Below are 72,089 nucleotides of genomic sequence, written 5' to 3' on the forward strand. Positions count from 1 at the left end.
AAAAAAATGGAGAGTGAGATATGGAGAGGGGTGCCCGCGTAAGTCACGGATTCATTAGAGTATACCCAACCATATATATATACGCCACATCGCGGCAGGAGCGCGCATGCGCAGTTTTTCACGCGCGTCCACCGTGCACGCACCTCCCACCGTGGCGTCGTTGTCCTGCCGCCGCCTGCGAGGAGGAAGAGGAGTCCACGTGACCCCCGCAGCCTGACCTGGACACCCTTAATGTATACATAAACGCCAGGGGGATTCCTTCCTCGCGTGTGCGTTACCGTCGCCGGCCCGCCGTGGAATGTCGGCCCGGCGCCGTGCGATACGGGGGACGGACTCTTTTAATCCGGGAACTCACGAAGCGCTAGGTGATGAAGATGATGATGATATTGGGCGGTCACGATTCCCGAATTTTCGGGCTGCCCTCGCGCGACCAGATGAACTGCAACCGCGCGGGGGTTGAAGGAACAAAGAAAAAAGAAACTCCGAATACTCGCTAAATAATAAAAGCGGTTGAAAAAAAAAAGAAGAAAACAAAACAACGCGAGACAAGTACGAGCAAGTAAAACTGATTCTTTCGTTGTTGTTCTCGTAGTATTTCTCGCGTGGTTCTTGGTGTTGTTGCCTTCGGGGCTCTAATATGCGCGGTGGCGGTATGTGGAAACGTCCGAATGATGAAGGGGAGGCGCTGCGTAATAGGTCTCCGGCGAAAACGGTTAGTCGTGAAGATTGCCGTATTAGTCGCGCTCCGCGGCGCGTCGGCGCGTCGTGTGCGCGCGCGGACGATCCGCCCATGTTCGCACTCATGCGCATGTATCCGTGATTTACTTGCTGTGCGTGTTTTCGCGTGCCCGGACGTATACGAGAAGAAAACGCGCGTGATGATTCGAGATGCGCGTGCGCGAGAGCCCGTGCGACTAAGCGAAGCTCGCGTGTTCGGCAGCAGCCCATAACCACCACGTAACTGACTAAGGAGTACCTAGTGTAATACTCCGAGAGATGGCCCACCTAAAATCCATAATAAATCCGATGAAAATGAGGAGTAAACTAATTTTCTGTGTGCTATTAAAAAAGGGTTAAAAAATGCTAGTTTTAGATTTATTTATTTATTTATTTATTGATACTGTCGGCCCTTTACAGGGCCTTTACATGAGTGGTAGTACATAAAAGATGCAAGAGAACAATCATGCATGACACTTAAAAAAAGTAATTCATCCGAAGGAATAACAAAAGCAAAAGAAATCCATTCAAAAGACAAAGTCACGGCACCTTATCAAGCACTATTCTTTATATTTTTAACAAAATCACAGACATTTGTCATAGTGACGACGGAATTAGCGAGTTGGTTCAATTCCTTTATGGCTCTAGGAAAGAAACTAAATGTAAAACAATCATTTTTGACACATGGGTCCCTGATGTGCATGCTATGACGAAGTCTCGTACATTCACTGACGCGTACATCATGTATTTATTTTTGTCTATCTTAACTAGACAATGAATGATTCAAAAATTAATTTAAGACGATCACACTTTGTTCTCAATACAAGAGAAGGAAGTTCAGCAAGCCTACAGAGTTCGTGGGGGAAGGGTAACGATCATATTTATTAAAGATGAACCTAAAAGCAAGCCGCTGGACTTTATCAAGTTTGTACGAGTTACCTACTGTATATGGATCCCGCACTAGTCTTGCATATTCAAGGACAGGTCTCACAAGTATTTTGTAAGCTAACGTTTTCATTTCTGGCGAAGCATTTGCAAAATTTTTTTTTTACGTACCATAGCGCCTGGTTAGCTTTTCCGGACACTTTTTTCGCGCGGGTATTCCATCGTAAATCGCTTGGAAGGGTCAGTTTTAAGTACTTATTTTTGTCTGCACGAGGTAGGTTGGTGTCATATATAAAATAATCATAATTTACGAAATGTTTTTTTTTTCTTCTTGTTATAGACATAACGACTGATTTTCAAGCGTTTAACTCCATTTGCCACACGTAATGTTTGATTTTGAGGAGTTCATTTTGCAGCTTTATTTGATCTTGTTCAGTGTCTGTTTTATTGTACACAATGCAATCATCTGCAAACAGCTTAATTGAAACTGATATTCCACAGCGTACGTCATCTATAAATATTACAAATGAAGGTGGTTCTAGTACACTACCTTGTGGAACTACCAGAAGCTACTGGAGCGAGTCTAGACACACAGCCTCCCAGAATTTATGACCCTCGAAACTTCTAATCGCAGGAAGGGGCGATGAGCAAAAGACGACTGTCGTACCCAGTCCGCAATGTTCGCTTATCTCACGCTGCGGTTAAGTAACACCGTTTTGCCGAGGTCACCTATGAAATATTGAGGACATTTCTCGCTAAATGTGGATAGGCGCCCGGCTACACACCTCACAAGAAAAGAGACCAAGGAGCATGTGCTAAGAAAGAAAGATGAAGAAAAGAGGCTACCGACGCGAGCAGAGCCTAGTTGGAACCGTTGGTCGGTACGGCATCAACCTTCAAGAGCCCTCCCTATGTCTAAACTGTAAATGCGTCGTATAAATCTCTTTTGTAAACCGGAGTAATTTGAATTATCGAACAGTCACAATTGGCCACGTCCCTGTAGTTCCTATAAAAGTGGGCTACGTTTCGGTGTTTCCGACAAAGAAAAATAGCAAACCATGCAAAAAATAGGGTTTGGGCTATCTTTCAAGGGGTGGAGCATCTTTCGGGATATTACGATAAATTACCGCGTTTAAGTTCCGTAACTGAATCCCCGTGAAATATTAACCCAAAGGTTTCCCCAAGATTCCCCCCCCCCCCCCCTTTTAAAAAATGTTTGGCTGTACGACGAGAGCGCACGACACGAGAGCGCTGACGGAGTTCGCGCGACAGGAGAGCGGATCGAACGCTTTACGTCATTTTATTGGTTTGAGTATGCAGACCTGTGGATAGAATTTTCGGAGACTCGAAATGAAGAAGCAACACTGTAAGAAATGGGGGTGTACACGGGTACCCCTCTTGTTCCATATACAACTTCCCAAAACTACATTTCGTCGTTCTGTCCGTGCACTGACGTCGAGCTGTCGATACCAAATTTAACAAGCGGCTTGATAGCTCTTGGATATAACCTACTAAAACGCTAATGAGCGTGTCAAGGACTACAAAAAAAAAATTGCTGACGTTTTGCAGCAGGGCCAAAAAAACTTTGATTGCCTTAATGTAGCCTTTAATGAGTACATTAGCTATTTTACTAAGTGGTATCGCTCGACTGTCAAGTCGCTCGTAAAAGTTAGTATAGCCAGCTCGACGTCAGTAGACCCGTTTACACCCCCTTTTTCTTAGAGTGAAGATACGGAGATTCTGAAATATAGTTGTTTATCAATTGCCGTTTCGTAATATTTAAAATAAAATCAGACTGAACGATTGCACGAAACCGCGGATGTAGTCTAGCAGGCACCTTGGGTCGTACTCTTCAACTAGCTTGCTAAGATTCTTCGCTACGCGAACGTAGGTGCCCTTGCTGCTTGCTCCCTTGAGGCTCTCCACGAAGTACATCCGCCAGCTTCTGCTCTGTCAAGCGCTGCTCTCTTTGAAATGCGGCTACTATATACTCCGTTTCATACTTAGCGTGCAACGCTGTCAAAGCTACTGGCGCGAGCGTGTGGCTTCATCTATGGTTTTGTTTGCGCGAGAACGCGTGCAAATGATCAACGAGATCAAGCCCCATGCTCGCGCCAAAAGCTTTGACAGCGTTGCGCACTAAGTATGAAACAGAGCATAGCTTGTACGTGTCCACACGATGCAGCCCAAAAAGACTTCTGGAATGCATTGTGCCAGGACTAGGCGGGATTGTTGGCCCTCGCTGGACACGTAGTACATATTTTACCAATATACGGTAAAATAGATTGGGCAATAAACTTTTAGTTCATTGCCCAACATATTTTACCGTATATTGGTACCTCCAATGTTTATTAACCTTTACCAGCACACATCGAAGACAATATCCACAAAGCACAAAGCCCTACTTTATTCAAATATCGTTTTGATAAAAGAAAAGAACGTCCTGCTGTATGTTGCATATAATTTACAATTTATTGGGCAACTAACGTAAGTGCAAAAAACTGCGCTATTCGAGAAAACATCTGTTTGAGAACTCAAATATCGACCATTCCCAAGGCGCGCACATGCGCTCTCGTGACGCGCGCTCTTATGGCACGCGCTCTCGTGTCGCGGGCGGCGCTCTCTTGTCGTGCGCTCTCGTGTCGTGCACTCTTGTGGCGCCCTTCTAAAAAGTTTTAGGGGGGGGGGGGGGTTGAGAATACAGGAGTAGTTGCGAATTAAGGGGCTGCCTTCAGGAAAACAAGAGGGGCTGTACACCCCCCCCCCCCCCCCCCCAAAAGGGTGTGTAGGGAAATCACTGTATCAACCTAATTTTATTACACATCATCGTAACTTGGCTGCATATTGGACTTAGGGCCCGTGACTTCCTACAAATAGCTAGTTAAAAAAAATGTTCCAAATTAATGTATGGCACACGACCGCACGCCGGTACGATGCTCATTCATATCGAAACGGGCTAGGGTGGGAATAGAGCAGTGGCGGACGGCCAGCGGCCGTCCGCCACTGCTCGATCTCATATACACCGAGCAGGTATTGGGCACGAAGGCTTCGTCAGCGTTCGGCGTGAACTCGTATCCAATCGATGGATGGATGGATGGTTGGATGCTAACGGCTGTACCCTTCATATCGGGTGGCAGCTTGCGCCACCTAGTCTAGTTATACGTCATTCCATTCTTCCTCGAGCAGTGGCGACCACCAATGTTGCCTGACGGACCCTAAAGTGTCTACTGAGCCAAGAATCCACAAGTCTTTTTTTTTTTTTTTGTAGCCTGCATCACTTAACATGGGCAAGAGGATCTCGTTGGTGTAGTATAACAAGTGCGGGAATTCTTTTCTTGTTTTTGTATTGAGCACGTTTGGGGGCTTGCGGTTCTGTAGCCTGCATCCCTCAGCAGAGGTAAGAAAGGTACCTTTTGGTGCAACGTGGAAAAAAGAGAAAATGGAACTTGGAGCTCTCAACACGTCTATCTTGCTTTATGCACATAGGCAAGTGCACGCACTTAGCCCAAGTATATATGCCTTTCACTCGGCGCATATAGGCGATCTCTCGCGCCCTTCATTGCGCACGTAGATGCGTCTGCATCCGCGCAATGCACCCGCGGCCGGAACCGGCGCGAGTCTTAAGTTACAGGATTTCACGGTACCGATCCGGCTCCGCGAACTTCATCGTCTGCGAATTATATACGGAAGGGGGGAGCCGTACCGTCACGTCGGGGTGTGCTGAAAAAGAAAAAAAAAGAAGTTCAAGGCTTCCTAATGGTCGCTTTTCGCTCATCTTTCTCGGAAAAAAACAAAAACAAAAAAATCTGAGGAAAAGAGCCATACAATAACAACGGAAAAACAACAGAGAAGGACACACAAAAAGCCGTCTGCAAGAACCGGACGAAAACGTGAGCAAAAAGTCGGTGGTTCATCATCTTGGCGGCGAAGAGAGACTTTGCACCCGCGTTCTTCAGCAGACGTGCTGGAATTCGACGGACTCTACCCAGAGTAAGGCTCGAGAAAACTAAAACGCGAGGAAAGAGAAAAATGAAAAGAAGGCGGAGTAGTGTTCCCGCCTCTTCCGCTGATCGCCTTAAAAACGAAAAACAAAGAAGAGGAAAGAAGAAAGGTCGTGGGAATGGGTCTGGCGACGTCTGTCGATTAAATTAGACAAGGTTTGTTGTTTTTCTTTTTTTGCTCCCGTACACTGACTAGTACATGCCTTCTTCCTTCGAACTCAGTTTCTGACTCAAAAGTGCGCGTCTACCCTGTCCCGAATGTAAACAAAGTGTGATGAAGCACGCCACGCTACGTTACAATACATTGCGTCGACAGGCTCACCAACCGATTCTCTAAGTCGGCTCAAGAACGAGTCAGGTATAGCCTAGCTTATTCGAGAGGAAATATCGGAGAGGCTATAACCGTTTTAGGTGTAACCTCCGTTTCCTCCTTTACTGCCTTAGTTTGGAGTGGCACGCGTGAGTTGAAGCGTGGTTGGCGCCAGTGTGCAGATAGCCCCTAACCACATCCGGTTCTGTACTAGACGGCGGATTTCGCAGTATTCGTGAAAAAACAAATATGCAGGCTATTTCCTGGAACTGGCCGCTTACAGCACTGTCAGACTTAATCCACTCTTACGATAAAAGAATGACGAGTATAAAATGAGGAAGTATACATGAACCGGAGGTGTGCCGGTGCTGCCCAATAGATGGCGCCCCCGAGTTTGTGGCAAAACACAAAATGGCTTCCGGCGTGCCTCGGCTGCGCATGCGCGCTAACGGCTCATGAGACACCGAAGCATTTACCTAAGGTAGCAAGTTCGCTCTTGAGACGGGACAACGGAAAGGCCCCCACGCTGTTCTCACCCTGTCGGCGGCTCATTCGCAGCTCAAGCCCGCCTCTCGCCCTCTCGCGGACGAACCAAGAACCAGATGAATGGGGACGACGGCGGAGACGGTGGCAGGGCCAATCGGCCTTGGTGCTGCGGTTACCGCGTTGTTCTGGTCGGCGTGCTAGTGCATCGTGCAGTTTTGAAGGAAAAGGCGAGCGCGTTAAAGTAAGAATTTGCGCGTTCCGCTTCGCAAGTTGTAAAAATCAACGTGCTAATTTTCTTAAACGCGCGTCAGCATCTCCGCCACCTGTGATAAACTCCTGCCCTGACCGCCTGGTATTTGTGGCCAGATAAATTGATTTATCGCACTGTTTGGGAATTAAAACGGCGCGAGGGACGAGGTACCAGATGACGAAAGACAGAGACACAGCGCTGACTCACAACGAAATTTTATTGATCCAAACAGTGCTATATGTGTCAGCGCAATCAAGAACAAAAAAAAAAAAAAAGATAAAAAGAAAAGAAGGAGGAGGAGATTAGCCTAAAAAAACACATACTTAAAAAGAAAGAAACGCCAAAAAAGTTTGAAAAGCGATAAAGCTCACAATACACGTAGGTCATGGTACAAAGAAAGCAATATCTTTTCCTGAAAGGGCAATTCAAGGACGGCTGACACAGGCATCACCTGATCTTCCTATTTCTAAGCCTTCAAAAATTTCACGTGTCAGCGAGAAGGCGCGCGGGAAATCCTGGAGAGTTTATTCCCATCTCTTCCGCCATCTTGGAACTACCGCCCTGCCATCTATAGTGCGTTGGGGTTGAATCATCAAGCCGTCGAATCGGGTCCATTTTTTATATATTTGCAACTAAGAGCAGAAAAAGCTCCTCCACTCCCCAAGCCTTCCTCCACTCTTTCCACTTTAACGAAGCGAACATTTGAGAGGAAGCGACTGGACAGTCTCCTCTTCAGCGTTTACTCTGGCAAAGTGCAAAAAGAGGAGGGCGTTTTGGTAGCAGCTAGTCCTAGTATTCGTAACCAGGCTGCAACAGACTACAGTCAGGTTTGAACACGTGGCTCACACGCACTCTTATACACGCTAACCTAAAAAGAAAAGTAATCGATCACAATTACAATTTCTCTTGCTCGAGACGAAAAGTAATCAACCGATCTCACCAGGTATTAAGCGACGCCACCGCTGCCGCGGTGCATTCTGATGCCTGGAGTCCTCCCCAGTTGTCCGGCCGAGTCAGCGCACGTTGTATACGCCTAGAATTCGGGGAAATTTCCGGGTTAGCACGATACTTCTAGTCTGGTGTTTACTAAATTTGAAGTCTGGGCGAGTTGGTCTGACATACTTAAAAGGTTAAAACAGCGCAAAAAAACGACGGACAGGGTAAAGAAGGACACGGACAGAGCGCTGACTCGCAACTAAACAGGCTAAGGGAACATGCTTACAACGTCTCTTCGACGGTTTCCGGTCACCCTGGCATACATTGCCGTGACTGCAGATGCGAGCCTCAGTTCCAACAGTGCGAGGTCGTGAAACGTCACCGGGACCAGCTGACACCTGAAATTCTAGAGGCTCTAGAAATAGAAAGATTGGGTGACATGTGTGTCAGCAGCCCTTCGGTTGCCTAATCAAGGAAGGAGATTCATTTTCTGGCCACTTGATTAGCTTGGTTGTAGCCCGTGCCCTCTGTTTGTCTTTTTAGAGGTGATATACTTCGTTTCTTGTGCGTTTGTTTTGGGTGTTTTTCAGGCTGATTTTCTTCTTTTTGTTCTCAATTGTGCGTATATATTGCAACGTTGAGTCCAGTAAAAAATTTAGTTGCGAGTCTGCACTCTGTCCGTGTCCTCCTTTACCATGTCCGTCGTTTTTGGCGCGGCTTTAACCTTTTAAGTGGGTGTTTACTCTCGGTTTTCAACGGGTGGCTTCACCTGCTGTATGCCAGGATGCTACAATAACGGCAACGGGCCAAAAACATCGAATAGTATGGTAACCCTGCAGCGAGGGGACAAAAAAGGACGGGCAGACAGGAAACTCCGAGTATGGAGTTTCGTGGCTGTCCGTTTTCTTTTTTGTTCGCTCGCTCCAGGGTTATTCATGTATATCCTTTACCAGTTCGCCTGACTAGTTGCTTTAACTCGACTCGTATGTCTTGCCGAAAGAAAGCAGCCCCGAAAAGAGTGGCTAAGAAATGCTAACAGAGCCGGCCAGAGCTGCAGGGAAAAGAACATTGTTGAATTCGTTCCACGATTTACTTCATAATTTACATACACTCCATTGCACGTTATCTAAAGTGTGTTAAGATTTCAAGGTACGAGACATAGTGGGGCGTGCTGAAGTGTTCCGTTTGCTGGAACCTCCCTGAGCACTCGCTCTGTAGTGGTCTATCTCGATTGGGACGCTACTTCGCGCCGGGTGATTTTATTACACGTTTTGCTCAAAATATTTGGTAGTTGTAACTGTTATTGCAACGACTTGTTTCAAGCACAACTGTGCTCCACGAAATCAGGAGAATCACTAAAAAAGGAGCAGTGATTCTCGATATGCATCGCTTGAATTCAAACCGAATTTTTCGAAAGCAGTCATAAGTTTTTCCAAAGAAAATGTGAAAACCCCGCATCATGCGCTTTAGAAGAGAAACACTTACCGCAAAAAAGACAGCGAAAAACCTTCTGATCCGTTCTGCCTTAACTCCAATCTAGATCGCAGAAAAAGGTTTCCACCGTCGAGTGAGTGCTTAGCGTCTATAGAGCTTGCACAAACAAAATAACATTGACAAGAAACTGGGCACGAAAACTCATTTCCATCCAATGCCTTTAGGTATCTGGCATGGTTGCTTCTTTTTGACAGACGCGAGTTGTTAGGGCGTGTCAGGCATGGTCTTTCAGTAGATCGTTTCTTTTTTTGTGTGTGCAGGCCACAGTCCATCTTACCCTGTCACACAGGCTATCAGCCAGACAGAACCGACTTTTAGAAAACTTTCGCTCCCCGAGAAAGCCTATTTAGCTGCGCTTACTTCATTGTCTATTAAACGTTATGCACAAGCCTAAGCACCTACCGAGGTCCAATTCCCACCGACACATTCCATGCTGCTCCGCGGTGCTACACCGAGCCGACGGTCTCTCTGGGGTCATTCCATGTCAAACGTCCCAGACGTTGCGCTCAACCACCCTCAATATCAAAAAAAAAAAAAAAAAATGCACGGCTTTATGCTGCATTGTTTGTAGCAAAGCCCTAAAATATTTTTGACGAAAAAAGTTTTTTTATGGCGTCAGCGCGGTTTTAACTTTTAAAGATAGCGTGAAACCAGGTATCACTCCATAATTTAGAAAAGATCAGCTTTTTTTATTATACACCCATCAATATATTTTTTTTAAATCTGCACGGCTTTCAATTTTCAACGTGGTTGGACTTGTGCAGTTTTGTTTAATTTAAATATTTTTTTAAACACATTTTTTAATTTTAATATTTTTATTTTATTTAAAAAAATATCCGATCCCTCCAGGGACTTAGTCAAACTTTTTACCGGCTGCTACGCAGGTATATAATATATAAAAACAATTTTAAACCGCTCAATTAAATATCTTGCAGTAAAAAAAAATCCTGAATTTGCCAAAAAGTGCGTTTTGATGCAAAAACAGCCGTTTATTTCACCCTGAGGTGTTCCAAGCAAAAATACAAAATATGGTGGGCTAGGAAGAACAATCGATTGTTTTTTTATTCTGAAAGTTTAGTCAAAGGGATTTTTGTTTAAACCGAGAAAACAATTTTTGAATTTTAACTCTCGCACCACGTCCCGGCGTCGCTTCTTAACGCCTCTTCGCCGCACAGCACGCCACCGGCAACGATAGCTGACACACGATTAAGTCCATAGAAAGAACGGAGTATACTGCCGCCGCTTCCCCTTGTCCGTCTTTTCAGCTGCAGGGGAAGAAACGGCGGGCATCGTGTTGATAATCGGAGGTGCCGCCAGTGCGTAGCCATAGCAGGCCCGTTGTGCCCTTTGTATCCGAGGGCGGCTCCTCACACTCCGAAACGCGACGCCTAATTGACGGGCGGCATCAGCTGACGTGGACTTCTCCGTCACGCATACTGCGGTCACGCATACTGCGGTTAAAAGCGGAACTATTCAGCGACGCAAGATTTTGCCGTTTCAAAGCCGATTTAAACACAAACGAGGCGTGAGCCTCCAACGGCGCGCATTCGTTATAACACCACATCGCCTCGTCGTTTAAGATTGCCCGTTCGCTGGGCTTTTGTGTTGCTGTTTAAATAGTGTCCTGGCGTTGACAATAGAGAGTGATTGCGATGTGTACGTAAGAAACAGCAAGCTTACTTGTGGATGCTCTGACCGGGCAGCGCTAAGCATCTGCTGATATCAAGACAGTGGACGACCACAGGAGTACACCGCCACGCAAAACGGACGAAATAGGAAAATCCACAAAGCAACAAGAGTGGGAAAAAGCTTCTTCCCACCAAGATGTACCCGACAACTCGAAGTCCTGCTGTGTACCTGCGTGCGCAAACCGTGCACCGTCGCAGGCTTTGCCAGGCTCGATGGTGGGGTGCTGTGCAGACAAGAGGCGCAAGAAACGACGCCAGGTTGCGACGCGAGAGCTCAACTTCAAAATGTTTTTTTTTCCTTTGGAACAAAACAGTTTTTTTAGCTTTCAAGAACAAAAGGAAATAAACTGTTCTGTAAATGTCACCGTGTTTTGTATTTTTCTTTGGGCCACCTCTAGGCAGAATCGACGGCTCTTGAAATGACAAAACGCAATTTCCCACAAATATAGTTGTTTTTCTACATTATATTTAGTTGTACGGCCTGAAACCTTTTTTTTTCTTTCGTGCAGTATACCTACAGGGCTGTCAACAAGAATTTTTACAGTCACCTTGCAGCAACGAGATAGTTTGTAACACAAGTATAAAAAATGCTACAATTCTTACATATTTTTCTTTTTAAATTGCTTCAAGCCAATATTTATCATGGTTATTACATATCAATCCAAATACCGTGTGGTTTCCACGCAAAAATATTTCACCTTTCCATAAATATATTTTACTTCTCATGGAGAAGTAAGATATATTTATGGAGAAGTCCACGTCACCTCAGATAAGGCCACGTCGTCAGCTGATGCCGCCCGTCTATTAGGCATCGCGTTTCGGAGTGTGAGGAGCCGCCCTCGGACACAAAGGGCACAACGGGCCAGCTATGGCTACGCACTGGCGGCACCTCCGATGATCAACACGATGCCCGCCGTTTCTTCCCTTGCAGCTAAAAGGATGGACAAGGGGAAGCGACAGTAAACTCCGTTCTTTCTTTGGATCTAATCGTGTCAGCTATCGTCGAAGTTGGCGTGCTGTGCGGCGAAGAGGCGTTAATAAGCGACGCCAGGTTGTGGTGCGAGAGTTCAACTTCAAAAATTGTTTTCTCGCTAAACAAAAACTACTTCGATTAAACTTTCAGAGTCAAAAGACAATCGATTGTTCCCTAAAGCCCATCATATTTTGTATTTTTACTTGGACCACTTCAGAGTGAAATAAACGGCTGTTTATGCGTCAAAACGCACTTTTTGGCGACTTCAGGATTTTTTTACAGAGATGTTTAAATGAGGGGTTCAAACATTTTTTTTAATAGATGACATACCTGCAGGGCAGCAGGTAAAAAGTTCTATTAAGTCCCAGGAACCATGATATATTTTCAATAAAATAACAAAAATGTTCAAATTTTCAGAAAAGACTGTTTAAAAAAAAATATTTAAATTAAACAAAACGGCACAAGCCCAACCACATTGCAAGTCGAAAGCCGTACAGATTTAAGAAAAAAATACTGTTGGGTGTTTCATAAAAAAGCTGATTTTTTCCTAAATTATGGAGTGATACCTGGTTTCACGCTATTTTTAAAAGTCAAAACCGCGCTCACGCCATCAACAAATTTTTTTCGTCAAAAATATTTTAGGGCATGGCTACGGACAATGCAGCAAAAGGCCATAAATATTTTTTTTTTTTTTTAGAAATTGAAGGTGGTCGAGCGCAATGTCTGCGACGTTTGACATGGAATGATGACCCTCTAATTTTCGTGTTCTTTGCCATTGAACTAGATTTTCACTTGTTTCCAAGTTAACTAAGACGTCCGAGCGGCCGGAGTGCTTGAGTAATAGCGTCGTTGTTTTCCCTACGACTGGAGTAGGACCACTGCGTGAACGACTCGAACGTGGACGACGATGCGATTGCAAAGCGATAAGACAATTGCAAGTGCTTTTCTTGAATGGCTGACAAACCAAGGCATCGCAAACAACGCAATCTTACGAAGTACACACATGGAGAATCCGAGCACCACTTCCGGAATGCGCCCGCTTGCGCAGTTCGCTCTGTGAGATCGGTCTATTGGCCGTTACGTGAAAAAGCAACCCTTACCATTCCAATCACTTCAGGTATATAAAACGACAAATATTTCTGCCAGTTTGAAAACGGGTCTTTTCCTTCGTACAGTCCATTATTGCATTAAAATCAGCAAATTATGGACTACTTATCTTCTTCATTCACCGGCTTGGGCGAGCCAACATCTTGTCGGAGACTTCTTCGAGGATAGTTTGGTAGGAAACTTGCACACACAAAGGGGGCCATTAGAAAGGGGAGGCAAATGAAGTAATGGCTACATGTAATTTTAGTACTTCCAAAAGTGATCAGAGTACTCTTGGAATTACTTCTTAATAAATGTAATAAAAAATTAGCCGGAAAATGTAATAGAATAAAAGTCGTTTGATTGCTTACAACGGTACAAGACTGTGCAGAAGGTACGCACCCAGCAGCAAGGTCACCACAATGGCCGCCGCTGGGACGTCAGTGCGGGTCATGTATATGCGGTATTCACTAGGCGCCATATTTGAGCGGATTGTTCACAGCACGTGCTCGGAACAACTTTCCGCCTATCGTCTGCCAAGAACGAAAATGCTGATTGTGAGGAAGGAGCTTTCGGGTTGCATTGTTGTGGCAGCTTACCGTAAGTACGTGCTCAGTAGTAACGGACTCAGCTGCGGCGTCCAGTGAAAGTCGGCGGAACGAGAGTGTAATAGAATCTCAGCTGACACTGGGAAGGGGGCAACGCTGCACACAACGTCAGGGTTGCTTCTCGTCCAAAGGAACTACAAACTTAAGGGGGAAGAAACCTGATAGAGGTTGGTGTACATTAATTTAATTAAATTAATTGAAATTCGTTGTTTCCCACTTTGGTTTAAGTGCATCCTCCTTTGTTTAAAAGATTACGTTTAAGTATCTTGGACTAGCCAACACCGCTTTAACTCCCCTCTCCCAATAAATTCTTTTCCGAAAATTTTAGCTCGTAAACTGGGGAGAAAAAGGACGAGATAAAATGTTATTTTGTCTTTGTCAACGTTTTGCAGGGCTTGCTTCTATAACTTCGCAAGAAAGTGTAAATTCGGAAGAGGTTATTAGATTCCGAGTGTTTGTACGCAAGGTACTTGGCTAATAACAATCGCAAAATGAAAAAAAAAAAAAAAATCTGCAGGAAAAAAAAAAAAGGGGGGGGGGGGGGGGGGGTTAAGCTCTGAGGGATGCGTTCGTCTAGGATGGATTTAATGAAGTCGTCTTCCTGATTTAAATTTGTACCAGAGCCCTTATATGTTTCTCTTAACGCTTAGATCAGAAAAAAAAAAAAAAAAAAAACTTAACGAAAAGATAATATTTCTATGTAAAATAATAAAAAAAAGTGAATGAAACGAGCCGTTTTCTAATGCAGGAGGAGACAAATTGCAAATTGCAACGGTCGTTATTCCAGTTTGCTTTTGATGTCTACTTTTAATGAGATGATGATATCTCGTGTAATGGCGCTCCTCTCGGGGTCGGCCGACGCGGATTTGGTTTGTGCTTCTTTTCGCGACTCGAGACCCGAAAAACTCGTTACCGAAACCCACTTAAGAGAATTCCGTCTTTGGGCGGATGAAGAAGCAGTCCCGGTTTCAATAATCCCAGATGCTACCTACCGGGTAATGAGAAAGCCGCTGGCAGATGCTATCCAAATACGGAGCACGTGGCGCCATCTATCCACCCTATGAAGAAACTAGAGTAAACACCTGATAGAGAGCCTAGATTGAAGAGAGGATCCATCTCAAACTATGCGGAGCGCTTGTTGCGAGTAGGTACCAAAACCGCCTGCAAACGTCTCTACCTTTGCGGCTGCTTTCATCCTCACGACGCGACCACGCAACGCATGCGCGCTTGCAATCAAACTCCGCAAGAGGCGTCCGCCACTAAATCTAAAAACGCTCCACATGGTTTTGAGCTGGACTCTCTCTCCAATCTAGGCTCTCTTGCCCCTGGAAAGTTAATACGTGGCACCATCTATCGACGGCAGAAAGAAACTTGAGTTTAGTCCGACAAGGTTTGTGGTGTTAGCACGGCATGGCGCTGCATCACAACTTTTTCGTTCAGGGCGGCTTTGCTGGTGGTTGTTGTGCGTTTTTGGCTTCACAACGGAAAAATGGCTCGGGTCAAACGAAGTTTCCATTAAAACTTCGCAAACCACCGCCTAAAAAAAAAAAAAAAAAAAAACTACTTTTTTTGTTGTTTTTAGTTATCGAAGCTCGGTCACAGCTTTCTCAGCGCAGTGTATGAACACCATAAATTGCTTCTGTATATGCAAATAAACTTAAAAAAAAAAAAAAGAAAAAAAGAAAAGAAGAGGCAAAGCATTTGAGGGCAAAGCGTTCTATCACTCGGGCTTATGCAATAAATTTTGCATCTCGGGTTCGACTGATCGGGATAACTCCGGCATATCCAGTGATCGACACGGCAGGCTTTTGGAGGGCTGCCTTAATTTTGTACTTGAAGTATTTATATAAAAGAAGAAGGGGAGGGGGACTCTTCTGGCCAATCTCCCGGCGCAAAGGCGTTTCCGTTTTGTGGGGTACGGTGAGTAGCATTCCCGCCGGACATGAGGACCTATTCCTCGAAAGTTCTGAACAAGCACGCTGTGAAACAGCTATAGTCGGTTACAAGTCAAGAAAGTAGGAGAAGCTCCTCCCACAAGCGTGATGCGCCCGTTTCAAATCTCTCCGCAGTCGGAAGAAGAGTTGACTGGAAACGCCTCCTCGTTCCGCTTCAATAGATTCCAACTTATCTGCGATTCCACTTTTTAAGAAAGTGACCTTTGTATTCATTGGAGGGGGAACCGAGCCCCTGAAAGCAGCCTTTGTATCCATCGGAGGGGGAAGCTAATTCCTGAAAGTCGTATTTGTTTCCACCGGAGGGGGAAAACTCTAATCTCCCTCTCGTGGCTTCCACAATGCTCAGTCAAAGTCGAAAGATAAAGCAAATATGTACAGAAAGGCCAGACCCTCATCGAGCGTTGGCCGCGACGTCACGGAAACGGTGGGACGCTATTGGATGCGGAGGTGGCGAAGGGATATAGGATTCCCTTTGAGGAGCATTTGCCGCTACCTTCTTAACCTGTAATAGACAAGTCCAACTATAGTCTAATTTGTAAGATAGAAATTGGCGAGTATCTGAAGTTCGGATCAGCTCAAGTGAAAACTTGCGCTGGTCCCGTTGACACAACGAAACCGCATTTTCTTCATGTTCATTTGCGTGATTGAAGGAAAACCCCCGATGTTATTTTTTTAGGTAAGTAATAAAGGCCCGGAAGAGAGAGGGAGATAAAATAAATGATGGTTCAGGAGCTATGTGAAATAATTAAGTGAAATAAATGAAATGAATATCGTTCCAAATGACTTTAGTTCAAAGGCCCCTTTAACATACTTGCAACCGAGTAGGCCGACTGAGACAAGACCGGTTTTTAAGCCTCTTGCCAAGGCGTAGGACCGGGTGCGTTCCCGCGTAGCAGGTCCTAAGCCGTCGCAGGAGGCTTAAAAACCAGTCTAGTTTCAGTCGGTCCTACCATAGAGTTATTATAATGTACGCTAGAGGTTCAAGTGGCGCTAGTGTGCTGACGCAAATTGAAGCAGACAGCAACCAGTCGAAAATTGACTTCCGGTAATGCATTTCTATGCGAAAAAGTGAGTGCATTTTCTCTCTGCGCTCGATCATAAGCGCAAATATCCCGAATAATTCGTACGTACTAGGTAGCTTGGAACATTTCTCAGTCAGGCCGACGAAATAATTGGTCAGTTACGGTGTTTTTCTTTCAAATTCATCGCATTAAAAACGGTGCTAAAACAGCTTCGTACGTGTATTTATGTGCACTGTCGGACACTGTTAGCGCGAACACGACGTCGGCGCTTTTCAGCGTGGGGGATATACGTGCCAAACAAACGAAGAACATCTGGAAATTACGAAAGACGGCAAGAACTACGCAGTAACACCGGATCAGTAACTACACGTGCATATACGATCAAAATTTATTGGAGGCCACATAATCTATTCCTGTTTTAAATAAGTACCGTTTTATTCTTTCTGCTCTGAGCGAAGCAGCTTGTTCTACGTTCAAAATATCACTCGCACGCTCGAAATCTTTGAGAACAAGTGCCCGATAAAAGCTGCCCGGCAGAGAAAACAATACGAAGAGAAAACTTTATAGCCCACGTACTTTATTCTCTACGTTTTGAATGTTTTTATCCGTTCATGCACGACGGGGTCATTTTTATATAGTGACAGGACTGGCATATTATCAATATATAAGCGTCACCGGATTGCTGGCGAGCCTTAAACACGCTTTACATTCCTTTCTATTGTAATTTTGCTTCGAATCGTCGCTTGTTTTTACACACCCGCTGCGGAACACCCGTTTGGGACTGAAATGTTGCGAAGTTAAGCATCGGTCACTGATGAAGAAAAATGCGCTAACTAAAGCAATTACACTTTTACAGTGTTAATCAAGCTACATACTATTCGGTACGACCCAAATAACCAAAGTGTTCCGTGTTATTTTCCGGCGAAGAGACAAAATGCACGCGCGCTTTCCCATAGGAATACACAGGAAGACTGGAAAAGTAGACTGGTTGCTGTCTGCTTCAATTTGCGTCACGGAAGTCGCATAGACACCAGCGCCAGTTGAACCTCTAGCGTACATTATAATAACTCTATGGGTCCTACTCGGCAGCATTTGTGTGAACGCTCTTAGGAATATTGGAATTTTCCCTTTTTAAAGACAGTGACCTAAAATTTCAATAGTCCTGTGGGCCGCTAAAACAACGACAAGAAAAAACGTTAGCGGGTCGTATGTTGTGCAGCTCTGAAGGTGAGTGTCTCCGTCGGAATGGAAGTTTGTTCAGCAGAGTTCGCCATCGCACGCCAAAGCAAGCGCGCACACACGCACATAGACACGCATGCACGCACACACAAACACATAAGCGTTGGGTGGCAAAATGACCATGAAGCATCAGATAAAGAGGAGCGCTTGCTCCGTGTGCGGCCAGTGCGTGCAGGTTTGCACAAATATGGAAAGCGACAGGGGGTGAAATCTTCGAGATGCCATCTCCTAATACCCATGCCACACGGGCAACTCGAATGCCATTTACAACGAATGACATTTGTGTGATCGGCCAATCAGCTCGCAATCTGTCGCGCGTGGAATGCGCTACGCCCGGAGTGTCGCGCGCTGATTGGCCGTCCGCTCAAACGTCATTCGTTGTAAATGGCATTAGAGTCGCCGTGTGGCACGGGTATTACTCTATCGCGTGAGTATGAATTCACCCTAGCTTTCACGAACATAAAAGTAAAGGTCGTCCCTATACGATGGGTAGACAAAAAAACATCACCATCGTCATCATCATCATCAGTTGTGGGTGGAGGACAGGGAGTATCTATTGCTTATCGTATTAGGGATTGATGCACTTTCCTTCCATATATGCGCTGAAATGTCGAGCAGACAGCAATCAAAGTAAGCATTTAAAACTTGTTGTTGGCCTAGTTGGTTCATAATGCAGTCTAGGGGTTTTTTGCGCGACACAAGGGACGATCACAAGCGAGTGGACACGGACAAGCGCAAAGTAAGCATTAAGGGGTTATTATTGGGTAAAGGTTAGGGTTGTAAAGTACCTAGGTACAAGTAACTGGAAATCGCTATCTAGGTGCTTTTGCTTACCTGAGGTACAAACCTAGGTACTTTCACTTCTCGGTATCTGTATCTGTATCTTAGGTACATTTTCCAGTAAGTAGTAACAATGTGAAGTTGCAGGTACTTTTCTATTCACTTTGTCAAAATGGCAGAAACTATAAATCTTGAAGTATTAACACACTACCATGTGCCGTGATTACCGTTGAGCGCGGTACGCCCTGGGAGGCGCTGACTTGATCGAACGACGTTTTAGCGAACGAAGCCCCGCCCATGATGTTTCATCGAACGACATTTTAGCGAATGGCCGTGTTCATTTGAGCGAAGGGTCGATTAGCGATGCCGTTCTAGCGACACCAATTTATCGAACCGCTTCGGAACTCCGTTTAGAAAAAATAGCGACCTGCTTCCTTCATCTCAAACCGAAATCGACTTCATTGCGTCGTTGAAGCTCCTCTGATAGCTACACAAGGGAGGAGATAACTTGAAAGATGTGCGCACTTTCTGTTGCCTGTATCTTATCCTGGTGGTGGCTCTCTTCTGCCATAAATACAATATAAAATATAATTTGAAATAAATTATAATTACTATTGTAAAGCAATCTAACTCCGCGTATATAATACAGTTTCCACTCAATAAATCTGACTCAAATTTTGCAGTTATCAAAACTAAAAAAGTTCCGAAAGAAAAAAAAATGAAAGACGTTTACAATTCCCTGTAATGCCGAATTAGAACGCAGCTCTTGGGGAGGAGGGGAGGGTGCGGAGAGCAGGATACGCCCCTTCACCTCCTCCGCACCCTCTCCTCCTTCCCAACCTTCCTTCCCCCTCCCTCGTGACGTCACTCATGACATTCGTCGGGGCCTTGACTAGTGACCTTTGTGACGTCACTCGTAACGTCACGAAGGTCACTGTGAAGGTCGTGACCCTCATGACGTCATTATGGCAAAATTCCCATAATGCAACGCGCGGTAACGCGACAGCGGTAGCGACGCCGACGGCGTCGCCATCGGTAAAAGAAAAACAAGCTTTTTTTAGAGCGCAGCTCTTAGGCGCCCGTTTCCGGCTTGAGCGGCGACGCCAACGGCGATGGCGACGCCGCTCAATCCGGAAGCGGGCGCCGAAGAGCTGCGCCCTAAAAAAAAGCTTAAACGAGGAAGCTTGAAGTCTTTCGCTCGTCGTCGCGAAGGTTTAGGCAGCAACGGTGAAATTATTATTATATAATTCATTATTTTACTCTCACCTAAATTATTGTAATTTAGTCTAAGGTACAACAGCGTCGACGAATTTAAAAGCACTTGTTACAAAAAAAAAAAGGGTTAAGGGCTATAGAAGACGTTCTATTTGACTTTCACAGAGCTAGTTTATTTAAGAAGTTTCGCGTTATCGATATACACGCTCTATTCAGCTATAGACTTGCCACTACTCTAAACCTAGAACAAATTGGGCGTACAAACGTTTTGATAAACCTTGGACAGTACTCTGAAAATACTCACGCGTCGTGCCGAATGTTGGAGGTGGTCACTGCAAGAACGAACTATGGCACACAAATGCTCAACCCCCCCCCCCCCCCCCATACTATCCAAAAAAATACATAACCTACTTGAAGATGAAGGATTAGAATTCAGTGCATTGTCCCTTAGAGAAATTAAACTAATATTCTCCACAAATAAATCTGAGTATGAACCAAACTTTTGGGGCCTCATAACATCTGTCTGCAAATAGGTTACTTCTCTACTATAGCCGATGATAAAATGTATTGTCTGAAACACGCTTTGTTAAATTGCAGTAATCAAAATTTGTGAATGTTCTTTGCTTGTTTTTTGAGTTGGTGCTACTGTGCCGTGTAGGCGGTCAAGGAGTTGTCAAGCTGTGGCACACAGCTTTTTTCCTTGATCGCCGCCATCAACGTTCGGTGGAAATGAACTCATTATTATTAGTATTATTATATGCACTCGACTCATGCGTTTCTTCATGCGGCCGACGTCTTCTGGGCCCGTCGGCGTCAGCACCGGCTCTGAGAGCAAGAACGTCAACAAGCACGTTTTGGCGGTTTCGGCGTGACATGGTAAACAGTGGAAGCTGTGGCCTCGGTGAACCAATTGGAGCATGGGGATAAGGCACGTGAAGACTCAACACCTATGGAGACATCACATTAACACTACTGAAGCACATTTATTGAACTCGTTTTTGTGTGTATCCTTAGTATACAAAGCTTTAGTTCCAATATATTCTGAAAAATTTGGGGAAAATAAATAAATAAAGTAATTGTACCTGTACCTAGGTAATTTTTTTAAGCGAGTACGAAAAGGTACTTAGATAGGTACCTAGGTACCTTTTCGTACGAGTAACTGTAACTGCGTCTTAGGTACATTCTTGAAGTGACTTTTACAAGCCTGGTGATGGCCTCCTTTGAACGTGCGTCCTTTGAAACGCCGTTTTTTTACCAAATACAATTGAATACAATACAATACAACAATTCAATATAACTCGTACCAAATACAATTTCCGAGATGCTCTTTGTCTGTTTCGTCAACCCACGAAACCACACTCCTAACGCTTGGACCAACTGCGAAGGCAATTAACGGTAATAGAAACGTACCATTCAGATTAACTTGAATATTAATCAGTTCAATCGGTTCAGGCATTTTTTATTGTTCCCTTAAACAGGAATGCCGGCACGCACGCGCGAAAATCTCGGAACTGCAAACTTGCTCCAATCAATTTCGGAATAAAAACGAACCACGCATGAAATTTACGACAAGGAAATCACGCAAGCACACATTAGAAAAGACAATATTTGCGATCTCTTCGACCTCGTTTAAAGAAAAACAACGACGGCAACAATAATAGAAACTCACGAGTCAATGGTATCGCTTGGCCATGTAGGAAAGCAAGGCATAGTCGTCTTGGGCTTGCTATGAAAATAGAAGCCCGCTAAGCAATCGATGACCGCAAGTGGAACGCATTTCCACGCGGCAGGGAGTGCATCGCAATCGAACATCGTCGGACCGTTGTTGCCGCCCGGTCGCGCATCGAACGCGCATGAAAAGAAAACACAGACAACATGGCAATGTATACATAAAAAAAAGACGAAAGAAAGGATTACAACATGGAGTTGCGGGGAGTATTTCCTGCTCCACGAAGGGCGAATGGAACCCGGAAGCAGCGGGGCATGCGTGGCGGCGCAACATGTTTCGCGCATACGCGCTATATCAGTCTATATGCTTTATGGTTTGTATGTTCGTCTGTTCCGCCACGCTCCACTTAGTTTCAATCATCTTTGGTGGCATACGAGAAGCAAGGGGCGCAAAAGTTCCTTTTTGGAGCACCGGAACGCTAGGAGGGGCACGATAATCAAAAGGCCGCATAGAGAAGGCGCGGGGAACGTGCGATGACGAGGGAGCCATGCGGGTTGCATTGAACGCGATTTATTTTTTGTTGTGAGCGTTGAGCGCCAACAAACAGTACAACGACAAGCGGTAAAAGACATCTCGCGAGACGAGCGAACGAACCTTGACCGACGCCATCTTTGGGTAAGTGTCAAAAGACGCTCGGAAACGACAAACGAAGCAGACAAGCGGGCTAGGTTCACGGCAATTGAGTGAACATGATTTTACGTGTCCTTTACGCGCCTATTGCAATACGGCGGGCCCAACATAAAAAAGATGGCGCCCTTCCTGTCTACCTCGTCCTTCCTTCCTTGCTATTTTGCGCTATTTTATGAATGATGCACAACCAACTAGCCCGCCAGCTCATCTTATTGCCGTGGACCCAAACTGGGTCGCTACATTGCCATTCTGCAAAGACGATTAGCTCCATACAAAAGCTCCGAATCATTCGCATATATTTTGCTCAGTGCCAGAATCATTTTTTGCTTACTCGCAACAGTAGGCGTCCAAACATCACAATCACGTGCGGTCATTTTACGTAGGTTCAAGAATATCGAGGAGACAATCTCTGAATTTACAACACTTTATTTGACGTAAACAACCGTAATTTCAAGTCGCTAGGGGGATATTTATGCAACACTCGGTCCAGGCACGTAGGCAGGATTTTATTTTGGGGGAGGGGAGGGGGGCGCCCATGACAAAATGCTGTATGAGGGGGAGGGGGAGAGGATGCCCCAGCAAAGTGGAACATTTCAGGGGGGGAAGGCACCCGCCCACCCCATCCTTCCCTCCCCCCCCCCCCCCCCCCTGGCTACGTGTTTGACTCGGTGTCGCGCGAAGTCAAGCCGCAGCGGCGATCTCCGAGTCATCACTTCGAGCGATGCATTCCTGCACTTCAGAGAATATAAAATAAATACCTAATGAAACAACCTCGGTAATCGTGAATTGCATTCAATGAAACAGACCGGATTCAAAGTAAACTATGCCAACCTCACGGGCGAAAGCGATGGAGCCTCTCCGTGCAGGCACTAAAACCGCGCTTAAGTACCCACAGCGGATGCAGTGTATTTACATTTGTTACACTTCGACTGGAGCAACATTTAAACCACATTTGTTGCGAATACTAATCTTCAAACTGTATACGGGAACAGTTGGCTGACCATCCATCGCCTGTCACAATTTACATTTAGGGCGACTGCTAGCTCGTCAAGCGGGGAGCACCGACGCTGATCACATCGTCTTTTACACTTTCACAGTCACTGTCACATCCTACCACCGAGTACACACCGGCAGAGAGTCAAACCGGAACCGAACCGAAAGTCGGGACCGAACCGTTATTTTTAGCCAAACCGGAACTGAACCAAACTTAAATCTTCGCCGTCATCTTGAAACTGAAACGGAACTAAACCAAAAAAAAAAAAAATAGTAGTGGTAACCTGTGCTACACGGTTCACGGTAATTTTTGGTATTTATGTGCTCGTTAGTATCACAAAATGGAGTTTTGAGAATAAAACAATTGGCAGCTGTATGTTTATGTATTGATAAATCGACATATACAGAATTGCAACGAATGAGAAATTGAGGGTTTTCGTGGCGCTTTTGCATTGACACAATGATTAATCATCTGTCACGTGGTCACGTGACTTCATGGTGTCAAGATACGTTGTCAAGGAAATGTCTCGTCACGTCGCTCCGTGACGTCAGGTGACTTACTGCATCAAGTCGATTTAAATTGAGAACATCACTAGATTTATTAGCGTTATCAACACTCTGACGTTACATGACATCACGACTTCGCACCACGAGTCACGTTATACCGTTACGTACTTGTTTTTCACGAGGCCGAGTCGAATGCTCGGGTACATGACAATCAGCATCGCCACACATTCGGGTAATCGCTCGTGTTCAGTCAAAGATGAGAATAGCTTAACATGGGCTGAGCTTCAGACATCGTTAGAGTCTCTAACGATGTCTGAAGCTCAGCCCATGCTTCACGCTTTGCCAAACCCAAGCGCATGATGATGAACACGGACGGCGTATAATTATCGTCATATCACGAAACCGCTTGTCGTAATTGTGAGTAGAGGAGGGGAAAGCTGTTTCTTCTCTTTATTTTTTTCTGCGACTGCCATTGTGCGAGAAGGAAAACTAACGGGTGTTTTTGCAAGTTATCAACGTCAGGGATTAGTTATTACTACTTAGTGGTATTTCATAAAAATACAGAGATTGTCGCACGACCGATTTTATATGCACTGTGTACACATCACTGAGGTCTCCAAACATGTTTTTGGTGTTGTTGAAGTGCATCGGAAAGTTATCACCGAGAATACAGGCATCAAAAGGACTAAATATGACTTATTAATCCGAGGTTACATAGAACTACAAATGTGTACGGGAGAGATACCTTAAGAGAAATATCCCAGGGGGCTCAGAGGGACAGCCGAACGTTGGCAGCATCTCTGAGTCTCACAAGTGTTTCGTTCTTAAGTCCTTCACAAAGTTTCGACCACCTCCATATTTTATTGAAACTTCAGTTTATGGGTGCAAAATAAAAGTAATGGAGGATCACTATAAATAAGTCGCAAAACTCTAATTGTGGAATTAACACCCTCAAACGGAGCAGGGAGGCCGTCAGGAATAACAAGTATTCTCTAAAGGAACGACCAAAAAAGAAAAAAAAAAAAAGAAAAAAAAGGGGGGGGGGTAGCTTTTAAAACACACCATCCTTCCTCTCCCCCCATCTTCGGTACAGATCAGAAAGCGCATCCCAAGAAACAACTTTGTTTTCAAAACCACTTTTGTTAGAAAGTTCGGTTTCGCGGTGCCAGACGCTCGCGTCACTTCTCACGACGCTGCAACAAGCAAGAATAATTTTTCTCTCCCAAATACATGGCTTGCACTGAGCGAGAACCTTTTGCAGCGTGCATTTCGCACCACCGGATTTGATGTCCTCAGCAAGAACAAGTCGGAATGACCACCAGCATATAGTGGGATGACGTCACCGTGCCAACACAGTTTAAACGATTTAGTTTCCTTGTTAATTGAGATTTTCGCAATACTATCAAAAGTAAATGTTCAAATTGTAAAGTTCCGCAGTATGCATATAAAGCAGTGTCGGGATGATATGCGGCAGCCTAATAAAATGGTAGGGCGCATGACTCTTAATGCACAGATTTGTAACGTGAATCCTCAAAACAAGCGCGGGTAAAAAGCGAATATAACATTAGCCTCTCGGGACAGTATTCCGCGAAGTTTTGATCTGATGAAAGCCGATGCGCAAATATGATTTATATATGAACCTTTGTCAGCCCTTCGCGCTATTTTGTGTAATTATGAATATCATGACGGTCTTCTTGTATTCATTTTTGCGGCATCGTGTATCGGATTCTTTCGAATAATACCATTTATTATCTCCGTCGTTTTTTTGCACATTTCGTGCATTTGCCGACGGTCTCTCTGGATGTCTCCTGCACTCTGACTCACCCGATTCATCTGACACCGACGAAGACCCTCTCACCTTGCCGGCGCTAAATATTGTCGACATGCAACTCGAACAAGCAAGAGATCCGTGGCTATCGAAAGTTGTGACAGTCGTGACAGACCCTGACTCGTCCCGAAACCGGTCACTAGGACGGCAGTCCCAAGATTTCCGCATTCGCAATGAGCTCCTCTACCGGCGCAACTATTCACCTGAAGGTCTCCATTGGCTTCTTGTTAACCCTCGTCACTTACGACGTGAGGTTTTAGAACACCTTCACAACGGTCCAACATGTGGTCATGGAGGACTTCTCAAGACCTACACTCGGCTTCGTCTGCGGCACTACTGGCCAGGGCTTTATGGCAGTGTTCAAAAGTTTGTAAGATCATGTCCCCAATGCCAACGTCGCAAGCCGCCTTCCCATTCATCTCAAGGTCTGCTCCAGCCCATACCATGCCCAGAATGACCAATCCAGCACGTCGGGATAGACCTTTTTGGTCCCCTTCCGAATTCCTCCTCTGGAAACCGATGGACCATCGTCGCCATTGATCACCTCACCCGTTATTTCGAAACCGCTGCTTTACCTTCGGCGACAGCAGAAAATGTTGCCAAATCTTTTGTAAACCCGATTGCTCTCCGTCATGGAGCTCCGAAAGAGTTCCTTGGCGATCGTGGAACTGTGTTCCTCTCATAAATTGCGGAAGAGGTTTTACGAGTTTGCAGCGTTATTCATCGAACGACGTCACCATATCATCCGCAGACCAACGGCATGACCGAACGTTTCAATCGAACACTCGCTGACATGCTTTCTATGTATATTTCCCCTGATCACCGAAATTGGGGCAAGGTTCTTCCCTTCATAACCTTTCCTTACAATACCGCCGTCCAAAACATTCCCCAGTTTTCACCCTTTTTCCTTCTTTATGGGAGGGAGGTCTCTTCGATTCTCGATAGCCTGTTGCCCTATTCGCCGGAGGAGTCTGAATGCAACCCACTCACCGAAATCCGAGAACACGCTGAAAAATGCCGTCAAACATCAAGGACGCGCACTGCCGACCTTCAAGGACAACAAAAACGCCGCCACGATGCCGCGTCTAACACTTTTTCATTCAAACCGGGTGATCTAGTTCTGTTGTGGACACCTCAACGCCATCCCGGTCTCTGTGAGAATTTGCTTTCGAAGTACCGCGGCTCCTACCGCGTGCTTCGCCAGACCTCGCAAGTCAACTATGAAATCGAGCCCGCATCGCCACCTATTGATCGCCGCCAACGTGGTCGTGAAATAGCTCGTGTGAACCGCCTTAAACTCTACAGCCCGCCTACCTCCCAGCCCTGACATCACCCTCGCCAGGATGACTACCTCTGCGAAGGGGATATTGTGTCGAAGAGGAGCGGCACCAGTCTTCGGGGACGCGCCGACATGGGGGAAGAAGGAGGAGGAGGACAGACTGAGCGAGAGGCAACATATATATACCGGACGGTCATCATGAATTCTATTTCAATACCCGTGTAAATAATAAACCCCCATTACTGAATCCAGCTCCTGCTACAAAAAAAAAAATATATATATATATATATATATATATATATATATATATATATATATATATATATAGGGTGTCACAAAAGAAAATTTACACGGTCTTTTTGACCGCAAAAATAAACTAGGCGCCGCCGAACGCTCATTCTCCGCCCAAAGGTAGAGCTAGAGGTCACAACCAGATGCCAAAGTTTCAGCCCGATCCGATAACTTAATCAAAAGTTATAAGTGGTTTTCTGAAAAGTTCAATGGGAAAATGGAGCCCATTTTTGCCTGTTTTCGGTTTCTGGCGCCATAGAGCCCCATGTGTTTGAAAACTCCGTCGGCCGCCATTTCGCCATTGAAATTTCAGAAAATCCTTTATAACTTTTGATTAAGTTATCGGATCGGGCTGAAACTTTGGCATCTGGTTGTGACCTCTAGCGCTACCTTTGGGCGGAGAATGAGCATTCGGCGATGCCTAGTTTATTTTTGCGGTAAAAAAGACCATGTAAATTTTCTTTTTTCTTTCGTGACACCCTGTATATTGTTGGGCAGAAATGCTCGAAAATGTATCTGGATATACAAATATTGGTATAGAATAAAATAGTAGCTAGAACACTGATACTAAAATATATCTGTAAAAATGTATTGCGATACGTATCGGAAATACATTTTAGGAAGGGCAGAAATACAAATACAGAAATACTGATACTGCAATACATTTTTCAAACATTGTTTGAGACGCCAACTGAGATGAAGCTTGAAGTTTGAAATGGAAGTTTCTGATCCCGAAATTACTTTCCCGTAAGCTTGGCACTTTGTCTTGAAGGTAGTGGTTTCGGACGGCAAGAAGACTTCAACAAGCTAAAAGAAAAAAAAACAAAAAAAAAAACGTTCCATAAAGGACTGACTGCGGTCCCTTCCCTGACATCCTGTCTGTCTGACGAGGAATGCGAAAAAATTTCGACCTCTAGATAAATTCGATGTCACCCTAATTCCCATCAAAACCCTACAACGCCCCTGTCCAATAAGGGTGCGCCTGTCAACATTGATCACGTGACGTCACGGTGAAATGAACTGGTATATTTATCTGTACGTGTGGCCTTGAACATGCAGCTTTACCAAGCCGCTGTATGAAAGGACAATACGTACTTTTGTTGTAGGTTACCTCGTTGAAGATCGTGCAGGTAGTGTCATTTGGAATTTTCGAGAATAGTGGACAACCTAAAGCATCCTGGAACACATCTCTTATCTTCTGTTACGGTTGAAAAAACGATACGGTGGCATTCCTGTTGTGAAGGTCCTTTCTGCCGACCCTCCGCCAGCGACGCAGGGATTGCACTCCTCAAGTCTCGCCTAGCATCATCCAGACAAAGACCTCGTGGATTGCGACCTGATATTGCCGCACAGGTGCGAGCTCTCCGAAAAACAGCGCGCTCGAGACGAGTCGCAGGTGTACGAAGTCTGGGTCGGCACAGCGAAACCGTCTGTCCTCCTTTCTGGGTTTCGGATCACCAGAGCAGTGGGTCACGTTCACGCTGACTGACGACGTACCCTTGAGCCGTGCAATAATAGGGGCACAGCCGCAGACGCACTCGATTATATGTTAAAGTTCACTGCGTGTGTCATTCAACTTTTTCAAGCCAACCACCACCAGGCTCGTGCTGCAACGGACTGTGACTCAGCTTTGCCGGCTGGGTGTACGCTAAGGCGAGAGAGACGGTTAGCAGTGTGCATTGGATGCCAGGAAACAATGACTCAAGAAATCTTTACCTAAGGACCTGTGGCAGGAGATCCACTCCTCGCACGCCACCTGGTTCGAGTCCCCGACTACGCAACACTTCTGAGAAGAGAGAATAGGACGTACAGAAAAATAGTTTGGACTGACAAAGCCGAGCCTCTCGGCGAAACTGTCGTAGTACATAGAATAAACTCCTAGCATAGCAACTCTGAAAGTACGGATCTTTGACTTTATATGTATAAACTGGAGCACAGGCGAGTTTGTGTATGTATACTGACCGATGTAAGATCAACCTTATGCATGTGCAATTAGATCTGTAATGTGCCTGCCTCTCTCTGTCACACCCTTTGTCCGTCTGTGTGCGTGTGCGAGCGCGTATACAAGTTTTTGTTTGTTTCCTTTGCATTATGATACGCTTGCATGAGATGCCACGTAATTAACGAAAGAAGTGGAAGATGGATGCAAAACTCACTTCTCCGATTAGCGCAGAAGAGCACCGCACTTTGCTTGTGTTCAGTGTGATAAACATTTTATGTATAGCACCTAATGTTCTTTTTAACAAAATAAATTTACATGACGGCATCAAATTACAAACAAACAATAATAAACACGTATTTATGGTATCAGATTTGCGGAAAATAATTTCTGTGAAAAAGGTGTTCGTGTGGAAAACGATCACAGTGATATCGGTGTGGACAAAATTACGATTTAAATCATCTTGATTTTTTTTCTCCACTCTCTGAACTCAATGAATTTATGGTAGATTAATTTCAGGATGTGAATGCCTCGTCGATTACGTGAAACAAATGCAGTGGTTAAACCTTTAAGAAGATGGGAATGTTTCTCGTCGTAAGGCAGCATGCAGTGTGTTTGAAGGAGGATGTAACGTTTATTTTCTGGGGTATATAAGAAGCCGATAACCAGTAGACGTCCTTATAAGGTCTGCCCTAGCCCTCATGCAACGTCGCTTTTACTCTCAATGTATCGGCTCAAAAAGCCAAAGTTCTGTCCGTGCGCGTTTCCACGGCCATAGCTTTTTCGCACGCGAAAATGTGCCGCAGGCTGCTGAACGCGTCTCACTGTTGAACGCCAGCTCCTCCGCTAGCGGCGCTAAGCGCGTTTTTCGAAGCGCCCTCTATATAGGATGGACGCTTGGGCGAGTTGGTGAACCATGCTTGACGGTGACAGCGCAGGGAAAACCAATCTCGCACCAGACACTCAGGAAGCGCGTGTGCTTGTCTTCCTGAGTGTCTGGTGTGAGATTGGTTTTCCCTGCGCTGTCACCGTCAAGTACGCCCTCTATAGTTACCGCACGAAGTTTACAGCGTAATTACAGCGCGTGGCGGATTCGGTGACGGCCGGACGGAGGCTGCGCTTTCTTCGACGTCTTGATTGCCTCGGTGGGGTTTTGTAGCACATCACGTGACCCGTTTATCGTACTATCGCCACGTCCTATTACTTTTTGCGGTGTTAGTGAGCCTCCGTTGCTCCGCAACCTAACGTTCCGAGCCTGCGCGAGCAAAAATAAATCCCTCCCTGCGCTTCTGAAGTTGGCCGCCAGGGCGGCGACACCGTAGCTGGGACTTCCGAATTTTTACGTGGCAGAGGAAATTCAAAGGCACATTGTAATGTGCCACTACACGTGACAGTTGGATCTAACGTGGACGACCGCTACTCAACTTGTACGTCCCTTTTAAATGGCGCGTTTTATTTAATAAAATATCGGCACAAAGGTTAGCGTACACGCGATGCTTTTTGCACACACAAAAAGTGCGTTTATTGCTGCAAACATTTCGTTTCCTCCTCAACCTTGCCCCCCGAGGGGCCGGCGACGTCTGTTGCCACAGCTCGTGGACAAGAAAACCCATCTGCTTTTCTGCGTCACTAAAGATGGCCACCCCAGGGCTCGGATAGGACCCGAGTGCTGCGTCAGCATTCGGCTGGTAACAGTGTTCTAGGCGTTAACGAAAAAAAGTAACGCAATACGTTGCTCGTTACTTGCAAATGAAATGAACGCGTTGCCGTTACCGTTAAAAAGTTACACAAGTTACTTTTGCGTCACTTTTTTTAAATTATGAAACAACACGTTTTCGCTCTTTGACGTTAAAGGCACGGATTAAACGCCATATATCGTGAAACAATATGTGCATCCCGAATCTGAACATAATTACCTTATCTCTTTTAAGGGTTCATCTAAAAAATAAAAAAGCGCAAAAAAAACTCCCGCGAAAAACGCAAAACATTCTATATAATTTGGCGCCTTCAAACACGAAAAAAATATTTAAGTGTAAATTCTTTTAAGTCTTGGGAAGAATATGTAACGATTAACGTAACTAACGTTACACGTTACCTGAAATAAGTAACGTAAGCATGTTACGCGTTACTGTTTTCAAGATGTAACGAGTGCGTTACATCTTCAACGAGTGCGGTACATCAACGCCGTCAACGCACAGGTGCTCGCTACATCGCTGCGGCTCGTGCTTTGGAAGCGAGCGCCAATAGTCAGATACAACAAATAACAGAAGGCGACACAGAAAAAAAAATTACTAAAGAGTACACTTAAGACTGCTTACGTGTAGGAACGCGAAAACATTCATACACGCAGAGCATTTCTACGAACAGCGCAACATGTCTTCATTTTTGACACGACGCTCTGGCGCTAACATCGAGGTCAGGTGCGGCGAACCCCGCGGGCTCCACGGCTTCCGGACGATGCATCTGCCTTGCTGTGCTTTTCTTCCTGTTCTATTTCTGAGGCGCGCCCGCTTTGGATCTCTAGCGGCCTCGCCGGCATCCGTGACGAAGCATACGCGTTGCTGTGCTTTTGACCCATGGGAATTTAAAGGGGTACGGAAACCAAATTCTAGAGCCCATCTCTTCGCTTGAACATAAAGAGGGTTGAAAGAGGACTTCACCAATACCAATATGCCGTAGGATAACGCGAGAAAACGAATTTTAAACTGAATAAAACGATGACCAAAAACCACCTCGTGGATGTCTCTGAAGCTTCGATGGAATGTCGTGACGACAACATGCCCGTCAGAGCAGCGCCACAGCGGGAAGTACGGTCACTCATAGGCGTTACTTAGGCCTGAACGTAGTACCTGGGCGGTTTGGTGAAGAAAGCAACCACAGAGCTGGCCACCGTTCGTTTTAGTATCGGGTGGTCTTTCCGGCAACGCTTCTTTGGGGTGGTGTGGAGATTGTGTACGTGCGATGTAATATTCACGCTACGAAATGTCTGTTTAAACGGGCCCGCATGCCCACCTTTCCAGATCACGAGATAGCCACCTTCGTCGACCGCAACTGATAACGAACTCGATCGCTAAGAAGTCAACGCAACTACCATCGTTACTAAAAGGAGACGGCCCGTACGGCTCTGCAAAGCGGCGCCCATGTAAACAAAACCCTGCGGCGCTTTTCGGGGATGCGAGAGAGAGCCAACGTTCAGGAAGATACGTTTGAAGTAAAAGAGTGTCAGCAAGATACACGTAAATACCTGTTTGCCCTGGGAGCAGAACCGCACTGGTATTGCGTTCTTGGTAACCGCTTCGGGAACGGTCTTTTACAACCGATTTTATGAACCGCTAGGCCTCTAGACAATCGCAAATCGATGCTGAAGAGACGCTCGGCAAAGAAAGATTGGACCGGCATAGAGTTGATCCCAAAAACTGCTCTATATCGACATGTGTTGGCGTATCATGCCGAAATAAAATGGTCATCTAAAAAAAGTGTACGTACCCAAGTTGCGAAGGCAATGCATATGGCGTTTATTTGAGCTCTATAACACACACAAGAAAAGGAGATTGAATCCAGGAGAGAGTCCCTTCTCGACGAGATCGTTCGTCACCGCTGCATCTGAAAACAAGCTAGGGACGACGAGGGGAAAGACTGGCCTTCTTACCTGAAATTAAAGGTCAGGATTCAAACTATTCATACGAAGGGGGTCCACAAAGGTCGCGTGGGCGTATTCCGTTCATCAAGCCAGCCGGTCATGTGCAGATGGTCTTGCCCCGGATCGTCGAAGTGTTTTGCTAAGCCTAGCGTCTTTGGCGGTCGCTTGGTCGGTGGGTCCTTGTCGTTGTAGCTTTTCCAGGTATCCGTGGTTCTAGCGCGTTTGTCTCCGCCGCGGCGTTCAGTTTCAATTACTTTTTCTTTCTTTTCTCTCGTTGGGACGCGCAAAGAGAGCGCATAGAAATGCACGTTGGTCGTCGCGACGACGTAAGCGAGCGATGTTGCCGGCGATGTAGATTAGATCATAAAAAGTACGTAACGTTTTGTAGCTGTCGTAGGCGTGGTCGTAGGATCTCATCGTAGCGTGCGAAAAACTTCCGATAATTTCGCTTCGTGAATACGGAACTTTTCTTAGGTTTTGCTGTAAGATCGTTTTGTGAATAATCTGTTACCTGTTGCGGACGACGAAGACAAGACAGATGGGTCGTACAAATACGACTCTAGGCAGAATCCCTTCTCGGCCATCATGGCCTGGTGATGTAGTGGCGTGGCGGCATCTTCGTCCTTATTAATGTCATCTACTCACCGCTGTCGTCGCGTTTGTTGGCTACCATTCACTCGAAGCCACTCCGCCGGCTCCGCAATATGCCAACGCCCTCGCGTACATCGACTCTGCGAGATTGTAACATGCTGACGCCACCAAGTGGCAAGACTCATAACTACGGTACGCTTGGCCCTCCGAGGCATGATGATGTCAAGACATATTTTAAGTTTCGATTCAGTATCCCTTTTACTAACGTTTCACTGGCCATTGGAAATACAACTGTCGTTTCGCTGCTACAGACGGGTTACACAAAGCACCGGCTTCGCTCCATAGGACAGTTGATGCGTTTGCATTGAAAATGCCAGGAACGCCAGCAGGTTCGGTTAGCGAACGTATACAGCCCGAGTCGCAATGGGGGAAAACACGGCGAGAGTAGTTGCTCTTGCTCACACCCCTCCTGCGCATGCGCAGCTCTCCTACCTTGTTTGTGAACAGAGCGCGCCGCGAGTCTGTGTACAGGAAGCTGGCGCTAGAGGCGAGACTACTGAAGCTCCTCCCTGCTGCCGTTCTCTCTCTGTCGGTGCTCATGAGGAGAAAGAAGACGACGACAGCTTGGCTTCTTGCTCTCATTTCGTGTTCCGAATATTTAGCCCCGACACCTGGCTTTCGAGTTTCACCTATTGAAATATTCGTGCAGACCGTGGTTTTGAGGCTTCCAGCTCCCGTTTCACATCATATCATCGGTTGTATGTCTTAATTTTTCGGATTACCAGCGATCTACAGTTCCAAGGCTTCGGTAGCCCCGTTAAGCCTTGCGTCGTCAGCGCCTGACGCCTGACTTCAGAAACCCGCCCAGCAATGGATGCCACCGAACTGGAACCGACGGCCTCGACATGTGTAGGCACGTCGGCTGCTGAAGCTACCTTCGACACCGAGTCGCTGCACTACTCCGACGAATTTCACCAGGCAGAAGACCCGAACGAGGGGTGGATCACGCCCCGCAAGTCCAGGAACCAACGCACCCTGCCGCGCCAGGTAAATGAGCTCCATACGGTGGTGGTGCCAATTCCAGATAGCCTGCAACTCCAAGACATCAAACGGTACGATCTCCTCCCTTTCTTCCTGGCCGCAGCCTCCCTGCCACCTCACGCTAGTGAAGAGGTAAATATCGACGTCCGCCTCCAACAAAGAGTCATACTCCTTAAAACCGCCTTTGAAAGTTCAGCACGTCGCCTCAGCCAAACTAAACGCATTCGTGTCAGGAATCAGCTCCATGAAATCAGCCCCTACCTAGCCGCCCCGATAAATTCCTGCAAAGGGGTCATCCACGGTGTAGAAGCGGGACTCACAACCAATGACCTCATGCACTCTCTTGAAAGCTTTCAAACCACCATTATCACCGCACGCATGATGGGGGACACTGAGTCAGTCCTTATCACGTTCGAAGGAGCCAACGTCCCCCGCACCATCCTCTTTCGCCGGGCAACCTACCGGTGTCACCCACACCGCCCACGTGCCCTGATATGTGAGAAGTGCCGTATGTACGGCCACCGGACCTTTAATTGCCCAGAGAGCCCAACATTTTGGAGATGCCCCACATGCGCCGCGCAAATACCTCACCAACAAGCCTCTCACGCTTGCTCCCCTCGGTGCTACCACTGCGGGGGTGAACACTCTTCCTTCGACTCGACTTGCCCGGTCTAGCGCCAAAAAGATCAAGCCAGCATGAAGGCGGCATACGAACATCGTGTGCATCTCCGAAAAACCCTTCCACGTAATATGCAAAAGCCCCCAGCTTACCCCGTGCAGACTGCGAACAAAAAGCAATCGGCGGCTCAACACAAGACGGAGCTGAGTTCCTCAAACTCATATCAACAACCATCCTTAAACAAGTACCATCTAGAGGCACAAGCGCAACTGAAAGCATCACTCCGCAACGCGCAAAAACCGACAGAATCGCAAACCCGTAAGGGAATGTTACCTGCAACGGCCACCTGGGGGCACGCCTCTGCGGGCTTCTCAACGACTCCACGTTCACCGTCATCCCAGACTGAAGACTTACCACAACAACGGTCACTTCTGCACCCTGCCGACCTAACAACATCTCAACCAAAGTCTGACATAGTCTCCCAAGAACCGAAGACCACACGAGCAAACCTCACAGAACCAGCACCATCGCCGCCATCGATAGGTGCTCCTGCTCCATCACTTACTCCCTCTCTCTGCAAGCGTTCACCTGCACTCACTTCGATTACTCCCCCCGTCTATGATTCTCCTAACTACCAACGACACATGGAGCATGAACTCATAATGTTAAAAGAACGACTAACCCCATGTGAAGAACAAATCGCCCAACTCACAGAACGTATAGCCAACATCGAAACAACTCACAGAACGTATAGCCAACATATTAGGCGCAGTAAACCCTCTCGTATCCCGCATTGAAGAACTAACAAAGGCGGTAGCATCCCTCAAAAAAGCTGTCGGTATGCTCTCTGCATCACCCATACCCATGGAAGCAACATCCCAATCTCTTAAAAGACCCCTTTCTCCTGAATCCACTGAACACCCCTGTTCCCTTCAAAGGGCACACCCTCCTGCCCCCTCCTCAGTCCCGACCTCATAATGGTAGAAAATTCCCAGTTCCAAGTCATCCAGTGGAACTGCCGGAACATCAAAACAAACCGCACTCCCCTTCATCAATGGCTCCTTACCCTAGATTCTCTTCCCCATATTCTACTACTCCAGGAGACACGCTATGCAGTTAACATACCAGGATACCGAGCTTTGCATGGCCATCCAAACGAGGCCCCTTTAGTTTCCACATTCATAAGACGGGATATCCTGTATGAACCACTGATCATCCCTACATCTCTCAGACAAAATGTAGTGGCATGTGCTTACTATCCCTTCCCTAAACACAGACCTATATGCTTCCTCAACCTATATAATCTCCCCACAGAGCACCGCCTATTCAAATCACTTTTCGACTTTGCTGCAGAGTTGACACCTAATTACGAGGTACTCCTGGGCGGTGATTTTAATGCCCCAAATGTCAGCTGGGGTTACCTATCCACACTTCGCCCAGGGCGACTTCTGCAATCGTACATTTCACAGCGCCAGTTCACTGTCTTAAATACTCCCGACATGCCAACCCGACAAGGCACACGCCAGCAACACTGTACCACCCCGGATCTCACACTATACCACGGCAGAAACTCGAGTGTCTGGGTTCATACTCAAGAGAGACTTCTAAGTGACCACTTCATTCTCTCAATATCACTCAGCATCTCTAGCCGCTCACGGAAAATATCTGTCAAAAATACAAACTGGGATAAATTTCGCAGCATCCTTGTTTCACCCGGGCAGCAATCAGGCTCTTACGAGACCTGGATATGCGCCATCAAACAAGCCCGAACACAAGCCACAAAAATAGAAAACACCACAGCCCCGGCGATACGGCCAGACCCGCATCTAGTGCGCCTCTGGAGACGTCGTAAGCGTATCTTAAGATGCATTAGCCAGCAACCCCACAATCAACAACTCCGAGAACGTTTACAACACCTAGATGCAGACATTACTACACACTGCAGCACTCTCGACATCTCGAACTGGAACAGAGTATGTGATCAGATAAACGGTACCCTCCACCAAAAGACCGCATGGCATCTCCTCCGTTCACTTCTAGGGCCTCAGCCACCTCCCGCTCCCACGCTAGACAAACACTTAGCTTTACAAGGTAGCACAGACCTTATCCAAGCCTTACAGAACCTATACATCCCTCCAGCATTGACCTCAAACTACCCCTCCTACTCGGGCCCTGAAAACCCGACTTTAGACAGCCCTTTCACACTAGCAGACTTAGACTTGGCCCTAGCAAAAAACTCACGAAAATCAGCCCCAGGAGAAGATACCATCACGTACTGCCTCCTCCGTAACCTTCCAGAAGCGAATAAACAACAGCTCCTGACCTACATAAATGAACATTGGTCGGAGGGTACATACCCAAAGGAATGGAAATCTTCTACTATTATCATGATCCCCAAACCTGGAAAACCCCCATCACTTAATAACCTCCGTCCCATTTCCTTAACCTCTTGCGTGGGCAAGACGATGAAGCGGATGGTCCTCGATCGTTTTCAAGAACATCTTGAAGCCACTGCATTCCTGCCACACACCCAAATCGGCTTTCGTTCCCATGTTTCCACTCAAGACCTATTCCTTTTACTCCAGCACACATTCCTCTCCCCATATTCCTGTCAGGTGCATGCGCTCGTCACAGTAGACGTTCGCAAAGCATTTGACAACATAAGTCATGATCACATACTCGCTTCAGTTCGAGAAACAGAATGCGGACAAAATTTGTATACCTACATCCAAAACTTCCTTAAGGGCCGCACTGCATGCTTTCGTATAGGGGGCGAGTTGTCCCAACCACTCTCACTCACACGAGGTATACCTCAAGGGGCTGTCCTCTCCCCTACTCTTTTCAATCTGGGTATGGCCCAGCTAGCTCGCTGCCTGCAGCAGATATCCCACCTTTCCCACATATTTTATGCTGATGACCTCACCCTCTGGTGCACTCACGGATCACCAGGGGAAGTTGAATCTACTCTTCAGAAAGGTCTAGACACCATAACTGCGTTCCTAACCCAAGCAGGGCTGAAACCGTCCCCAGAAAAATCGGAATTACTCCTGCTGTCTCAAACCCAGTATCAGCGCTCTGTAAACCATCTCATTTCTCTCTATTTAGACCATCAGACCATCCCGCGAGTATCCTTATGCAAGGTCCTCGGCATCCATCTCCACGATCGATCAAATCAGGCTAACATCACTCCGGCGATAAACACGTGCCACTCGGTAACACATCTTGTCCGCAGAGTCGTGCAAAGACGTGCGGGCCTCAATGAAAAACAAGCGAGTCGATTGGTTCATGCATTGGCTCTTAGTAAAATTCTTTATTCGGTTCCATAATTTACGCTCACACGACAGCAACTTAATAAACTCAGCTCTGTATTAAGCACTCTGTACAAGGCCTCCCTTAACCTTCCAATCCATACCTCAACGCAAAGACTCTACGAGACCGGCCTATTCCTTCCCCTCTCCTCACTCCTACACCTCCATCGTGACCGACAGCTAGCCCGCCTCTCGGGGTCACATCAAGGGCGCTGGATCCTAGAACAAGCTGGACTCTCACCAATTGATTTTTACTTGCACTTACCCGCTTCGCCATTGCCCTCTAATCTGCGTTTCGCTCTTCTGCCCCGCCGCATGGCTCCGGGCCTGGACGACGGTCGCAGAGATGCTCAGGCCTTGCATCATAATCCACCATTTCAGACACAGACGGTAGCCTATACCGACGCTTCCATCTTGGACACCGGCACGGCTGCGTACGCAATCTACATACCTAAACATTCCTTACCTATTCTTCACACGTGCGGTCCATACAGCGACCCCCTGTCAATCACCACGTTAGAACTTGTCCCCATTATCCATGCCATCATATCATTCTCCCAATTGCCGCGCACGTCCGCTTACACTGTCTACACTGATTCTATGGCTGCTATACGCTCCTTGCAACAGAGACAAATTCCTGCCGATCTTCGAGAGGACCTTGAAATAGCCCTACACTCTCTCTCCTCATCCTCGGTCACGATTCGATGGGTCCCTGGTCATGCAGGGATAGCAGGTAATGAGCTGGTACATCAGCTCGCCCGCGAATTTCACAGCCGGGCACCTGCAATCCCCTGGCTAAGCCCCCCGACCAATGACGAGGCAGCAGAGTACAAAAAAACACTCAAGTTACATTACAAACAGATCCGTATATCTCATGAACTTCTACCTCGACCACATCCACAGCTTAGTGTCGCGCAGACCCACATTCTCCGTAAAATCCAGACAAACACCCTCGTCACACCTGCTCGCCTTTACCTCTTCCGCTATCGATCAGACCCTTCCTGTCCCAACTGCCCAGCTCCCTATGCCAATCAAGAACATTGTCTCCTTCACTGCCCGGTCGCCTACACCACCTCATTTCTTCCTAACCCCCCACACCCTCCTGGAGTGCATGGTTGGCGTCGCCGGAACTGGAAGATCAGCTCGCCCTGGTACTTTAGGCGGAGGATATCTTGGGTACTTAATCTGTGCTCTAATTAAAGTGATTTTCTCTCTCTCTCTCATGAGGAGAGAAAGTCGTCTGCTTCTTGTGTAGGACTTGCGGTGACGTCAGAACGACGCCGAGCTGTGATTGGCTCTGATTGAAAGGGCAATGAGTAGACCTCATTGCTAGATGCCTTGAGGTGTACCCTCTTTTTTTTTTTTTCTAATCAGACAATAAGAGCTCGATGTCCTGACATCATCGCAACCCCTGTGCAAGAAGCAGACGAATTTGCGCTCTGCATTGACTCCTGTATAAATGTGATGACGCGGAGAGTCAGTGATCGTGTTTATTTTTTTTTGTTGATGCCAATTTAGGCTAGGTTGTTCATTATCACGTTCAAAGCGTCCAAGCTACACAAGGACAATAAGAAAGGGGAAGAAAACAGGGCGCTCCCGCAACTAACATTTATTGAAAAAAACCTCTTTCATATACTCGGGGTAAAATACGTAGTCACTCCTAAATCCGGTGCAGCCCCTTCCGAATAAAAAAAAAAGCGTGTTCTTTTGCCGATAATGACACAGATGAATCCCTTCTGCAATCTATGCCTTTTTCTTCCATTTCAATAGCCTCGTGTAGCTCGCTACATATACGATCGGGCTACCTAGCTTGAATTCTTGTCACCACATGGCGTATATATGCAACGGCTGCAGTATGGGTGGAATGGTGCTGTCACCTACCTGAGGATGGAGGTGCGACGTGCTTAATTCCCATAGCCTTTGTGTTTGGCGTCATGGATGCCACTGAAGACCGGTGGTTCTCGTTTGAACCCGTTCGCCATTTCTACCTTCTCGTTTGAACCGAGCGCAAAACAACTTTTGCTTTTCTCCCTTTCTCACTTCAACCGTTCTCAAAACATACTTTCGGGTTTTGACCTTCCTGTTTAGACCATTCTCAAAGATTTTTTTTTCTAATTTTAATTCTTTATAGTTTCATACTTACTAAACACATGCTTTCTGGTTTTGACCATTCTCAAAACTTTTCTCATTTTAACCGTGTATATGATCAGGCTAGGGAAAAACAATAATTTCAGCATACTCTCATAGGAAACCGAAATAAAGGAACCAATGACATTATGAAGACCAGGCATCTGAAACTTTATTGCGCCTTAAAATTAGGGCAGGCGTCGATTAAAACATTGAACCCTTTAATCGATTAATCGGCCTCGTTCATTTTCATACAAAATATTTAAAAAAAAAATTTGCTGAATTTGTGACAAACGGCGGAATATACTATTTGGATTTAGAATCAGCTTCCATGTGTAGTTCAGAAGAGTTCAAAGACACTCACGCTCACAGGTTATTACTTCAGCTGCATGAGGCAAAGAGGTTCGTTGGTATTTTCCGGTAAGAGTGACTTTTCTTGATTGCTCACAATAGCCTCTGTTGCGCTAAACAGGCACTCGAACGGCGTTGAAATGGACGGGACACGTGTAACCGACTGCAATTGTCTGGAGTTACAAATCTCGTCCTACAACCTACTTTCGGCTAAAATTTAGCCTAAAGTTTGCCCTTAATAGAGGTGTATACTCGTCCACGTCTGCGTGGTGAAAGCGCCGAGTTTTTACCTTTTTAGGTTCGTCCGAATTTAACCGATTAACCGGTTAAAAAACTTAATCGCGATTAAATCATTAGTCGATTAATCGATAAGTTAATCGATCAATTTTCCAACCCTACAAAGCAATCTTGGAGAATGACATCTAAACGTCATGCCAATGCACGGCATGACGGACGACACATAGGCAAATATACAATGATCGTAGATCTGTAGGACCACTCCAACACCGGTTGTAAATAATTCTATATGAGCATAATTTGCATCCGATGATTCACGACTGAAGTGAAGAAAAAAAGCCCTCAAGCCACGCACTTCCCGCGCCTGCACATTTCGAAGAATACAAAAACGCCGCAGCTCCCAACGCCTGTCAGCACCCTGTCTGCACCCCCCTTCCCCTTCCCCTCCCCTTCCCCCCCCCCCCCCCCCCCCCCCCCGCAGCATTGGAATAATCAACAGCCCCCAGCGTAGACGTGCCCATCTCAAAGAGTATGCATATAATACTCGCATTTTCGACGTGACCACCGAATCTGAATTAAACCAACATCATGATCTCGGAATCTCTGCGGTACTTACAAGCAATAACACATGACAAGCACAATGATCCATCCGCTGCCCAAGACGACAAATGACATAAAGAGCTCCGGGAAATTAAGTACCGAAACAGCGCTACCACTTTTGAAATTACGTCACCTCGTCACCATGTGCCCAAGTAGCTACGTCCACAGACTCGGGGTGGCACGCAGGCAGAAGGAAAATTGTTTTATGGGCTATGCACGATACGGTGCCACTTTGCAGCATCTATGTACCACCTTCGCTTCGTCTCCAACCTTCATCCTCAACTGTTCCTCCTTCTTTCTGCACCTCACTGCCCTTTGTTTTGAGCACGTTGTTTAAATACGGTGTTCAAATGAGAACGGGTTCAAACACGGTGATCAAGTGAGAACGGGTTCAAATGAAAGAAGGTCGAAACGCGAAAGGTTAAAGCGCGAACGGTATTTTGCGAATGGGTTCAAACGAGAAGGGCTCAAATCGGAATGGGTTGTTTCGAGATACACCCCTGGACACCGCCACCAGCGCTCGGTGATCCGTGAAGTGAGTCAGCACGGTGGAGTTTCTAAAACCATCCAACATTACGCGTAGCAACTGGATAGTGTCCAAGTGGGACTTCGCATAACTCGAGTAATGTTTGAAAACAAGTATTTCAAGCAGACGACACGATGATTCGCCCTTCATTGCGCAATGCTTGGCGGGACGTCAGGGCTCTTCCCTTCGCCTGTCTTCATTCGCTTCGCGCGGCACGACTTGATTACGTGGAGTCCCGACCTTCTTCTCCTCGCGGGAAGAGGGGAGAAAAAAAAAAGTATTTCAAATTTTTGCGCGCGCGGCGACGGCAAGCGACGAGGTCGAAATCTCTGCAAAGTACCGCCCATAAACCTATCGCTTAAAAAATATAGTATTATGCTCGCTGCACTCAACGCCGCAACTACGAGATCGCAAGGAAACTCGCAAGCAAAAAGGCACCACCTATATAAGGCTTTACCCGGTTCCCCGCTAACTCTCTTTTAGTGGTCCTTGCAAGATGCCTTAGAAGATAAAATAAAAACCACACCCACAGTTCTTAAAGAAAATCGTAATCCTGCCAAGCTTTACTGGCGAGCCTGACGCTGCGTTGTCGCTGCCTTCGGCTGAACTTTGAGGGTGCAGCGAGCAGCGGGGTTCATGAATGCACCGCGAGGACACTGGAACGCTGCCGAGAACCTGGCCGAGTTCCTGGCAGCCAGGTTGCAGCGGTGAGGCGAACCACTGTCGCCCCTGGCGCAGAACCCGACGCACAACGCCACGAAGAACAATTGGTCCTCCCAGAGGGATTCGAACCCTGGCAGCGAGACGGACTGTCCCTTGCGTGATGCTTGAAGATCCGAGACCACGTGCGCCGCCAACATGACCCTAACAAGGAGTCCGTCGTCCCGAGCCAGACTGGCCCTCGGCTCGAGCTGGGACAGGCAGTCGAGCCAAGTTCGATCCGGAGACAGGCCCCTGGCTAGTTCGGTGGCTAGATCCAAGCCGATCCCGCCGTAATTGAGCGCCATGGGGACGCCCACGGCGAAACGGGGCGGCAGGAGAGACGTCATTGGAACCCGAGCGACGCCACGGGCGACCTGCGAGTCGAGATACGCATCCTTTCAACGCTTGCAATGGCTATACTGCGTTTCACATGAATGGCGCGTTTACGCTGGCGAATTCGCGCGGCGGATCCGCGCAGGCGGAAAGTGGATTCTGGAGCCAGATGGCAAAATCGACACGTCGATGGCAGAAAAGCTGGATATGGGTCCCGGACTGATCCAGATTTTCCACCATCGACGAGTCGATTTTGTCACCCGAGTCTAAAATCCACTTTTCGCCCGCGGAAAACAACCCGAGAATAGACGATATAATAAATGTAGAGCGCCATCTAGTAGCGCGCCGAGAACAACGTCCGACATCTTGGTAGCGGCGAGAAAACAAAACCGGTGACTCAATCGGCAAAGAACCCATGTAAACAAGCGACCGCCCTTCGTGCGAGAGATGCAATCTCAACGTGCATGTAGCTGCGTTCTACTGCGGATGCAGCGATAAACCTTCGATTCGCGCGTGACGTGAACAGGAACGTGAGCAGGGTTCACAATTTTTCTTATTTTTATTTACTTTACTCGCAACTTTTGACCAAAACAATCGGTGACAACGCGAAGAAACATGCGAGCGTTATCGCAAGGCGTGATCCCATTAATCACTATTGAACGGGGCCCTAACCTTTTCACGAAGTTTTATCAGATTTGCTTCTAAATTTGTGTTTTATGGCGCACGCTGTAGTATCGGCCTGCGTTTTTTTTTTTGGTGAGAAAGCAGGCCAATGTATGCGGACGAGACAAAGGCTGTAAAACGAGGCAAAACAATGCAAGTTTTAATAATCTACGCCATCAACCATGATTGTAGACGCATATGAATAGCAGTGAACAAATAAAAAATGCTGAAAAAAACAGTCCTACATTTATGTCACACTCACCCACCCACTCACCCACCGCGGTTGACGCGGCAGCTTACGCAACCGCACCGTTTACCGCGAAACACATGCGGGGAGCAGCTTCGCATCGTTCACGCTCGTCTTATCATCTATCACGTAGTTTCGACACTCGTATTGTGGTTTTCTTGTTGAAACAAGTGTCGAAATCACACGATAGAAGAAACGGGCTTCGCTAACGAAGATAAGGGCCGCGCGATGGGTTTCTGTCTACTATTCAGTCGACTACTCTTATGACTACGGACACGAAAAAACCCGACCAAGTAGTCATACACAGGTTCGCTGTAAAAAAAACTGAAAGCTCAAGAAACTTGACGCTATAAAAATGGCCGGCGCGCGCACATTACCGTCAGAGTCCCAATTACCGAGCAGTTTCGTATATCGTCTATTCGCAAGTGTAAACGTGCAATAAGTCGGACCGCGGCCGCTGCTATACGATCTGATGGAACCAAGCAAGCAGACCCAAAAGTGCATCGTCACCGCGCTTATCACCTTAGTGCGTTTCTCACCGACTCAACCAATCACGCACAGTCAATTCTCTGTAATCATAAGCCTTTTTAAACCACAAAAAAAAAAAAAAAAAAACGAGCGCAGTGACGATGCAATTTTTGCGCCGTTTGATGGGCTCAATCGGATGTTGTTCGTCTGCTTCTTGCTCAGGGGTCACAATGAGGTCACGACGCCAAGCTATTACTGGCTAATTGAAAAAAAAAATAGTGACCAATCAGACCTCGGCGGCGTTGTGACGTCACTGCAACTGCTGCGCAAAAAGCAGATGACTTGCGCTCCGCATATGGCATCGGCTCCGATCGGACTTCAAATGAAACGGATGCTAGTCTAGTGCCACTGAGTTATTATAATAAACGCTAGAGGCTCAGCTGGCGCTAGTGTCTATGGGACTTCCGGTTGCAAAGTGAAGCAGACAGCATGCAGTCTACTTTTCCAGTCTCCCCGTGTATTCCTATGGGAAAACGCGCGTGAATTTTGTCTCGTCGCCGGAAAATAACGTCAATAACTTTTGTTATTTCGGTTGTACCGGATAGTATGTACCTTTATTAATATTGTGAAAATGTAATTGCTTTAGTTACAGCATTTTTCCTTTACCACTGAACCATGTTAAACTTCGCATATTTCAGGCCCAAACCTCTGTTCCATGGCAGGTGTGTAGAAACGAGCGACGATTCTAAGCAAAATAAAAATTCAAAGGAATGTAGAGTGTGCTCAAAGTTCGCCAGCATTCCGTTGGTGCATATACAGGGTGTTTTTTTTTTATTCTTACACATTTGTTTAAAAATAACCGTGAAAGCTGCAATAATGCGGTTTGTGCAGGTGGGTTATACGGCCAGGCGGACATTATGTGGTTGGCTAATCTTTGCGATAAGTCGGCTAATCAATTGAAATTCGTTAATTAACTTTTTAATTACTTAAAATAAACATATGGTTTCAATTAGAAAAATTGCTGGGCATCATCGAAAACCCCTAAATCAACTATTTTTAGCAGGATATAACGCCAGGGCAGCATTTTACGGCGTTCTCTAAAAACACTCCATTTGGACGCATTTATAGATTTCGGTTTCTTATCGGAGCGCATCTACGCGCCCGCGATCCTGCTCCCCGGTGGTCGCGACGCGAAGCCACCTCCTCGCCTCCCTCGTAGAATGGAGGGAAGTACGGCGCACGTGTGTTGCGCGTCTCAGCCACTGGGGAGCAGGACCGCGGGCGCGGTGATGCGCTCCGATAACAAACCGAAATCTAGAAATGCGTCCAAATGGAGCGTTTTTAGAGAACGCTGTAAAATGCTTCCCCGGCGTTATATCTCTCCAAAAATAGTTGATTTAGTGGTTTTCGATGATGCTCTACAAGTTTCTAATTGAAACCATATGTCTATTTCCACTAATTAAAAAAGTTAATTAACGCATTTTAATTAATTAGCCGACTTATAATAATAATAATAATAAATCTCTTTATTTCGTTTCGGAGACGAAACAGGGGACATGGACAAAAAGCTGCAACTGCAGCTTGACGAAGGTCCGAGCCCCCTCTTACAGCAGGCGAAGAAAAATACATATAAATATAATTACACACATACGGCTAAGAAAAATAGATATAAATATAATTATACGCATACGGGACTTTTCAATACAAAGAAAAAGAAAATCAAAAACATTTTCGTACCTCAGTCAGTGTCATCCCATCGATATCAATTTCTTTGGTAAATAAGTAATTTAATAGAGTAGTTAACTGGTAATTTAATGTTTGATTAAAATACAACGTGCGTGATGGTGCAACAAACCATTTTTCTTTTGGTCTAAGTTGATATGGTGAAGTGAATGGGACAAGACTACATAGACGCATAAAAAAGCTATCTGTAATCAGCAGTGATTTCTTATACGTGACTAAAAGCTTATATTCATAGATATTTTGAATAGGTTTAATTTTTAACGAAGAAAACAAATGTTCGGTATGGTGATAATATGAACAATTTGCGATAGCGCGCACAGCTTTCTTTTGTAAAATAAACAGCTTGTTCATGTTTGCTTTTGTCGTATTGCCCCACACAAGGTGACAATAATTAAACTGCGAATATACCAATGAGTTATAAAGTAAAAGCTTTACAGATTGAGGTAACAACGACTTAAATTTTATGAGTAATCCAACTGTTTTTGATAATTTGGATAGAATAAAATCAACATGTGCGGTCCAGGACATAGTTTTAGTAAACCAGATACCCAAAGTTTTAATTTTATCTACAAATTCAATTTCTTCGTTGTTTAAAACCACGGGGCTTGAGATCACAACTGGAATATTTGAACTGCTGAATATGATGGCCTTGGTTTTTTGTGAATTTAGTTTAAGCAGATTGCTCGTCGTCCATCTATTGATTTTATCAAGCAAGTTGTTACATTTGGCTGCAAGTGTATTAATATCTCGCCCAGGAAAAAAAATACTAGTATCATCGGCATAGATAATAAACTCGATGTCAGGGTCGCGATTTACGTTAACAATGTCATTTATATAAATAGTAAAAAGTAATGGGCCTAATATACTACCTTGGGGAACGCCACTGGTTATATTTAGAATATGCGACTTAAAGTTAGATATAACTACAAATTGAGTTCTATGCTGCAAATATGATTTTAATAACTTTAACGTGTTACCTCGAATTCCAAAACATGTTAATTTTGCAAGAAGTATGTCATGATTTATTGTGTCGAAAGCTTTAGAAAAGTCTAGAAAAATTCCAATTGTTAATATGCGATTGTCTAGTGCTTTTAATATCAATTCCTTCTGTTTTAATAAAGCAAATTCGGTAGAACGATTTTGACGGAAACCAAATTGAGACTCAGTTATTAAACTGTATTTTTCAAGATGCGAGGTAATTCTCACAGAAATTAGTTTTTCAAGCGGTTTGGAAAACACTGGAAGTATAGAAATGGGTGTAAAATTATTAATATTGCCTAACTCTCCTCCTTTATGTAAAACGCTCAATTTGGCTAGCTGCATTTTGGCAGGGAACTCACCAGTCTCAAATGCGAGGTTGAAAATATGGGTTAAATATGGCGCTAGAATATCTAGAACAAATTTGGCTGGTTTTATTTGCATATTATAGGCATCAAGACTATTACTGTTTTTCAAACTCATGAATATATTTTGTACTTCAGTAATATCAGTGGGGAATAAAAATACAGAATTTGGTAAAGGTACGGGCATATATTCAATTGCGTTACTTGCAAGGGGTGTGGAGACTGAAGAGGTCGAAGACTTTACAAAATGTTAATTAAACGCGTTTGTCATATCTGACTCTGAAACACGAGTATTGTTTATATTAAGTTCGAGCGGGGTGGCAGTTTGTGGTTTATAATTAACTACGCATCTTAGCTTGCGCCAGATTATATCAGCTCTCCGCATATCGTCAACACTAAACATATGAACATAATATTGCTTTTTTGCTTGCTTCAACATGGCTGTCAGCTGATTCCTGTACTTTTTAAACACTTCGAGTGCAACATTATCCCTAGATTTCAAAAACCTCCCGTATAAATTATTTTTTGTGCGAATCATAGTTAGAAGTTTAGGTGTAACCCAAGGTTTGCGAGAATGCCTCGATGGTTTTAAGATTTTGAATGGGAAATGCTTATTATATATGCCGATGTAAGTGTCCAAAAAAGTGTTATAGGCCTGGTTTACCGACTGAATTTCCAAAATGAAGCTCCAATTTGTGCGCTCAATTTCATACCTAAACGCGTTCAGCTGACGTTGTGAAATTGGCTGATACATGTTGAGCGTTGAGCTAGTGACAAGTTTGCTAGCACACTGTTTTTGCACAGTTATAAAAATTGGAAGGTGATCACTGATATCTGATGAAATGACACCGGCAGAAAGTACTGAATGTTCACAGTTCGTAATAAATAAGTCAAGAAGGGAAACTGAGGTACTAGTCACTCTAGTAGGCTTTGTAATAACGTTTGAAAAACCACAAGACTGAAATTGATTAGTAAGGAGTGATTTCAGGTTGTTCTGACTAAGGACATCGATGTTAAAATCACCAGCAATATAAGACTTGTAGTTATTATCAATAATAAACCCGCATAAACCTTCGAAAAACTCAAGGAAAGCCGCTGAACTTGCACCCGGAGGGCGATAGACAACTGAGAATAGTACATTGTTTGCAATCACTGTCAAAGCTTCATACCATTCGGTTATTTTAGAAAATTGTTTTAATACTTCATAACCCATATGTTTTTTCAGCAACATGGCAACGCCACCACCTCTTCAATCGCATCTATCCATGCAAAGATGATTATAGTCCGGTAAAATATAATAGTCCGAACTACTCCTGTACCACGTTTCGGAAAACATGATAACAGTTAAATGTGGTCCGATTTCGCCAAACAATGTATTCAATTCATCGTGTTTATCTTTTATTGATCTCGCATTCATATGAAAGTACGTATCAGAAACGGTACGTTTATCGTCTAGAAACTCACACAATTCAAGTGGCGTGAAAACGTGCTGAGCCATGAATAAAAAACAAATAAAAGTAAATGCCGTTTCGAGACAGATAACCGTCTACGCTACACTGGAAAGGTCACTATCATAGGTTATCTGAAGAGCGTCACTGTTTTCATTTTTTCGCATGAAAATTTTTCCTTGAGAAACCCAGGCAAACTTCCATCCTTTTTCTTTTTTGCAACGAATCGTTTTGCTCAGTAAGATCTTATTTTCGAGACACAAATGCTCATTCACAAAGATAGGCTCAGTACCATGAAAACCAAGGTCAGCACTCGTGAGCCTATGTTTCTTTGCCTTTTGCAAGACTTGGTCCCGAACGCTACGTCGTACAAATCTCACAACTACATTTTGCACGCCATTGGTTTTTGAAGGCACACGGTGAACAGTATCAATGTCAGACGGACATAGCTGAGCTCCGACACGGGTACCAAGTTCAACGACGAGCGCATCAAGAACCTCGTTTGCGTTTTGTGGAAGTCCTTTGACTTCGAGGTTGTTAGCTCTACTGTACTGTTTTAGTTCCACCAGCTTTCTCTTTACAGAGGTAAGTTCTTCAGTAAGCTTCCTATTTTCGTCCTTAAGAGTTTGCTGTTCCACCCTTAGTTATTTTACCTCCTTAACAGTGGTGGCTAGATCTTCCTTGAAATCTTCAAAACTTTTGTTCATAAAAGTCATTGACCGATTTATCTCCTCCATTTCTTTGCCCAAGTTCGTATTCATTACATTCATTTCCCGGCTTAAGCTTGTATTCATCTCATCCAGCTTTGCTGAAAATTCGAAGAAAAGCTTAGCGAGCTCCTTCACAGTTCCAGGCTGTTTTTCACCCATTACTCGGTGCTAACAACCAAACAACTAGCGATACAGCAAACCAACACAGCCAAAAATACAGCCGGGCGATCCAGACAACCACAAAAGAGAAGAAATGCAGCAACACTACCCACCTGCAAATATACAGAAGGCAATGCGTCAACTGAGGCCGAAAACACGCGTGTCTGGATCGCCCGCTGCAATGGAAGGACCCACGGCGAGAGCTTCCTTTTGTAGGCTCTTGTTCCGGAAAGCTGATGTCACCGGAAACTGCAACGTAGTCTTGGCAGTCCCTCAGGAGCTAATCTCGAAGGGCGTTGATGATCGCTTGAAACAATGATAGGCACCGTTTGGGCGATATGACCGCAGACTGCAAATATACAGAAGGCAATGCGTCAACTGAGGCCGAAAACACGCGTGTCTGGATCGCCCGCTGCAATTATCGCAAAGATTAGCCACCCACATAATGTCCGCCTGGCCGTATAACCCACCTGCGCAAACCGCATTAGTGTTGCTTTCACGTTTTTTTTTTTAAACAAATGTGTACGAATAAAAAAAAAAAAACCCTGTATATTGTTAATATGCCTGTCCTCTCACTATGTGAAAATGACCCCGTCGTGCATCTTTACAAGTGGTAAAAAAAAACACAAAAAACGTTTGAGGTGTAAATAATATCGTACGTGGGCTACGACAGGTGTCTTCTTAATATTTTACTATGTTGAACAGTTTTTATCGCGCACCTGTTCTCTGGCTTCCCCCTATTTGCAAAGATTTGGAGCGTGCGGGTGATGATTTGAACACAGAACAAGCATCTTCGCATATATTCATGAGCAGAAAGAATAAAGCAGTACTGATTTATTGCAAATCGGAGTATATTACGTGACTTTCAATTTATTTTGATCGTCTGCAAGCACGAGGAGTTACTTACCCAGTGTTACTGCGTAGTTCTTGCCGTCTCTCTTGGTTTTCCACATGTCCTTCGTTCGTTTGGCACGTATATCCCCCATGCTGGAAAGCGCCGACGCCGTGTTCGCGCTAACAGTGCCCGACAGTGCACATAAATACATGTACGAGGCGGTTTTAGCACCGTTTTTCATGCCACGATTTAAAAAAGAAACAAAAAAAAAAAAAAAAACGCCGTACCTGACGAATTATTTCATCTGCGTGTCTGGGAAATGTTTCAATGTGCCTAGTAGGTACGAATTATTCGTTATATTTGCTCTTATAATCGAGCGCAGAGAGGAAATGCACTCGATTTTTTCCGTAGAAATGCATTACCCGAAGTCAATTTCGGACTGCTTGCTGTCTGCTTCAATTTGCAACAGCACACTAGCGCCAGTTGAACCTCTAGAGCACATTATAATAACTATATGTTTAGTGCAAAGTGTTGATTTAAGGTACACACCTGAGCAATACAGTTTTGGTACCCTTTGGAAATTGTATACGCGAAGGCCGGCAACGCCATGTTTATGCTAACGGCTTCTCCGGGGCATGCGCCGAGAAACCGAGGGTGTTGAGGAGACGAGTGCACGCGCGGACGTCAGAGCGCCGATCTCTGATTGGAATGATTAGTCGATAGACCTAAAGGTTCGCTCAAACAGTCTTGCGGCTCCTTAGAACCACCAGCGCCTGAAAACCTTTTACAATCTCCTCCGACGAGAGACTGGCACGCTGGCGCCATCTGTGCGGTGACCCCGGAACTGCATTTCACTAGAGCGATTCGTGTGTATGCGCCATCACAACCGGCGTTTTCGAATTCTTTCTTTCGTTCGTTGGACGCCTTTTGTCTCGAACGGCAGCCGTTTTCTTGTTCTTGGGAACTTTAACTGCGTCGTCGATTTTGATATAAATGTGTGAGGGTGCGGGCGAGCGCGATATACATGGAACGCCAGGAAAGTTAAACGCCTTATTCAGACATTTCAGCTGGGAGATGCCTGGCGGGTTTTTGTGCCTTAACACCTGCGGTTGTATACGTGCTTTCGTCGGGGGGCACTTGTAGCCGCTTGGACGTAGTTTATTTCCCCCCTGACTTTCCTTTCACGGTGTCCCGATGCGAGATCCTGCCTCTCCCGCTTGGCGCAGGGCTATAACCGAGCTGCTCGAAAGCATCGCACAGACACTATTTCTACTTCCCCTTGATCCCACCCAACGGGAAGGCTTGAGAGCAGTCCTGTAGACCGTGCTGGCTGTGGCCGAAAAGTGCCGAAAGGTAAAGCAGACTACGCGGCTGAACGATGGTATCAGGCGCGTGCTCATTGTACAACGCAGAGGGGCAGGAACCACGCTTATACAGGAGTACCTGGAAGTGCTACGAGCGCTGTACAGCCGCTTGCTCCGGTACAACTCGCCAACAGCCAGTGCCCAGTGCCTGACCTTGAAGCGTTCCGTTAGCCAGTGCCTACCTGACCCCCGAAGCCTTGCGTTACCTCCGCGTGCCCGGCACGAGAGGCGGGGCTTCAGGAGGAATCCCGTGTGTTGCTTTGGCAGGTGGTCGCGAATACACTCTGCGAGAGGACACCGAGAACGTTTTTAGAACAAATTTTTCTTGTCTTTATACTTCCAATCAAGGCGGTGACTCCAGTCGTCTCGCTTCTGCTTTAAGACACTTTTGTGGAGATCTGCCCGGCGTCCCCGCTGGAGTGAAGGAAGGGATTTTACGCCCAGTCTCCCGAGTGGAGGTCTCAGAAGCCTTGCGTTCATAGAAGACCGGTGCTGCACCATGTTCGCGGATAATTTACCCACTGAATTTTACTAAAAATTTTGGGATGTGCTGGGTGACGCTCTTGCTAATGTCATCAATACTTTCTTAAGAACCGGATACGTGCCTGATTCCTTTAAACTTGGTAGAGTGACCCTGCTCCCAAGAACATCGAACTGTTATCCGAGCCTCGTGCATGGAGGCTCGCTAAATTGCTCAACGCCGATTGTAAGATTCTCGCAACTGTCTTAGTTAGACGACTTCGCGGCATTTTGCTTAATTGATAGTTATCCCCTTTCAGACATGCAGTGTTCCAGGACGTACCATGTTTTCTTCTTTAGCGCTGACGCGTGACTCGTTTGCGTATACTACGTCTTGGAACTTGAGGGGCACTTTCATGTCTTTCGACCAGGGAAAGATTTTTGATCAGGCAGAATACCGTTTTCTCTACAATGTTTTAACGGCATTTAGATTCTATCGTTCATAAGTGGATTTGCTTGAAAGTTTGTATACTGGTCTGTCTAGCGAACTTATTGCTAATGGTCGTCCGACTGCCGCTTTCTCAGTCACGAGGGGCGAACGGCAGGGCTGCCCTTTGTCTCCTTTGCTTTGTGTAATTAGTATTAATCCGTTGTTACATAAAATCCATGAGAGTGAGCTGTCCTAGGGCTCCCACTTCCAGAAAGGGGGACAGTGTCAGTTGTTTCCTACGCGGACGAGGCGTCTTCAATTTTGCCTGACTCTGACAGCTTTTTGGCAGTCGAGCGTATTTTCGCGGTAAACGCAGCACTTTCTGGGGCGCAGTTGAATCGTGAAAAAAAGAAAGCTTGGCAGTTTAGATTATTTTTGTCGATTCTATTAGCATTCCTATTGTTTCAGCTGCACATGTTCTTGGGGCACCTTTTTAAAAATCGGAATAGCACCCCTGGCCCGGCAAGAACTTTTCGGTCAGGCGAAGAGTCAAGTACAGCTCTCTTCTGTGTCTAAGTTCCCTTTAAGTTGCGGGCTTCTACATCCGATTCCCTCACACCCTGTTTCCGGATGAATATGACACAGCAATACTTCGCTCTCGGCAAGATGGTTTATTCACTCACTTATTGCTCTGGGGGGTTTCGGGATTGGGGATGGTCATCAGCGTGACCGGGGCAGAGTCCGCTGCCATGCAGCTGCTCCTAGTCCCAGCGGTGGTCGTCAACACCGCGCCATGGGGACGTCGTCGTCCAGGGTCGCCGTCCGGTCCGCAAGTAGAGTCCACAGATCAACGTCTTGCCCGCACTTTCCCCGCGCCATCGTCCGTCTCCCGTCGAATCCCGCGCCAGCATCATCGTCTCCTGTCACCGCTGCACGCGTCCGCCGTCGAAGACAGCCTTCCTTTGTCCGGCTTCCTCTTTTCAAGCCTTCGCCCCTTCGTTCCGGGAGGTCAATCCCGTGACGTCAGTTGGCTTAGGGGAGTAGTCCAGCCGGATCTTGTGCGGGAGGACATCGGGGCCCTCCCGAGGCATGACGCATTACGCTTCCGCCGGGATTTTGGGCCCGAAGGGTCGGCGCGGGGGAGGGCAGGCAGATCTCCACAAACTAGAAAGCATTTTAGATAGAGAGTGTAATAGGCGCAAAGCTGTGGTTTGTTGTAAAAGTCGCACTCTCACCTCCAGTTTTTACGCCTGGAATGATATATCTCATCTTCTCCTTTTCTTTTTTTTTTGGGGGGGGGGGGGGGGGAGGGGGTGGGGGGTGGGGGGTGGTAAAAGTGAACTTGTGGCCAGAACAGCACTACACCTTAGAATTCCATACCTGCCAAGGTTTCCGCGCTTATTGGATTTCAGAAGTGTGCTCAATCTTTTAGATAACACGGCGTATATTGGTCACCCCTTTGCATTGTATTGTTTGGGTCACTTGCGCCGTACTCTCGTGCCCAGGAGGCTCGACAATCTGTGCCCTGCGGCGGTGACTCCCTCTCTGTATTACGTTTCAGTCCTTGCGATATGGCGTCGGGTGACTGAAGAGTTGCCTGTACACGTTCAGGAGAGTTCTGAGTTGCTAATGTGCGAAGCACTTTGTGCACCTGACGTGTCTGTTCGACGCCAAGTCCGGAGTTCCCAGGTAATTTGAGATGACATGTTGACCGCAGACGTACCATCATCCCTATGTTTTGAACGTTGCGCCAGAAGATAGCAGGCCAAGGGGAGAACGAACCGTGGACACTTTGAGACAACAGTTCCTGCGACGATGGCATTCTCGGTTTCTAACTGTTAGTAGAAAGAGGGTCACACTGCGCCCTACATACGTATCTAGATAAGTACGATGTAGGATTTGTGGGTGTGACCTGCGCGCCACTCAACTTGTAAATATGTAAATAAACTTTTTTTTCACTGCAATTAATTGAAAGAGAAAGTGTATTTCGAATGTGGAAGTCAGGACAACATCACGTGCGTTGCCGTTTCAGTTACGAAAGGTCGCAAACTTCTACTCCAGTGTGCTGAAATGAAATACTTGCATAGATCCTTATGTAAAAATTGTTATTGGAAGCTCTTCGCCTCGGCTAAAGGAATATTCGTGGCTAGTGGTTGGTCACAGTAGCTGTCAATCAACGTGCCCCATGTCATTGAAACAATTTTGGCCAATGGCGTGACGTTATTTGTGCCCCATTCATACCAATTAATGACCGAACCCTCTAAATATACTGCACTGCTTTTGTCGTAAGAGTTTCTGAGAGGTTTCAATGAGTCACAGGGTCCTAAGAAGTCGGAGGCGTGTGAACGGGCCTCATAGCTACGCTGAGAGCAAGTCGTCCGCTTCTTGTGCAGTAGTTGCTTTGACGCCAGAACGACGCAGAGCTTTGATTGGCTTTGATTGAAAAGAGAGAGGTTAGGCCCCAATGCTAGATGTCTCGAGGTCTACGCACTATCTGTTTCAATCAGCCAATATGAGCTCGGCATTCTGACATCATAGCAACTCCTGTGCAAGGAGCAGACGAACATGCGCTCGGCATAGGTCCCTCTGTCTCCACTGCACGCGTCAAACGCGTAAGAACGCGGAACGCCGGCGTCTGGCGTTCGGCTGTCGCATTCGATCGCGATAGACGAGCGCAGTGAAGACAAAGGCCGCTAGCTTTAGGTCTACCCACTAATCGTTCCAACCAGAGCTCGGCCTTCTGACGTTCCAGCGTGCTCTCGCCTCTCCCTCTTTCTCAGTTTCTCTGCGCATACACACAAAACGATGTTGATTGGAGGACTCCAATCCCAACAGAAAGGCAAGTAGCGTTTCTTTGAAAGCAGGTGAAACCCCTTACCTGGGGTTTCACCGGAGGAGGCATCGGGTACAGCTGCTTCGGGTAGGCGAGGCTGAAGAGTTCCTTGCTCCGGATCTGGGAGAGCGCTGCTAGGTACGCGTGGAGGAACGGACGATCCGCCGTGACGTCGTCAGTGTCCACGTCGTCGTAGAAGCGGTCCAGCATCGGCAGCGTCGGCAAGTCCAGCGTAGGACCGCTCCTGCGCAGGTAGCGTGTCGGTATATAGTTTCGTAGAAGATACGAGGAGTGTTATTAAGCTTTGAGGGAAAAAAGCCACCCGCAAGGTAGAAATAAATAAAGCAAAACAAAAGGCCTGTCTCTTCGGTGCGCATATTCTGGAGGCACTGGGAATGCAGAGCGTCCTCTTCGCCTCGCAGTCTCTCTTCCCCGCAGCCAGCCCCTTTCATCGAGGCTAGGAGGGGAAGGGGGAGTCCTAAAGCTTTGTGGGTGGCTTTTCCCCGAAACCTTAATAAAACTCACTTGAGTTTTATTAATTAAGAAGTTCAAAGACCAGATAAAGAAAAAAAAAAAACATTCATAAGGCGCCCCCACCCCCATCCCTTCCCCTCCTAGCCTCGATCAAGGGGGCTGGCTACGGAGAAGAGCGACTGCGAGGCGAAGAGGACGCTATGCATTTCGAGCGCCTTTAGAATATGCGTACCGAAGAGACAGGCAGCCTTTGTTTTGTTTTATTTATTTCGACCTTGCGGGTGGCGTTCCCCTCAAATTTATGAAAAGGCAGTGTGCCTCTGAAAGTTCGAAGGTGCAGACTTTTTAAGCAAAATCATAAAATTGCTTTAAAGGAATTTCGATATCTTGGCAAGCTTCTTGTTTATGTCTGCTTTACGTGGAACTTAAGCACGCCATTTTCAGTTAAAGAAATGGCTAGTTTTAAGAAGATGGGTAGACGGCGGAAAACACTAAATGACTAATTTTTGCTATGCGATCAATGCCTCAAACAAATCGGCAGAAAGGCTGCCACATTTCCTTCGTTTTTTTTTTTTTTTTTCTTGAGGAGGACGGGGGAGAAGTTTACTTTTAAAAATACCTACAGGGATGTCCTCCAAGTGAACAAATATAATTTTTTTTCTATTACGCGGAGGCCCAGAAGTTTTAGTGGTTAATAAAAAAAAACAAAAAAACTTTCAAACATTAGGCTACCGGAATAAAAAGACAGAAGAGAATCGCTGAAAATACAGAGTCGTTCGATATGATTGTCGGGGTTTCCGTGGACTATAATTTTAAAACCGCAGATACAAAGAGAAGGATGCTGGCAAAACGGGACGTTGTAATGCAAACTGCAAAAATGCTTGTTCAGTTGGTTTTTCTGGGTTTCAAAATAACTATTCCGATGGATTCGATTAACATCTTGCTACGATAAACTCGAGTATTCCGGCTCCTTTTGGCTGCAAATTACTGCCAGTCTTTTGAATTTGCTTTGATCGACGTCAAATAGTCATTATCCGAAGGAGGACTTTTTCCCTACGTAGGTTTCTTACGGCGTTGCGTTTCGGTAACGAAATTTGTTTCGTAAAACGTAAAGATACTCACATTGTTTCCCCTTGAGCACCCGCCAGTTTGAGATACGACGTGATATTTTTCTCCCAGGCAGCACTGCGTCGAGAACTGCGTTGCCAAATAGAGCGTTTTGAGCTCCACTTAAGTCTTACGCAAAAAGTTGTATTTTTGTTGTTTCTGGTTTGAAAAGTGTAGCCCACGGAAACCCCACCCCTATAATTTAGAATCACCCTGCCTACGCATCGCTCTGCGTCCACGGGAGCTGCGGGCAAACGCGCTCTTTTTTTAAACGCTGAATGCACCCTTTGCAAGACTTCGCAAAGACCGCGAACGCAGCGCGCGAGGAATCATGGGAACTTCCTGTATGCTGGGATCACGAGGGAATCTTCCTCTCTGCCGCAGCATCAATCACGTGACAGTGACACTGATGAGTGCGATAAAATGAGAGACGTTTACAAATCTTTGTAATGTGAAATTAGAGCGCAGCTCTTGAGGACGTGGAGGGGAAGGTACGGAGGGGCGGTACGCCCCTCCTCCCCCTCCGTATCCTCCATTCCGTCTCCTTTCCTTCCCTCTCCTCCTCCCTTCCTAAATTTAGCGGAGAAAATTTCCCCTAAGTTTCGCGGATTAAAGTCCCTGCTAAATTTAGCGGGGAAATTGACGTCACGTGACTCCAACACCAATTCAGTTTCCCCTCTAAATTTAGCGGGGAAAATTACGTCACATGACTTCGTGTTACCCATGAACCAATTCAGTTTCTCTGCTATATTTAGTGGGAAAATTGACGTCACGCAATCTCAACACTACTTCACTGACCCGCTAAATTTAGCGGGGTGGTTACGTCAACGGCGACGCTGAAGGCCACGCCGCAAAACGTGGTAACGGGCGCCTAAGAGCTGCGCTCTACAACAGACAAGGTAGCGCAGTTCCTTGCTTGGCTTCGTCCACTCGCCTTCACCACCAGCATGGTCTGTCAGAACCAGAAGAGGAGAATAGGCCTTTCCGGAAAATCCCACAAGGACCCTCACCAACCCGACATTGCACCGCGCGGCGCGGGGTTATTGTGGAGCCGTTCCGATGTACGTTCACGCCGGCTCGAATGCGAAAGGGACCTCTTCCCAGTAAGCTCCTGCGCATGCGTGTACCGTCTCCCCTGGTCGCGCTTCCCGCTGTCGTCAACTTCAGAAAGCAAGACCAACAATGGCAACACCCCTCTTCGCGCGTCTTTCGTCATTTCAGACTATTATATTTTTGAGAATCGGTAGTATGGGGTATAAAAGCACCAACAATCCATACAACGGCTTGATGCCAATGTGTTTTGACTGGCGGACGCATGTCGGGCTTCTCTCCGTTTGTAGTTCGCACACAAGCTACCAGACGGCGCTCGTCATTCGAAATATGCCCATTCCTTCTCTCTCACCTGAGCGAATTCAGAACACGAAGAAAGCAGAGCGAAAACATCACAAAATTGGTGCGCACCCTGTTTTGTTACCGTCCTGCTTCCTTTGCACTCCGAAGTAGCAAAATACTAAACAAACCTGAACCGCTCCTTGTAGTCTTGGGTATGGCTTCACGTGTCTTACATCGGATGCGAGGCATTTGGTATTTATGGAATGGCCTATTCCTCTCGACGCCGCGGAGGATGTCTTGCAAGAGGCCTATTCGTTTAACTTGACTCACGAGTTGCGCAACGACGATTGTTTACGGCCCTCTTCCAGGGCGACGAAGGCGTCGCTGACGTCCTTGAGGACGAGCTCGGCCTCGTCCCTTGACCTCTCTTCATCCAGGGTCTCAAGGAGGTAAGGCAGCAACGTCGGGTACGGCATCAGTTTGTGCACGGTCTCGAAGCAGGTCCCAGAAGGATTGCTGGAGTACAGTCTGTACGCGGTGTTACGAAACAGTCACGGAGTTGTAAAAGACAGCAAAGAATAGCAATATAAACAAATTAGATCGAACGAACACTGGTCACCTAGACTGATTACGAACTGATCAGATCGCACGAACATTGATCACGTACGTTGGTTACGAACTGATCTGATAGAACGAGCACCGGTTGCCGACGCTGATTATCAACTGATCTGATCGAACGAACAGCGATCGAACGAACGCTGGTCACCGACGTTGATCACAACTGTTTTGATCGAAGGAATGCTGATCGAACAGACTCTGATCACGGACGCTAATTATGAACTGATCAGATCGAACGAATTTTGATCGGACGAACGGCGGTTTCGCGCAAATGGCGTCGTCGCTGCGGCTCGGCTTTACGTTGTAGCGCCCGTTGTGCCACCGCCACGGCCACTCGATACCCTCCTCTCCCGCTCCCGCGGCGTGTCATTGGAAGCGTGCCAGAAGACTTTTTCCCTTGGCGTAGAAAACGAACCACCGGAGCGAAAGAGCACGGAGGAAACTGCGCATTGCCCTCGCGAAACCAGTTCATGTTCAGTAGAGTCCAGTCCAAACCACGACCGTCCAAACGAAAGTCGGCTTCATGCACTCGGGATATAAATGCTAACGAATTTAAAAACGCGACAAGAAGCATGAACATAAGCCACGTCTTGCATTTCTAAATCTGTCAGTGACTTTAGAAGACAACAAGGAACAACACCAGCAACCAATTCTATCAGACAATCACTGAATGACGACACTAATTAGTGCGGTCCATTGATGGCTTGATAGGATAGGGTGCGTCTAATTATGATAATATCTGCTGTTTAGTTATTGTTTCTTGATTGCCAGTAATCGTGAGATTTTAGTGGCTGTCTGGTCGTAAGGATATAATGAGTGCGGGTCGAACCGTGTTTTGTGCAGGACGTTTGCGACAGACTCCAAAGGATCTCAAGGATCAGTTGTCATGTTATGGACATGTGCTGAAAACGGAGCTGTGCGGCCGGACGTTTGGCGTGCTAGAACACTTCATATGTCGCTTCTGGAGTTTATTTCGGAGGCTGAGAGAATCCTTGTGACCTTGGTGATCTATAATGAGGTAGCGATGCTAAAACGACGTTGGTTCTTCTACATAGCTATACAATTTTTTTTGATGAATTTAAAGAACGCAGAGGAACCTTGACTTTTACGTGATACTCTGAAAAGTGGTTGGCCATGAGGGTTATGAGGGCGGGTTATAAAGGGGAGTGAGGCTCAGTATACCTAATTCAATTTGAAGTTAGGGAGCAGCCAACTCTGAAAGCTGATGGGGGCAATCGGGCAGCGCTAAAAGCGCAACGTCACGGCGCACATAATCTTTTTGTGCGTGCGCTATTATTTTTGAACCAATCAAGCGCAGTGAATGCGTCATGATCAATTGCGCTTTTAGACGTGTGTTTGAGTTTGTATGTTCCTACCTTTGACTGCACTCTCACATACGACGGAGTGAAGTATGTAGGCTTTGTTCTAGCACAATGCACTCTTTTCGAGCGTTTATCACCCAGCGGAAGGATGCAGAGTTGAGGGATTCAGGACGGATGCCTGATATTCCACAGAGGAGACTTACTAAGCACGCATGTTCAAAACGCGTCCCAGGCAAGCCCAGTATACAATATGGTGGCAGCGCGAAGAAGCGATTGTTGGAATGATCTACAGAGCGAGCGCCAAAACCCTCTTCAGGAGGACTAGACATCTGCCCTTGTGCCCCTTGGCGTCTGTAGACGAAAGATGAACTATTTATTAATAGCTTGGGCAGACAAACCCGATCTGCCGTTAAGTCTAAAAGAAAACTGGTTACAGTCTTTAGTAGAGCCTAGTTGATACATAGAGACCTATTGCTAAATCAGCCAAGCACCAAAGAGAATGCTGGGAAGGTAGGCCTTGCGTCGCACGTGCTGGCTTCTACAGCAGTAACAGTTGTAAAGTAAAAGCCTAAAACAAATGGCATCTTGCGTGCACTCTCGTCAGCGCCTTAGTTTGGTTATTTACTTCGAATCTTTTATACGGAGAAGGCGAGCGAGTGCGGCGCGTGAACCTGCATTCGCAGCATTCTCCTTGATACTTGGGTAATTTAGCAATAGGTTCATAGGGAGTATTCACTGGACGCCATATTTGTGAGTGCTGTTTAGAGCGCATGCTCAGAACGAGTTCACAGTAATAGACAGCTAAGACCGGCACTCTTGATGGTGCGGAACGCACGTTGCAGAAGAACTGTTGAAGCTCGCCGTCAGCACGCGCTCAGCATTCGCGCACACAGCTATGGCCGCCAATGAATACCCCCTATTGGTATTGGGTCAGTTTGAACTTACAAAACCAAACGAAGAAAGGCCGGGACAAAACGAAACACCTCACTATACTTCGTTTTACATTAATTCAAGACGCAGCCGACGCTACGAGCTGTTGGGACCAACAAGACGCCGTGAAACGCGCTTCATCATGGTGTTCGTCATGTTTCTGTACGTGTCCTATCACGGCTAAACCGATCATGAACAAAAAAGGCCTAGGGACTTCTGCTTTTAACACTGATTGATTGGTCTAATTACCTCGTATCTATAGCGTCGGCTGTGTCTGGAGTTAGGCTGAAACGAGGTATAACAACCTTGCTTTGCTTTAGTACACTTCTTCCTCATACACGCAATTGCCGTCTTCAGGGGCTGTTGACATACATACCAAATAACTAATAGTTATTTGCTTTATATTATTTGAACCCTATAGCTATTTGGTGCATGTGTAAACAGCCGCTGCAGAATATGATTATGCATATGACGAAGAGGTCGACTAAAGCAAGATTGTTAGATGTTTTGTCCTGTACCGCTCTCTCTTCGTTTGCTTCTTGAGTTCATGCTGAGCCTTCACCATCACTAAAAAAAAAGAAAAAAAAGAAGAAATTCGGGTGTACGAAGCAATATGTGAGCGGCGTCCGGCAATTTTCGGTTCCTTATGAAATTTTGTTTTACTGTTGGCAAACAACGACATTGAGCCGCAAGCCTCTGCAAGCATAATTCTTAAAGGAGCTGTGCAACAATTTTTGTACTGTGCACAAATACCGCTTAAAACGGATCCCTAACGTTAATGACCTGTGAAACACGCTTTCGTTTTTCACCCCACGCAATAGAAGTCCCAGAAAAAAATTTAAGAAAAACGAGCTGCGTTCACCCCCTCAACTCACAGCCAGAACAAGCGGCCACGTGATCTGGAGCCGATTATATGCCGCCAGTGTTGATCATAACCACGCGCTGGGGTTGACAAAGCGCAGGGCACGCGCTGAGTTCCAGTCATTGTTATGGTTCGGCTGTTGTCGTTGTTGCAGCGATTGGACACGGGTCACAACCCGAATGCTTCTCGAGCTAGCAATTGTCACGAGCCCAAGTCGAGTGTCCACGCAATGCTCGGGTCCAATCTATGAACCGCATTCAAATATCCTCACTTGGGTGTACTGCGATCCCCGAGTTACGTCATCAAATTTTGCAAAGGAGAGACTGAATGAAAATGATCGCTTTTGTCCTTGAAATTACACCGCAACAAAGGAGTTTCTTGGCCAATGGCGTTGCGTGTGAGTATCCTTGAGTCCCAGGTGTGCCAGTCAGCTCGTGTAGAGGGAAAAACATTCCAATTGAATATCGTTGCATAGCTCCTTTAAACCTCCAGATAGACAGATTTCACCAGCCGGTTTGACTACGCCACCGCTGCCGCAATGCATCGAGGGAGCTTTAGTCTTTCTGCACGTGCGACAACCTCGCTGGAGCCCTGCGCGTGTGGAGCATGAGGCGGCACGAGCCGTCTTGTGCACTGCTGCCTGCCTCCTCCGAACTAAAGTTATGGCGGCGTCACGCATGCGCCGAAGGCTTGGTGAGATTGGTCTATTGTATTTTTCAGAACCATGCTTGGATAAGCTTGCAGATCATCGTCGTCGTCGTTTGTCAAAAGCGAAACAAAATTTCCTAAGGAACCGGAAGTTGCCAAACGCCGCTCACCTATTTAGGTAGGCTTTGCACACGGCTTGGTCGGTTATTGCCATCGGAAAAAAAGCGAACATCTCATTGGCGAAAAACAAATATACAAACAACCAAGCAAGCGCACAAAACAAACAAACAAACAAAGGATTTTGGGCTAATTTCTCTACCGCAAATTGATGTGGCAGGAAGACGAGTACTTCAATAATTAATGGAATTTAATTATCGAATTTGTCACCTTCCTGCTACGTCATTTCTCGGTAGAGTTCAGCCTGGACTTTTCGTTCTGCGTTTTCAGTATTTTTTATTTCCACCTTTTTTTGACGCACCAAAACGCCAGAGCGGGTTCATCCAAACTCTTCCTCAATCTCTATTGAACTTTGGTTAAAAGCGCTAAAAAAAAAACGTTCACAAGATAGAAGAGAAACACGGGCGCTACTCACAACTGTACAACACAACTGTAACAGTTGTGAGTAGCGCCCATGTTTGTCTTCTATCTTGTGTACGTTTTTTTAGCGCTTTTAACCATGGTTCAATACAGTCAACACCAACTAGCCCAACAACAAGTTATTTTACAGTATCTTCCTCAATCACTCCATGCACCTCTTTCGATAACGCGATTTGATTAGTGAGATTATGTACAACATTAAGCCTTGCAGGGCTTTAAAATGTACAAGTTCTCGCCAAAACACGTTCCTGCTGACGATACTAATTGTGACATTTCATTTTCTCCAAACCCTGTGGTGTCGTGTTTATATCACCATTTCCACAAACTGTTCGCCAGCTCCGCTACACCAGCGTTAGCTTGCACCTCGTCCTCACCTCCAAATGAACATTCCGAAGGCCGCAAGTCGCTGTCGCACTGAAGATTGCTTACGCATCATTAAGCCGGTCGCAAAAGCTCGCGAAAGGTCTATTGTGCAAGGACGTGACGATCTGATGCAAATTAACCCGAGCTCGCAACGAGAGACATCCAAGAAAAAAGAAGTCGCCCCTTTGTCGCATTAGCGTGGCAAAGGCTGTGGTAACACGGAATCTGATGTGTTAGTGTGGAGAAACTGTGTATACATGTGGGAAAGACTGGGTGACGCGGAGCGGCTCAGTGCCGAGCAAAATGAGCGCTCCTTGGATGTCTTTCTCGCAGGTGCCATCCTCTGCGGTTGCGGTATAATTGCGACTTTCTTAGAGCCCGTCGGAGTGCGAAACGTGGTAGGCGATGCGTGCGGAAAACATAACAATTGGAATGCGTCAGCGCCGAGCAAAGCCCTGGCAAACAGCTCGCAACAAAATATGAGTAAACAGTCGGAACTACCTCATACCGTTGCGGCAAAGGAGTCTGCTTTTTGTTTTCTTCTTTATCTCTGATTTTTTTTCTCAGTGTTTCTCGCGCTCTTCCCCTGGGAAGCCCGGCCTCTGCTCGGGCCACTATATGTCTGAACGCATGATGGTTTACTACGCCAAGAAGTAACACGCAGGCACTCGAGGAAGATGTCCGGCTGGAACTGGTGCCCAATCAGTGAGGAGACGGGCGCCGAGTCAGCGTTTGTCTGTCAGTTGGCCTATCGACTTCCGTTGCTCTCACCTAACTGGATATAGTTCGCCAGCCGCACAACACATTCTGTGGTAAATTACCGCGAGCTGAATTTTTTCCCCCCAGCTATTCTTACACAGCCAGCGTCAGTTTACTCAATGTCTAATCTTTATTTTTATGATGTTTTATAACGCCTTTTGTTTTGCGCTTTTCCTGCCACCGTCGCGCTTTTCAAATCGCATGGGCCACCAGCGCAAGGTTGGCATCCCCAGCAAGCGCTCCAATTTGTATTTGGCTCGTTTAATAAAAAGAAAAAAGAAAAGAAAAAAAGTTTGCATCGATTTTAGCCGCCTCCCTACCTCCAATAATTCGATTACCGGCCGCAACACGTACAAATTGGTTAATTATAATATATTGATGTTACCCCGCTGCTTGGTTTGGTTTTTCTTTCTTTCTTATGGTTGTTTTTGTTTTTCTTGAGTTTTTCATCAACTCCTCACCACGATGCTTTGATCCAGAAACAGACTACGTAATTTTTCGCCCTTACCACTTTCCACCCGTAATTTACAAGGAAGGTAAGACAAAGCCGCGGCATCAATTTTCCAGAAATAATAATAAAAAAAACCTTAAGAAACTACGGTAGATACAAATTTAACATAGAAAACGTTGTTGTGGACTATTGAAAAGTTAGATTTTCCAAAATGTTGGGAAGAAAGTTATTCAGACTTTATTTCCTACCTTCTGCTTGCTTGATCCAATCAATAAAGTTAAATGGTTTACAGCTTTGTTTTTGTACGAATACAATGAAAGCTGTTTAACCTTATGATCGACCAAAGAAGAAGGATGTTTATTTGCTACCCTTAAATAAAAAAGTTTGTTTACTTCAAGATTTTTCTTTAGTCTGCACGTTTCCAGGTCTTCCAGTCAAACAAGTTTTTTTTAGATTGATTAAGAGCGAGTTTTTGGGCAGATAGTGTATGAAATAATTGCTTTTATGATAAATGAATCAGGTACAACACTTTGTAAACTATCTGGGCCCGTTTGCACGAAGCCGATTAACTTTAACCGGTGCAAGAAGTTAACCGCCCTTTCCTACTAGGTACGTGCAAATACCTAGCGAGGTTTGGCGAGGGCTGGATGCGCGACAGCTTGGTGTTTTATTATGAGGTGGTAGGGTATCACCTAATGGCTGTGGAAAATGATTTCGTCGAAAACTTTCTTAAAAAAGGGGACTTGAATAACGCGGGCTGCCGGGTTTTCGCAACGCAGCGCGGTATACATTTGAGGATAAAAAAAGCTCTTTCTGTTGCTCGTAGTACAAGTAATGGTCAAGTAAAACTAAATCAACCCGTGTTTGGCAAATTATTTGAAGTTTGACTGTCTAAAGCCAAGACAATCCTCCCTGAATTTTCCTTCTTAGTGCCAAAGTGAACGACGAAGTTCAGTGATAAACATGATTAGCAAGAAGGGAACAGTGATAGGCGGGCGGCACACCGACAGAATGACCGGCAAGCAGGTAAGAGCTGTTCATATAACCTTCTTCATAAAATAGAAATCGCGCATTTCGGTTCCAGTAGAACCGAAATTATGCATGCCTGTGGGATATCTATTAGCTAAAAACAGTTATCAGCAAGAAAGAAAATATTGTTTTCTTTCTTGCTTACAATTTTATTTTACTTATAGCTGTTACAGGCCCCCACAGTGCCAGTTCCTGTCTTGACGATATTTGGCTTAGGTGGATGTCGGCTCGTAAAGAAATTTCGTTATTCTCAATTATCTTATCATCTAGTTAACGTCATGTTCTCAAACTTTCGCGTTCTATGCCAACCGCTATCGTCACAATCTCACTGAGTTTGAGCTTTCTGCGATATATAATTTATTTACCAGGGCCGAAAAACACGGTTTCCTTTCCTCGGGAACTCCCTGTATAACGCGTTCTGCCAACACCACCTAGAATAATAAAGGCCAGTGAACCACCTTCGCTTACTCTATGGAACGTCATCACAGACCGTGGCCGAACGTTCTTCGACGCGTTGAATGAACACAAAACCCAGCCAGCCCCTGACCCATACATATCTTCGCTGGATCTCACTGTGATGACGTCAACATTCCAGTGCACAGGTTTGCTTATACTAAGTTTCGTTGGTTCTTTCCAGGTCAGCAACTGCAGAACTCACCTTTTGTCTGCTAGGGGTCCAAGATGGCGAACGACCTCCCACGTGATGTAAAGCCCAAGATTTCTGTAGGACATCCTGGTGCCCAAGGAGTCCTGGAAGGCCAGCATGCTCGGGTTGCCGACGGCCGCTTCGGTGACGTTGTTAGACCACGAGGTTGCGTTCTCGCGCAGTGGAAGGGGAGTCATCTTGTAGAACCTTCCAGGATCTTCCGATGGCAGTGCCTCCCAGAGGGACAGGATCACACTCTCGGTGTCGATGATTCGGCGCACATTGTCCTTGATGGCCGCGTCACTCTTTGCGGATGTGGAGTTCTCCTGACAGCGGTGACGTTGTCGGTCAACGGGAAAAACTAACGCCAATACTGACTGTCTACATATTCTAAACATATGTATAAAACACATGATTCGAGCATGGTTCAGGCATGTCTGCGGATAATTTTGTCATCGTGTCTACAGCCAACACCGTGTCTTTTGTATCATGTGTGAGCAGCATGACGGCAGCTTAAGGGGTCTCGTAGAGTCCGTTGAGTTACACCATAGGCGAGGCTAGAGCCACTATAAATAAGTTATGCTTGGAGAATGGACACCCTATTGCTTGATTCAATTCTGATCGCCGCCATCTTGTCGCTGAGTGAAGGCAATCGTTATGATTAATACATGCGACTACCAGAGGTTTGGGTATGGCATCAGAAAGGTCAAGTGATATAACTTGGCTCTGTCGTGGACAAGAGACCGCTTCGACTTCAGATAAAGCCTTTGATAACTGGCAGTTACGATTTTAAGCATCAAGACGTCTGAAGAGTCGTTGGTTTTGAAGCGTAGCTTACTTAGCGGTCCCGGGGAAACCTAATGGCCTCATTCTAGACGATGAGTTTCTAACCCTTCGGAATTTATTTACAGCCCCTGTGAGGCTGAAACTGCGCGCACTTCCGCTTGGAATAATGCGCGCCTTATTTCCGGCCGACGTGTACTCATCAAGTATTCCTGCCTGCGCCCGTGGTCATCTTTCAGTCTCTTTTTATAAAGATGTCTTATGATGTGTTGAGAGGTTAGTACACTTCAAGTTATGCCTACCATAACAACTTTACTGCGAGACTAGGATGGGCCAGTCACACGACAGCGGCTGTCTCGAAGGCGGTGTCGTCGTGGTACCGTTTTTGCCCACCTTCGTCTCGTGGGGTCAAGTTGCTATTATGTTCATCAGCTGTATAGGCACGGACACTTTAAGAAACGGGGAGCCCGGCGACTCTTGAGCATCTTATTATCATCCGCAGCCAATGAGGCTGCTGCATCAAACAATAGAAAACTCCGACGAGCGGTAACGAAGCAAGAAGCACGAACCCAACAAGCTACACCCCACATTTCTTAAGCTGTTGCTAACTATAGCCCTATAGTTTACTCTTCCCAGACTTTCTGATAAGGTTGCGCATTTTAATCATATTTCATAGATGAATATATATATATATTAATTATGCAGTCACCAGAAGTATAATCAGCACAACGTAAGTATGCTGGAGAGCTAGAGAAGGGAGCATTATCTGGCGGCAAAAATCCTTGAAAGCGTCGCGTTCAAAGCACAAAAGTAAAATTTTAATGTTTGTTACGCGTGCCCTCACTGTATTGATCATATGTTTTTCTTATCCATGCATACAGAGAGAGATGGCGGTTTTGGGCATCAAAATTAATTATTAAGCACGGCTGTCTCAATTTGTCGTTTTGGTGAAAGATCCGCTGATATTAATTAAGCGAGTACTAATTATAAATGAATCCGTCTCTTCTCATTCACCGTGCATCTTTTTTTGAGCCAGGTCAGGCAGTAGTTCTCAACCTATTACTAAAGCACAGTCATAACGCGAACAGTATAGTGAAGATGCGCGGGTCATTATGGAAATATGCCACTTTCTCATCATATTAGTGTGCATAACCTAGAAGACTATACCGCTGTCAATTTTTATATTTATATGTTTTGGCTAATTATTTACGCCTAACGAATAATATTTGTACCTTTATTTTTTCCAAGAAAAACACTGTTGAAAAGGCGACAAGGGAAATAAACTGTGAGAAACAGCTTGACGAGCCCCGGGCCAGCTAAACCAGCAGTCGCGATGCAGGCAGCAAAAGAAGTTATAGAAAAATAAAACATGATATACGGACTGCATATATTAAAAAAAAATTACAAAAGAGAACTAACGCTATTCAAGAAAAGTAGCATATTGGTGCAATTTACTCAATAGTGAAAGCATATTCAGAATGTTAGTAAATAATAAAATACATCGCAGCACATGATGAATCAAGAGAAAAATCTGGGATCATTTACAGTTTTTTTTTCGCCTATAGTTACCCGATGACCAGTCCCTCGATACAAAAGAATGGACCAGGACGCGAGGTTACAAGATATTTCTACAAAATGGAATCAGCGCGCAAACAACGAAGACAACGAAGACCTTGTGTCTTCGTTGTTTGCGCGCTGATTCCATTTTGTAACGATGAACCAACTCGCCTGCATTGCCACTTAAATCCTTGTGTCTTCGTTGTTTGCGCGCTGATTCCATTTTGTAACGATGAACCAACTCGCCTGCATTGCCACTTTGAGATATTTCTAACTTGGCTATAACAAGTAAATTCTGAGAGAATTGAACACGCTTTGATTTTAATAATTCCTAAACTGCGTTTAAGTAGCCAGCTCCTCGGCAGTCTCGTACCTTCTAGGGTGTGACGAAAAAAAAAGTGAAAAGTAGCTAAATTGCTGTTTAAAGCAAGGAAGCAACCACCAGGGTAATGTGGATCTTGTATGCTCTCAATCTGTGACGTCACGAGACGATAATTTAAGTTATAAAAGACGTGATAAGCGTACGAGTCACAGCCTAGAAGTGCAGGTAGAAGCACCAACGTTATTAAATGAATTCATTCGGGAATCCTCGCACAAACAGATACCACCCTCTTCCCCGCAAGTTCGCCACCTGCCGCTTGAAGCGCCATCTAGAGGCTTTCTATCAAAAGTGTATTAATTAATAATGCTACGGCGAAGAACCATCAAGACGCTTCAAATCCTGTGTGACTGTAGTTACCATAGCGGCCGTCCTTTCAAAACATGCTGGCGCGTCGAGCGATGGGAGGGGGACCATGGAGCAGAGAAGGTACTGATCGTGGAAACGGCGTTTATGTGCGGTTCCGCAACTAAGTTGATATAATAACAGTGAGATGTACGTACCAGAGCCACCACGTGAGAGACCCTACTCTCGACGAAGTCAGCATAGGATTTAGACCGTTCCATCTCGATCCTCTCCTGTACCCAGACGCCCAGGTCGGTCCTCTTGCTGAGCGCCAGGACAGGGTGGCCATCGGCGGACTTCCACGTCGGATGGCGATGAAGGTCAAACAGCGTCTTGAGGTTGTAGAAGAGGTCCAGCTCGATGGCAAGAGTCATCGGAGCTTGAACCGGCGTCAAAAAACCCAGACCGACGTCGCGGAGGAAGGCGACGAGAACCTCGATGTCTTGTCTCTTGGAAGCCACCAGGCAGGAACCGTACAGCTTGGCAGCTTTAATCGCGGCCATGCTCGTGGCTCCCGCCGGGTCCCTTGAAAACAGAGTCTTGCTGTTGGTCTCATCAAGAAGGGAAGGTGGTCCAATATCCTTCTACAGTTACTGATAACTTTAGAAACGCAGGGCGTGGCAATTTCTGAGCATGTCTGCTCAAGAACCGCCACTAATAAACTCATTACTACGTGGCCAATGAGATTGCGGTGGTAGCCGATGAGAACGCCGGACAACGTCTGACAAATTAAGACAAACAAAAAAAACAACAAAAGAAACTGGATTACAATAAAATCACGTTTTGCGTTTTGTTTTTAAACTGTCAGTGATTATAAATATAACAAAAAAGATCCTCATGGAAGTCTCAGAGTTGCAGGTAACATTTCGCTAAAAAACAGTAACGCTGCATTCACACTAACGGCTACACCGCATTCGCAAAACGGTTGCGAAGCGGTTGCACATGTCGGTGAACGCACCCACATGTGCGTTTGAGTGACTGACTGTGCTACGATCACTTGTGACTATTCAGAACAACCAGGTCCGTGCAACGTGTGCTAGTGGAGCGCAAGGAGTGGTCAGGCCGTTGGTCACACTCCGACGGAAATGCGCAAACAAGTGTTCAGCATTTTGAGGTAGTATAATTCAGCTTTCTCTTAATGGAATGTCGGACTGTAAGTCTTCTAGGAACTTCCTTTTCAAAGTCCTTCTGTTAGTGCACATCTAAATTATCTTCACCAGAGTGCTGGGCTTAATCAGGGAAGGGAGATCTTTCGGAGTGTCTATTGAGGGGAAAAGCGGTCTGCCTTAAGGCTGCGCCTGCGTTGGGCCGTTTGACCTGTGCACTGAGTCTGGTAATCCAATGTCATTTAGGTACGAGTATAGAGACCACAGGAGCGAACCAGCGCGCGCGTGCACCCAGCCCGTTTGACAGTTTATCCTTCTTAAAATGTTGTTTAGAGAAGAAATTTATACAATGTTTACCAACGCGAACTCTCTTCAAGCGACGAATTCCTTGAAAATTGGGGTTATTGCCTCACCATATTCTAGTCAAATGCAAAGGAAAATAAACCCGTTACAGGATACAAAAATGCGAGTGGCAAATTTTGATGGGGCTGCGTGAAAATATTTAACCTTAGATCGCCCCCCCCCCCCCCCCTGATCTCCCCAACCTCTTGCAGAGAAAGCGTCTTTCCGGTAGCATCTAGGTGATGCTCCTGGTCAATTCATTACACCCTTAAACAAGCAAGCTTAATGAATCACTTGCCACTAATCAGGAACCCATCACGGTCCGACAAGGAATGCTGCAGGACACTTACTTCATCGGAGTGGTAAGACTATCAGCCAGAAGCTTGAGGCTCTTGCTCGCCTCTCGGACCAGGGTTCGGGCCTGCATATCGCGAGTGCTCCGGAAGGACGGGTTTCTCAGCCAACCGGAGCAGACGTAGTCGTAGAAGTCGCGGCAGGGAGAACCAGAAATCGTACCCTGAGAAGTGGAAGAACCCCGGAATTCACTCACACCAGGCACTTCCGCCAACGCGGACAGTTTTGTGTCATTTTTTCTATATGTGAGTAGAAGCTCACCGAGCTGGTTAATTTTCTGATTTTTAGGAACGGTGCTTTTACAGACGGTCCACTACCCTACGTAGTCTTCTTGTGCGCGTCCAAATGCGGCAGTCTGGAGTTTGCACCCAGTCAAACGGCGAAATACCTAGATGTTTAAAATTGTGCTTGGAATCGGACTAGCGCTTACAAAAAGGTGAAGTTTCTGCGGTATAACGAGTAGTGCA

At 46.0% G+C, this 72,089-nt stretch overlaps 1 protein-coding gene and 1 pseudogene across 1 annotated transcript; one reads left to right on the top strand and one right to left on the bottom strand.

Moving 5' to 3' along the window:
- Positions 1-37,305: 37,305 nt before the first annotated feature.
- On the top strand, positions 37,306-39,224 carry LOC121833478 (annotated as a pseudogene).
- A 9,568-nt stretch (positions 39,225-48,792) lies between these two features.
- LOC121833625 lies at positions 48,793-59,007 on the bottom strand. The gene is made up of 3 exons (XM_042287056.1): positions 58,862-59,007; positions 55,664-55,862; positions 48,793-49,457 (listed from the first exon to the last, which is right to left on the bottom strand). Exons 1-3 carry the CDS (start codon positions 59,005-59,007, stop codon positions 48,927-48,929), a joined length of 876 nt encoding a protein of 291 aa, XP_042142990.1. The 3' UTR covers positions 48,793-48,926.
- Positions 59,008-72,089: the final 13,082 nt, after the last annotated feature.

Source organism: Ixodes scapularis, unplaced genomic scaffold (genome assembly GCF_016920785.2).
Source record: "Ixodes scapularis isolate PalLabHiFi unplaced genomic scaffold, ASM1692078v2 PGA_scaffold8__174_contigs__length_109621045, whole genome shotgun sequence".
Taxonomy (NCBI): domain Eukaryota; kingdom Metazoa; phylum Arthropoda; class Arachnida; order Ixodida; family Ixodidae; genus Ixodes; species Ixodes scapularis.

Bases quoted from the DNA above. Each gene is read 5' to 3' on its own strand.
- LOC121833625 (XM_042287056.1), bottom strand. From the start codon at position 59,007: ATGCCGTACCCGACGTTGCTGCCTTACCTCCTTGAGACCCTGGATGAA. The intron at 55,863-58,861 runs GTGAGTCAAGTT...CTACCTGCGCAG, and splicing joins CAATCGTCGTTGCGCAACTC to GAGCGGTCCTACGCTGGACT. The intron at 49,458-55,663 runs GTAAGGGGTTTC...AGGGTGGAACAG, and splicing joins CTCCTCCGGTGAAACCCCAG to CAAACTCTTAAGGACGAAAA.